This window comes from Athene noctua, chromosome 2 (genome assembly GCF_965140245.1).
Source record: "Athene noctua chromosome 2, bAthNoc1.hap1.1, whole genome shotgun sequence".
Taxonomy (NCBI): domain Eukaryota; kingdom Metazoa; phylum Chordata; class Aves; order Strigiformes; family Strigidae; genus Athene; species Athene noctua.
In genome coordinates this window covers 13584902-13655943 of record NC_134038.1, presented here as the reverse complement: position 1 = coordinate 13655943, position 71042 = coordinate 13584902, and the positions used below count along the sequence as shown (strand labels likewise).

At 44.5% G+C, this 71042-nt stretch overlaps 3 protein-coding genes across 5 annotated transcripts in view; all 3 read right to left on the bottom strand.

The window, feature by feature from the left end:
- Positions 1-517, bottom strand: part of FBXO32 (F-box protein 32) — a 25435-nt gene extending 24918 nt beyond the window's left edge. For both annotated transcript variants that reach the window (XM_074898470.1, XM_074898471.1), the window contains exon 1: positions 215-517. In XM_074898470.1, the coding sequence (XP_074754571.1) occupies positions 215-330 (116 nt within the window). In that variant the 5' untranslated portion in view covers positions 331-517. The remainder of the gene's footprint in view (positions 1-214) is intronic.
- A 28801-nt stretch (positions 518-29318) lies between these two features.
- Positions 29319-36920, bottom strand: KLHL38 (kelch like family member 38). Of its 2 annotated transcripts, XM_074897580.1 has the most exons (5): positions 36794-36920; positions 35076-36245; positions 34770-34934; positions 32834-32939; positions 29319-31129 (listed from the first exon to the last, which is right to left on the bottom strand). In XM_074897580.1, exons 2-5 carry the CDS (start codon positions 36117-36119, stop codon positions 30843-30845), a joined length of 1602 nt encoding a protein of 533 aa, XP_074753681.1. In that variant the 5' UTR covers positions 36120-36245; positions 36794-36920; the 3' UTR covers positions 29319-30842. The 2 variants fall into 2 exon arrangements, with proteins under 2 accessions (XP_074753681.1, XP_074753680.1); XM_074897579.1 differs by having other exon boundaries at positions 34770-36245.
- Positions 36921-43998: 7078 nt separating this feature from the next.
- On the bottom strand, positions 43999-69162 carry ANXA13 (annexin A13). The gene is made up of 12 exons (XM_074897578.1): positions 69148-69162; positions 67397-67471; positions 55572-55650; positions 52613-52707; positions 50754-50924; positions 49462-49495; positions 49301-49380; positions 48537-48605; positions 48260-48361; positions 46284-46359; positions 45331-45443; positions 43999-44207 (listed from the first exon to the last, which is right to left on the bottom strand). The coding sequence occupies exons 1-12, from the start codon at positions 69160-69162 to the stop codon at positions 44088-44090; spliced, it is 1029 nt and encodes a 342-aa protein (XP_074753679.1). The 3' UTR covers positions 43999-44087.
- Between the last annotated feature and the right edge of the window lie 1880 nt (positions 69163-71042).

Sequence of the window (71042 nt, the reverse complement as noted above, 5' to 3'; positions counted from 1 at the left end):
ACCGGCAGGCCCGCACCGCGACCCTCCCCCGTCCCACGGAGCTCGGCGGCCCCTGCTCAGGCCGCCCGCGGCCAAGAGACGGGGCGAGGCGCCGCCGTCCATCTCACCCCCCTCACCGCCCCCCCACGGCGGCGCGGCCGCACCGCGGCGCCCCCTGGCGGCGCCGCCGGGGCGAGGGAGAGGAGCGGGGCCGGGAGCAAGCCGCCGCCGGTACCTGCTCAGGTCGCCGACGTAGCCGCCGCTCTTCTCGTCGAGAAAGCGCGTCCAGCCGTCGGCCGTCTTCACCCAGCTCTGCCCGGGGGAGCGCCAGTCCTGCCCCAGGAACGGCATGGCGGCGGGACGGAGCGGGACCAAAACCGGGACCGAGATCGGCGGCAGCACCGGTGGCCGGAGCTGAGCGGAGCAAGGCAGGGCGAGCGGAGCAGAGCAGCGAGTGCCGCGGCGGCAGGGCTGCGGGCGCCGCGTCGCTCCGCGCTATTTATGCGGCGGCGGGGCTGCGTGTTGCCGGAAGCGCGGGGCTGGCCCCGCCCCCGCCCCGCCGCACGTGGCGGTGTTTATCGGCACCGCCCTCGCCCTCCGCCGGCGGCCCGGGGCGGGGCGGGGCGGGGCCGGGCCCGGCTGCCGGGGGCGGGGCCGGGCTGCCGGGGGCGGGGCCGGGCTGCCGGGGGCGGGGCCAGCGGGCCGTTTGCGTGCGCGGCCGGACGAGCCGTGCCTGTGGGGTTTGGCTGCGCACGGCTGTGTGCGTGCACCCAAGTGCCGTACGTGTGTACATCTACTGCATTTATATACCGCGCCGAAAAACGCCTCTACAGCTTGAGCTGTAGATAAAAAACATTAAATACAGAATACAACTATGTATGAAATTAATGTTTATGCATATTTCAATTCCATATAAACCTCGTATCGATCTATTGATACAAGTAAAATATTTTCACATTCATAGACTGTTTATGCTTATAAATGTGTTTGAGATACTTATGTATCACAAAATTATATTCTATTTATGGAAAAATAGAATCCAAACATACAGAAACATGGAATCTAGCCAAATTTAGAACCTGGTGAAAACATACAGAAAACAAGTTATATGTGATTCTATACAGAGAACACTATATAAAGAGAAAAAAAAATATATAGGATGTTTTCTAAATGTATGCTCCATATTTATATATTTTATACTTTCATACTTGCTTGTTTTCTATATGTATAACATGTATCCTATATTCATGTGGGCTTATATGTTGTTTTTATATATAATGCTATTTATATTTTATAGATAAATATGACTGAAAGATATATAAATATATATAAAACAGTACTATAGATGAAAATATATGTGATATATACATGTCATTTATTGGGTGCATGCTCTGGTACTTGATAGCAAAAGTGTTATATATTGAATATTAAAAACATGGGGTTTTTTTTGCATTCAGGCCCTGGCTGAGGGGTACATTCACAGCCAGGAATGCATTATGGCTCATTTCATAAATATAGAACATTTTGTGTTAGGATTATGACATATTTTCCCTGTGCTATGGCGTATCTCCATATGCGTATTTTCATATTGCCAAGTCGACGTTACGTGGGGGCACTGTGCGTGGGGTCTCTGGGTGGCCAGGAGCCGCTCCAGTCCGGTAGGAAGGGGAGGGTGGGTTTCGGGACAGGGTGGCCATTGGCGTCGCCTGGCTGGCACTCGGGGCCAAGGGCTGAAGTGAAGAGACATGGCGAGCGGCTGGCTGCGAGGCCGTGGGGATAACGTGCCCTAATCCGGGTCATGTTGCCAGTTGTTCTCTGGCTGCACTGCCTGCCACTGTGGGGCATTCGGTAATCTGGTGCTTGTAAGCGACGGTGTTATGTATTCAGCCCCAAACCCTGAAAAAACCCTAATAAAAACAAGCACTGGAGGTTCAGGGAAGGCTGCCCATGCAGATGCGGTGCTGCCGGGGTCAGCGGGAGCTCTGCTGGCAGGAGAGTGGCGAGGCGGGTGCTGGGAGCTCCACACCAGAAGTGTTGGCTGCCCCAGCCACCCCATCTCCATCTCCTGCCATGGGGCAGGTGTTACACGGGTGTCAGTGGGAAGAAGAGTGAAAACCCATCAGCTAAAAGCTGCCCCATTTGAAGGGTGCTTGCAGCCCCTGTGAACAAAGCACTTGAGAGCAGCGGTGAGCCAGAGCACACGCAAAAATTAAAATCCAAATACAAGGACACCGGGGCCAAGGCTTCCTTCGGCCCATTTGGTCCACCCCTTTGGGGCAGTGGTCCCACCTTCCCTTACAGGCAATGCCAGCTATTTTTTGAGAGGCAGGGGATACTGTTTAAGCTGCAAGAGTGCTTTGAGCTGCGAAATCGTCTTCAGCAGTTTCTTCTTCAATTTCAGTGCCCTGTGCCTTCAACAAGTGAGCGTCTTCCAACAGCATTGCTGCAGGTGGCATTGCCCTCCCCATGCCAGGAGACACCAGAGGGAACCTGGTTTGTGCAGTGGAGCTGCTTGGGATGAGGTGACCTCCTAACAGCATCACTGAGCTCGGTGTGTTCCTGAAAGGCTGTGGCCACCTGTCACCCGCATCCTGCCCTGCAGAGTGGGTTAAGCCAGGCAGATCCATGTCACTGAAAATATCTTCATCCTTTCAATGATGATTGCTCGGCAGCTCTGAAGTGCAGATCAGATTTGGTCTGCAGAAGGGGATGGAGAGAGAAATGAGTGTGCTAGGGAAGGCAGACACAAGGAACTGATGTGTTCTGCCTCGTAAAAAGCATTGTGATCTGGGGTGATAACCCACAAACACTGTCAAACCGTTGAGGGAGCCACTGGTGGTCTGCAGCAGGCAAACAGCTGCTGACTGAAAGCACCATGTCAGACCATGAGCCAGTGAGAGCTGTGGATTCAATTGAGAAAGGGATGTGTTAAAATCTCTGGAGATTTTAATATGGTGTGGTAGGAAAGCCACTGCCATCAGCACTGTAGGACAGCCTGAACGCAAGCTAAAAATTTTTATGACTGGAAAAACCACGAAAAAACAAGAATGAAGCTTGCTGAGTGGACACGCAGGTGCAGAGCCAGGGTTAGCCAGGCTGAACCTGCCACAGGCACTGACATTTTAGAAATGGTGGGGCAGATGGAAACCGGAGCTGCTGCTCCAGAGCACAGACCCTTTCCCCAGGGACCAAAATAGATCCACTCGTGGCCGAGCTGCTCTGCTCCCACCGGCCAGGCACAGCAGCAATGGTCTGTCTGGAGCAGGTTGTGGAGGAGTGGCTTTTCCGAGGGCTTCTCTGACAAGCGAGTTTCCACACCAGGATGTTGCAGGGCAGCAGTCTCCTTTATTTACTTAAGCCTTTACTTAGCAGGTACCACAGGCACTTAAAACTCTGCCTCTGGTCCTCTGCAGGCTGTCGGCCTGCAGGGATTAAGGGAGCATGGACAAACGCATGCGCATGCCTGGGAAGGTGCAGAGATTTGCAAACAGCCCAGCAGAGGCATCGTTTTTGTCCAAAACTGGTACATCTGTAACTGATTGTGGCTCTGTGTTTACGGATCTGGGAATCGGCAGCGGAGGGATTAGAAGTAGTGTGTTTAGCTGTGAAAGGAGAACGTTTCCCTCCCTACACCGGTGTGGTGGCTCTTACAGAGGCCTCTGTGCGGCACGTCCATCACAGCTGGCATTACCCGCACGCAGCCAGCCCCGTGTGCACATGCGAATGCATGTTGCACAGACATCAAAGCAGCCTCTTATGCCTCCTCCTGGAGCTCCTGGACACAACCCCACCTCCACAACCTTGAACCTCTCCAAGGCTGGGCTCCTCATAGTGAAGAATGAGTTTTATCTCCAGGCATGCATGAACTGGGCAGGGTGGCTCTGTCATTGTCCACGGCTGGTTGGAGCAAGGGGGAATTTGCTGCAGCACAGTTTCGAAGGGAAAAACTGAAGTTCTGGCATGAGCCGGGTACAGGGTGACGTTGCTGAGTGGCCACAGGGTGCACCTGGGATTGGACACAATCCTGGGGCAGTGGTGCAGCTGCTCTGCACAGGGATGGTGAGGACTTGGGTCCAGTGCTGTCTCAACTTCAACCTGTGCAGACTCACAGTCAGCACATACAAATACCATAGGGCAAAGCTAACGCTGGAACTCCACTCTGGCAGTGAAAATGGGCACCGAGGCTGTGAGTGAAGGGTGCTGTGCCAGGTAGTGCATAATAAAACCCACCAGCATTGGTTTACAGAAAGGCAATAGGTGCTTGACTGTAGGTTGTGACTCACTTGGGTTCCCACAGGTAAGTGGACTTTGGGAGAATTATCAATGTGGTCATTGTATAATCAATGCCTGCATTAAAGGATGCGTTTTCTGCATGGGGATAAAGCCAGAAAGCCTCTTCCAGAGAAAACTGGACAACAAACCCTCATTTGGGACGTCTTACAGGATCCTGCCCATGCCACAGTCTCAGGCTATCCCATCCCAGATGCTCTCCCACCATCTGATGGGGAGAGGCAAGGAGCCCATGTTTGGCTGCAGCAGCCTGCACTCTCAAACCTCAGAAGCAAACATGTCCCTCTTACCCAAAAAAGAGGCCCAGCTGATGGATATTTCCTTAGGGAGACAGCCTCTGTGCCCCTGTCATCCCTGGCTGGGCATGCTGGCAGATGAGTTGGCATGCCGTGGCTCACGCTGTTGCAGGAGGGTTTGCCATCTGGCAAAGCCATGCAGTGAGGATGAAGGGCATCTGACTTCGGGAACGGTGAGTCATGGTGTGGCCCAAGCTTAATTTTCCTACACCTCTGTTCCCTGAAAGCAGCAACTCACTGAGAGAGAGCAAATGCCAGAAATAAGCTTGGCCTGCTGGTCTGTGCATTACAGGGATGCTTCAGGGAAGCTAATTTTCCCCTGGGACTCTCTATTTCTCCTGTCTAGATACTCACAGGTGTCATGCAGAACCTTATCTTTCCAAAAATTCAGTAGCTCTACCCCGAATCAGGCCTCCATTTGGCTCTGGGCATGAGAGATGACCCTCCTGCCCCTGCCTGGCATCCTCCAGGTGACTACCTGGTAGAGGTGGGTCCCTCAAGGCACCTGACAGTGAATGTCTTCAGGATCCTCCTGGGAGACAGATGTCACACAAACGCCAATGACATAAATGTCCCTCACCACGGATTCCTGCCTGTGCATTACCAGAGCCTGGCTGCAGGTGGGCAGAGCACAGGTATAACAGCAATAACTTCTCATCTTCAAAGCATTAGGTGGTGGGAATTAATCCTCATACCAGGCAGGTGAGTCTCATGACCCTTGCTCCACAGAGAGACAGAGTAAATGATGTGATGAAGGGTGAATCAGGTCACGGCTGCAATGAAATCATGGCAGTGCCTGCCTGCCTGTCCCGTGACCATTAGACCTTATGTAGTCATCAAGGAGGTAGCTGGTATCCAAGGAGGGGCAGGAGCCAGCCTCTCCTCTGGTGGCAAGTCACATAGCCCGTGGGGAGGTGCTGGGTCATGACTCACCTTTTGAAGCAGGGCTGGATGTGGCTGAGGAGTCGTGGGGTGCATCCTCCGACAACTCACTCCCAGGGTCTGGCAGTACGAGATCACCCAGTTAAGTATGTTGAAAGGCCAAGGGAAGAAGCTCCTGGCAGGGTCCGAGTGCCAAACGTTTTCTTTGTTGCCTTTGAAAGTTTGAGCTAAGATTTTAGCCCTCTGGATGGGGTCTTGGCTGCGGATGTTGGGGTGAGAGGGCCGTTTCTGTAAATCACTACTGGAGACTCAAGCCAGAAGACTGGCCCAAGGGCAGATTTGGTCTCACCAGCTGCTGCTTGACCTTGGGTGAGTTACTCGATCTCCCCAGGCAGAAGCCTGCTCTGCAATGAAACAGGAGCAGTGCAGAGCAGCAGCTCCTTGGGAACCAGAGGGGGAGGAACAGCATAGTTTCCTGGGCAAATACTTGCAAGTGAGTTTGGTGTGAAAATAGAAAATATTTAGGAAAAGTAAAATGATGCCCTGCCTTTACCTTGGTTAACAGAAACGTACCCCTAAATGCAGGGTGATGTGGTTAGGCCAGATAATAGAGAGGAGAAAGCCACAATAGTACTGGCAGTTCCCTGTGCACAAAAGACAAACAGCAGGGTGTTGTCTGTGAGCCAACTTCCACGTACATTGCACGCGATGGGCCAGCCTGTCCTCCCTCCTCCCTGCACCATCGGTAGCTCTAAAGGAGGAAAGAGGCTGGCAGCAAATTATTATCAACAAATTGATTGAAAAGAGTAGCAGCTTGAGGGACTTGTGTCTTGTCAAATTGGAAGTATATCCAGGAATTATTTCTTGCTTATAGTAAATTGTGCATGGTGTAGCAGACAGAAGGTCTTGGGATTTGATTTCACAGAAAATATATGTTTGCCATGTCAAAGGGTGTCTCTGCCTCCCGCCCACTGGGTTAAGCCCAGGATTCTGCAGCCAGGAGTTGTTAGTATTTGACATTCAGTTCCACAATGGAGAAGAGCAAGAGTTCAGAGCTACAGTGGGCAAGCGGCCAGCGGCGCCTGAACTGGCCATGGCGACAGTCCTGCAGGACACAGGTTTCTCGGTCAGACAGAAATTCACCAAGCCAAGAGCTGGATCAGCTTCAGGGCCTCCCCGAGGTCCACAGCAGTGTGTGTGCTGCACCACCAGTGCAGGGGAAATCAAAAGCCACCAAAAGGCACTGAGCTCTGAGGGTATCGCACCTGCAGAGATCAAGTCAGCAGTGGGGTTGGCTTGGCCTGGTTTTGTAGTTCAGGTCACGGCTGACCTAGAATAACCAGTGAACTCCTGTAATTACCCCAGGAGCATCACACAGTGGCCATGCCATTCATCTCTTCTGTCCTTGTGGCATATCATGGCTGTGGCTCTTACAGTGGGTCTGAAGTTTGTTATTGGCACTGCAGTGTTTTCTGTGGCTTTTATGGCCCCCTGTGCAACAAGCATTGCTGCCTGGTTGCCCACAGTCTCAGGGGACCCAGTTTGGTGACTCAAATTCTCCCTTTTTTTGGCCACTACTCTTGTCTTCTGGATGCCTGATACAGGGAGGTGGTTAACAATGGGTACTCCCTTTTGCAGCCTCCTTGCTTCTTAATTTTCTTGTCCCCTAAAGGGATTTGGGGCCTTCAGAGGTGGAAGGATGGTGCAGTCCAAGGGCAGAGCCTGCTTCAGATGACCCTGGAAGGGAAGGTAGGAACACAGATGGAGGGAATGGAGTGTGAAATTTCTGCCCTTCTGTACCCCCAGCAGCCTGCAGAAAGCTGTTTCCATTGTGTGAAGGTGTGAAGAGCCATCCCTGGGCAGGGCAGCTTTCAAAGGTGAGAGGTGGCACCAGGTGAGGTCTGGGAAGGTGCCAGGGGGTCACAGCCCCTCTCATCAGGCATGCTGCCTGCTCCAGACCTCCATTCAAGATGACGGGGAAGAAAACCTGGAGGTAACCCCTTGCTGTTGGACCACACAGCACATCTGCCCTCTCTGAGGCTCTGAAAGGAGTTGTTTTTCTTACCAGCTGTTAAGCAAATGCAGATTTCATGGTCATACTATAGAAACCACTGCAGGGGAAGCAGCCCAGGAAGTTGTTCCTGGCTGGGTTTGAAGGTGCCCCTTACCTGGCCCTCTTCTCCCTTGTGTTTTTAACCCAGAGCTACCTGTTTTACAAAGCAACTCATTTTTGCATATGTGAGAAATCTCCTGCATCAGCAGCTGCTTTCTACAAAAGCCAGAGCTTCAACTGCTCTGTCTCAATGAAGAGCCCACAGGAGTTTCTCAGGAAGCTTGCCTCTGCGTCCATGGCAAGCTCCAGCCTGGGTCACTCTACATTTTGCTTACCTCCACACCACCCCAGCAGCATCAGTGGGATGCAGCGAGCATCCCTGCCTGACTGGGAGGGTGGTACAAAGCTGCTCCAGAGTGGCTGGGTCTCATGGGCAGCAAGTACCCAGCGCAGCCACGGGAGCTTGCTGCAAAGGGCAGTAGGGTGATTAGCCATGTAAAACCCCCTGTGGAGGGAGGAGCGTGGTTATTAGAGAGTTCCGATCCTTCTCCCTGTTGGTAGGATACACAACTTTTCCTAAACACAGCCTGTCCAGCTGCATTCCTGAAGCACACATTCCTTGCCTGCGTAGCTCACCCGGAATAGCGCTGAGGCTTAGTGTGGGACCTCTCCCAAATACATCTTTAAATGAAAAGGGTCACTTGGCCTGTGTGCTTGAACTCAGACCAGGAGAGAAGTATTGGAATTACTAGTCTTTTTGCCATTTTCTACCCAAAATCATCTATTCTTTATTCCTCACATCCATGACTTACAAGCACCACCACTCTTTCAGCTTTGTTTTCTGTTTCTTGAGCATATGACAGATGTTGTGCATGTACCACTGCCTTCTATTGGGCTGCACATCAGGCCAGCACGGGTGCCAGTGAACAGGGACACTGGCGGACCTGCCTTAAGTTAATATAGTTAAGGCTTGTTGTCATGCAGCTGGAGGTAATAATTTCTGTCTCTAAAACCACATAGCTGAGATTCAGCTGGCTACTCAGCCACAAGAATGCTTTGCTGGAAGGGCAGTCACCAGCTTTCTCATTTTTATCGTAAGTCTTGTGATAGCTGGCTCTCTTTTGACAGCACCAAAATCTAGAGCATAGTTTTGGGGTGAAAAGCTCAGCTTTCAGTTTAAACCCAGAATGTGCATTTGCAGCCCTGACTGTTGCAGAGAGAAGCTGCAAAGTGACTTCCAAGTGTGTTCCCATGGCTCAAAAAATGCAAAATATCCTGTGCTTTAGTTAATAAGACAATCAGAAAGGAATATTAGGGTTTTTTAAGGCTAAGTTGTGGTCCTTGAGTACCTGGCACTGGCAATTGTGGGGAAAGATGCTTATGTGTCAGGCCTTTTTGTTATGGAGAAGCTAACCATAATTTTGAGATGCAGGACTGCAGGGATTTAGGTGTTTTGGAACAGGTGACAAATTCTTCCCTTCGCTCCTAGGAAGTGCTGAGAAGGCACAGCTGCAGTGGTGGGCTCAGTGGGCCAGTTCTTGTGCCCAGAACCTTTTAGAGGAGCAGGTAGGAGGCATCAGACCAGGTTGGCTCCTTTCTCTTGCCCTACCTATCACTGCCCATAGGCAACCTTAATGCCAGCACTCTTAATCTAAATACATACAAGTAAGATATTTTTATAACCTTTTAATTTTTTTTTATGAATGGCTGCATTAAAGAGGAACATTTTCTGATCAGACCTCCTGCTGAAGACCACTGCACATCTGAGCTTTTCTCTTCTAGCAGGTAATATGAAGACATCTTAGGGGCTTTGGCTTCATCTCTCTCAGGCTTGGTATTGCTCCAGTAGAGGCAAAGACTGTGGCTCTGCAACCACAGTTTTTAATCCACTCTTTTGTGCTTCCTTGTGCTGTGTGCAGACATAATCACAGTGGTCAGTCCTTGCTTTTAACTTCCCCCTTGCTGTCTTGTGATGTTGACATGGTGTGTAGTGTTCTGCAAGCTTCAGATAAACAGAAATAAAAAAATCAGTGTTGGTTTGCTTTGTAAGAGTAACCCCTGGAGTCAACAGCCATTCACTTGTTGTAACCTTTAACTCTTGCACAAAGAAGTGACTTTACAGAAGAAATAAATAGAGTATCGACTTAGGGTTCCCACGTGTCACACTGTTTTCACATGAAAGCATTAACAAACTAAACACAGCACGGGAATGAAGCAATAAAGCATCTGGACTTTCTTGGCCAGGCATGGAGTAGAGCGTGCCTGATTTTTCCAGGAAGCAAGTGGATTTGCAGAGAAAGTGCCAAGGAGTCACAGCAGCATCACTGTTATTACAAGGAGGGGATTTTCAGCACACACTGTGCTGAAATGATGATGGGTGACTACTACATCTTTAGGATCTTTTAGTCTTTGTGCAGGCAATGGGAGCCCAGCTCCTAGTAGATGCCAGAAAAGGAGAAGCAGCCCAGAGATAGCTCAAGAACGATACTCTCCAGGGTGTTTTTCATCAATCCAGAGCTGTTACCTGCAAGGAAAGGGCACAACAGTGGTTGAATGGAGTGAAGGAATGAATTCAGAGTTTAAGTCCATATTTCTTTGGCCGCAGTTATCTCTTTTCCAAGTTTTAGCTGGGAAAGAGGCAGTCTTCTCCTTGTAAAATAGAAGGAAGGTCTAAGTAATAAGATCTGTCTTTATAAATGTGTATCTAGTGGCTTGATTTTTAATTTTTAAAATATAATTAAAACTGCAGGAAATAAAGGAACTTGCTGCTTTGAGGGTCTTCCCATTGAAAAGACAAGTCCTGTCTCTTAATCGGGGCTAATACTGCAGTTACATAGGCTTGTGCTAAATTGCTAATCTCAGCACTTGGAGGATGGGCAGAAGGATTTTTTGGAGAGTATTATAGGTTTCTTTCCTAATGGTTGAGATACAAGCTGTGACAGTCCCTCAAAGTCAGAAAAAGGCCCCTTTAAATATTGGCAGGTGATCAGATGTTTCAGGTTGATGGAAAAAGAAAATTAATCCCTGCCATAGCAAAATTGGAGTGCGGGGCTGCAGGACTCTGAGTAACTCAGCAAGCTCAGCGGGCTCATAATTCAGAAGCCCAAGCAGGCCACCTGCATGGCTGGGACATCGATTTTGGGGTTTTTATTGGCAAGAGCTGGTGTGTATTAAGAGCCTCTGAGCTCTGCAGAAGCAGTTAGGTGCTCTACCCAGCCACTGCAGATCAGTCCTAAAGGGAAAAAAGAGTTACCTGTCATTCTTCCTTGGCTCATGGTAAGATATGTGAGCTGCCACATTACAATTATAGGCCAGTTTAGGAGAAAATTTTGTCCCTCTGATCCAAAATGCATCACCTGGCCTGGGACAGGACCTTTCTTCTGTTTTTTGGCAGCCGAGGTGCACAGTGGTCTGGGTTTAACAAATCCCCGTGCATGTGAGAGCTGCAGGAACACCAGGGCTCTGTGCTCTTCATGGGCACCAGCTGCAGGGTGATGCAATCTGCCTCCCCACTTGTTAAATGAGGTCAGATTACCTTGCGTTTCACTGGAGTCAGAAGTGTGCTCTGGGACAGTTACCGTGGCTCAGCTCACAGGCAGGAAATTGTTAAATTTCAGTAATTAACTGCAAGAATGAGTCTGTCAGTTGAGTCTGTCTCAGCCTGTTCTTTAAGTTGCAGGTCCCCTGGAGCTTTTTTTTCAGAGGTATATACTCTAATGTGATTTCCCACCCATATTGCATTACAAAAAAAAAAAAAAAAAAAAAAAAAAAGACGAGTCCTCCTAAATTTGCATTTAATTTTGAGGTTCTTCAACTATAACTCACCAGGGGTTGTCCCAGGCCAGGTGGGACACAATAGCTGTATCTGAGAGTGCAGAATAGTCTCTTCTGCTGCCAGAACAGCTAATTTGGCATCTGCAGCTGCCGTTGTCGACTTTCCTACTGATATTAGTGGAACAGGTTTTGTTCTTAAAGTCGAAGTCTGTGTCCATAAAGAATAGCTTGAAACTCCGTGGTGGTTTAAATAAGACTTTTTGCTGATGGCTGCAGCAGACCAGTAGTCCTCTTCCCCTAGCCCTGTTGTCTGGAGGCAGAGCTGGTGGCCAAAAAAAAGCATTTCCCAGTGGATATCATGCTATTTATTGGAGGGTGTTGAGCACTGCGCAGAGTATGCTGACTTTTAAAGTGTTACCACAGTTAAGTGCACCAACTGGAGCACAAGGAAAATGTTCCTAGATCCAAGTTTAGTGACCAGCTATTCCATTGAGCATGAAACATGTGTAAGAGCTTATAGCATTCATCTTTCTGTTGAACATCTAACAAGTATTGCAGCAAAATTAATTCCAGATAATACAGTTGAGGTTAACTTCATGAAGAAAAAGCCTGGAAAGCTTTTTTTGGAAGGGGATATGTTGTGTATATCTATGTATCTATATTTGTTACAGAAGGGACTTTAGCTCTGGTGTGGGAGGGTAATGACACATGGGGCCTAACGGAGGTCTCATCATGTGTCTGTGGAAAATACGTATCATCTAAGGCAGTGTGCGTAGCATTGAAGGGTTAGGAAACCTTGAACAGGTGACAGCTGATGAAACAGCTGAATTTTTACATCTCTGAGCTCTTTAAAATGCAGAGATACATTTAAGAAATCTACCTACCTTAAACTGCCTGAAACCAACCTTTTCGTCCTGTTCTTACTGCAGCTTACCTTGTACAGAGCTGTTATTGTTTAGCCTGGGAAGAAACAGCCTTTGTCATCATATTGGAGTATAACTCCTCCAGCTAAATTAGATCACTGTAGCAGTGTAGACAATATACAACCCTGCAAGCCAGAATGTAAATTTATTACTTTTCCCATAAAACCAATTTCACAATGTTTTTGGAACAAGCCTTCCTGCTGTCTTTTGAATAGAGCGTTTAAACTGAAGGAAGAAAGAGAAGGTAAATTCAACTTAAAATCTTCAGACCCAAGATGAGCCCCAAAGCATTTGTGTCATCACAGTCAGAAGCCATCTCGTCTTTTAATGTGGTTTCACTGTGGCTGAGGGCTTACAAGAGTGGCTGATACCATGAGAACAGTTGATCCCTTTTTCACCCTTGCCTGGTGCTGGGATTTCTGCAAGATTACATCCAAATGTATTTCTCAAGAAAAGTCAACTGGGGATACCACTCAACTCCTTTATCTTGATGGTTCTTCAAAGCCATTCCCCATCCCAATACCCAGCCTTATCTGGAAATAAACAGAGATGTTCAGGGCATCTCTGGGCCATCTTCCCCATATGGTCAGACTGTACGGTCATCAGCTGTTTCAGCAGCAGAAGTTGGTGTAAAAACAAAATGGCTGAAAGATTTGTAGGCTGTAAAGAAGGGACAAAATGCAAAGCACAGATGGATGCTATTCCCAGAGAGGAGGGGAGTATGTGTGGGGCCAGTCATGCGTCCTGTTGATCCTCTTTCGCTGGGGTGCATGGGTGGATGGATTTTCCTGAGGGGGCTTGGGTAAAGGCTTGAGGATTTAGATGACGTCAGCTCTGCCATGAATTCATGTGCCATTGCACACTGTCAGAAAAAACACAGTTCCCTCTAAAAAGAGGAACGCATTTTCTCTCCCACTGAGGGCTGAAACCTCACTGCACTGATCTGACTAAGCTGACATAATAGGCTTCAAATAAATAAATCCGAGGCAGACAGTAATTGCAGTAACATGGGCTTAGTGGTGAAAACACAGTTCGCCACAGGTATGCCCCAGCTGCAAGGGAGGGCACTGTCTCTTCCTTTTCTCCTCGCCACATAGGAATCCATTTTATAATTTACGATTACAGCTTGATTGGCACCACAGACTAGAACCAACAGATGAAATGAAATCTGATAGCCCCTCTCTGCTATTTAAAGTAATATTCCAAAAATATCTCCCTGTTCCCCAGACATGGAGAGCACAAAGGGCAGAAGAGGACATCACCTCCCAAATTCTGACCATCTTTTTTCCCCCACCTCTAGCCTGGTCATGTCCTGACTGTCCATGCAACATGCCTAAATATTTCTATCATTAACAAAAGAAAGGAAAAAGGAAAAGGGTCATCCTCTATCAGCAGGCAAAATGTCTGGCTGCAATCTTTCCAGCAGGATAAGGTTAAAATCAACTTTATGACATCTTTCATGAAGTGTATGCTTTCCAGGGAAACTCTGGGTTTAGAAACATTAAGAGTTCACTGCCATGGTGGTATTACCTCAGTGTGCCCCAGGAGGCAGGATTTTTATTTCTTTGCTTTTCTATCCTTTTCTATTTGCTGTCCTTCTCAGCCACAGAAGGTCTTCTGTGGTGCGCCAGCATCAATGACTCTCATAACATACCATTTTCCTTCTCCAGGAGGACAGACTTCAGTGCTCCCCAAGGCTTCTGGTTTTTACCAGTGAAATGACCCACACAGCTGGCAGCATAAAGTACATTAACTACAGGTTCCATAATGTTTAACAGGGATACAAAAAAGTCAGCACTGGATTTATGCCTCTTCAAATGTAAACTTAATTTTCTGACCAACCACATGCATGGTTTTAATTTACTTTATCCTGTACAAGCTACCAGCAGCAGTCTGGTAGCAAGCTGTTGGTTTTTTCCCCCTAGAAAAAGCAAGGGTCAGGGCTTGGACAAACTAACCTGATGTAAAGGACATTCAAAACAACATAAAAATGAGCCTGCACATGAAAGCTTAAGTGGTGCAACATGATTCCTGTGATTAAACTGACAAAAATATCAGTCAGACCATTGATCTGGTTTGCTGGACTAACAGAAGAGGATAAAAACTCAAGTTGGCAGATACCAGAGTTTGGTCCAAAATTTAATTCTTGGACTAAATTCCAAGACTAAAGTGCAGCTCTGAATACAGGAGCTCATCCAGCAACTGGTTGATTCCGTCTGCTGGGAAGCAATAAAAGACATCACTTTTACCAGTGAACGAGATAGGTATCTCTTCTCAAAAAACACTGTTGTGAACTTCAGAGGCATCGTGTTATGTACAATGTTCATCTTCCCGGCATGTTGGATTAAAATATTCTATCCATAATAATAAGATAATTGGTTGTAATTTAGCATATTAAGCAATCTGGCCTCAAAAGTCATCAGACAGTGAATGGGAGGATTTAGCCCCTAGTACAGACAATCATAGCATGTGTTTTAGTGGTGCAGGTTGTACTAGAACTGCCCCCATCTCAAATAAAATACAGCATTATCCCAAGCACAAAATCAGCATGGATCCGCCAAGACCAGTATTTGGAGTGCAGAAGAATCCTGCTGGTCTGCCATTACGTGTTCCAGCCAACTTTCTTCTTCCTCTCCCAGATAAAATGCCCTGCAAATCCAATGGTAGAATTTGGCTCTCAAAGCTAGAAAGCTCCAACTGTAGCCAAAGTAACATCCTAAAATAGAAAGAAAAATGAGAAACCAGAAATGTTTTTTTCCTCTTTCAAAAGTTTCAGCAGGAAGCTAGCAGTGAGAAACTGCTAAAATGGCTCTCTCCCAATTACCTCTCCTGATCTGGTCATCACCTGAAATGCTCAAAAGATCCCTTATCCTAAGGTCCAAAGGGACCTTGATTTCATGCCTGTGGCTCCGGTATCACCGGAAACCACCTTAAGGTAACTGAGCTCAGGCTTTGGTCTTTCTGTATGAATCAGTTTTAGGGAAGCTGACAGATACAAATCCCTGTGTTTTTGTTCTGATGAAAACAGCTTGAAGATCTAAATTTAACAGTTGATTTCACAATGCTCATTTTTGACTGTAAGTAAAATCACCCTTGAAAAATAGCTTATAATAGGAAGAGATATATTCTCCGGATGCTGGAAAAATAAATCAAAAAAGCAAACAGGACAAATTTATCCTCTTTCACAATTTAGATTGCTTCTGATGGAAGCTTTCTACTCTCTGCTTAGGATCTTTGGATGTGAATAAAAATAATGTTAGTTACAGAAGAGATTCATAATTCCTGATCCCATGTCAGAGGAAGATACAGCACATATCTGTGGTGTTTGGGTCAAGGAAAATGTCTCCTGCAGATCAAATCTGTGATGTGATTTTTTTTTTTTTCATGAGGAAACCAGACAGAATATTCTTCTGAGATGAAAAGGACTGTTCTTCACGCACACAGTTATTCTGATTAATTTCTCCTTGTAGACAAGTTATCACTATCACTTATCCCACAGTCACATTACTACACTTTAACAATTTAAAGAGACCATAGAGTGGTTGTAAATATAATTGATTGTTGAAGAATGGCATAAATCACCTGCATATTATGAGGTGTTTTATTGTAAATGTGAGTGGAGACTACAGTGAAAATCTGTTCCCAAGAGTGAAAATTACATCTTCTACTCAGCGCTTTGTATTTGAAACAAGGTCTGCTTTCAAATAAGCCAGGATGGATAACAGAGAATGACCTGCGTTCCGCTCCTTCTCATGCCTCGGTCAGCAGTTCATCAGGTTCCAGCCATGCAAATTCGTGGAAGAGAGAAGGATGTGTGTCGGTCCTCGGAAACATGATTTTTATTTGGGAACATCCTGAACCTCGGATGCCAGCAGCATTCATCAGTCCAGCTCTTAGGAAAAAAGTCATTGCTTATAAACTGAATGCAGCAGAGACCAGTTACTGCGAGAAATTACACAGAGGCTTTTGTAGTATACTGTACCATATCACTGCCCCCTGCAAAATAGCAGATGTGCACCCACTATGGGTCAGGGCCTGCCTTTGGCCGTGTCCTACTGATCCAGGGGGTGACAGGGGTGTCCCCTCTGCCTGTGCAGGTCACATCTGCATAGACACCTCTGAGGAACCAGTTGGTAAATGGGTGTCAAGGACGCAGGTATGGCCCAGGCTGCTCTCCCGGGCCAAGTCCTGGGACTCCCTTGTCCTGGGTTCCTTGGGGTATCTCCCAGGCTGGTAGGACGCTTGAGCATGCAGGGAGACCTGAGGCATCCTCAACCTGCATTTCCTTGGAGGTAGTTGTCCCCAAAGCCATCTGCCCTCTCCAGTGGGGGGTGACACCTGCTGTCCACCACCTCTGTGAGCACATTCTCCACTGAAAAAGCTGTTTCTGTATCCCCGAGAACAGCTGCTCATGGGAGGGTTGGTGCTGCAACACCCAATGTCAACGTGGCAGGCACCTGAGTGTGGCCGGACGAGCCACACTCATGACAGGAGAATGCGATGTGCCCCCCTGGGCTACAAGGTAGCCTGTGGGCAGGCTCAGCGCTGCATCAGCTGCACAGCTGGTGCATTGCTCTGTCGGCTGCATGATGGATGAGCAGGCAGTGTGTTGTGCCACTGCTCTGCAGCTTTTCGGTGGGGCCCATCCGGAGAAGTGGTGGGCTTATTTCAAGCGTGATATGTGCTCAGATGTCTAGCTGGATGGACCATGAGGCTCTACTTGGGCTATGAGCTCTGCTCCCTGACAGCAGCTAGCTCTGTGGGAGAGGCAGGCTTTGATAAGCTTCACTAGGAGGAGCTGAATCAGGGCTGATGCTTGTCCCCTGGTCAGATCTATATAGCAGTCCCATCAGCAGTTCCACACCGTGTTGCTGTGCTCCATCCTGCTCCCTTATGTCCCACTTCTGCCTCAGGTAAGAGTCGGGTCCTCAAGACATAAACAACAATAAAAATAACTCTGTTTATATTGATCCTTGACCTCAATCATGCCAGTCTCTTGGACCTCTGCTTCAGAGCAGATTGCAGTTTCCATAGTCTGCTTTGTGGCTGCCTTGACTTGAGTGGCAACATCCTAATCCTGCCTGGGCTCAGACCTGGCCCTATTTTTTGAGCTTGACCCTGCCTTGCCCTATTCATGCTTATCTAAGAGGATAAGGTCCTTCTCTGTTGGGTCCTCACTCTTTCCTTGGGGTACAAATTCTTCCCACTCTGATGGACTTGGTATATGCCTTGGAGAGCCCATGGGCTCAGGTTTGAGCTCCAGCCACCGGCAGCCCCAGGCTGCCATGGACTGCCTCTTTAGGCCCTGGGAGTCTGGAGACACTTGACAGCAGAGCTGTTATTTTGGGTATTTCTCAGCCCATGTTGCCTACTCCTCGTAATAAAGCTACAGTTTCATTCCCCTGAACAGTCTGAGGTAAAGCTGTTAATGAAAATTTAAAGACATAATACCCCATGAGAGACCTCCTCATAGTACAAGAACTGGTTTTGTTGACAAAGGCCAGCTCATCGGCTGGAGTTAATCAGTTCAGCATCAGTTTAGCATCAGTGAAGCTTTGTTGATTTGCACATGCAGAGGCTTTGGCCTCAGTGCCCTGTCTATATTATTTTACAGCAGATAATGAATGCAACATGTCATGCTTTCTTTTCTTATCCTTCTCTGAAGCTGCAGTATTACTGACCTGAAAACATTTTCCCACTATTAAACTTTCAGTCAGGACATAAGTCCTTTTTAAGATGCTGAACACCACATGATGCCTTCTCCTTGTGTGGGAACAGCTCTGCTGTACCAAGAGGAGGTGTGATCTTGACTTATGGGATAGAGATTCCTTGTGGCACTGACTCATACGCTGTACGTTTGCGCTCATTTTCACATCTTCCTCCTGATCCTGTTTTAGGCTGTGTTTCCATTACTCCTCCACCCTGGGGGAGGAATCCTTAGCCAACACAGCTCTAACCCGGAAACCACAGAGGATGAAAAGACCTTTCATAGCAGTAATGATGCCATGTTCCTCTCCTCTGCAGCTGCATTTTGAAAACAAAAGATCAGGAGGCAAAGTTGCCACCCACAAGCAGAACTTGCAGCTCCTCAGCCATTGGGGACTGGTGCAAATGGGCCTACTGCAGATGCCAGAGAACGTACTTCCTATTGACACCAGGGAACAACAAGAACCAAAACTATAACCTAATCTAGTGAGAAAAATGTCTGTTTTTGCATATTAAGCAAGGATATGCTGAGGCCACAAGCTGAGAATTAGCTTTGCCCACATCCTAAAATCTTCACATTTGTAATCAGCTGTTTGGGTCAATCTATTGTAAAGACTATGAAATGTCGGCAAAATAAGGTGGTGGATACACTTCCACTTTGTTGCACCTCTGTCTATGCTCATATTCCGCTGCAGTGTTCAAGAAAGATTCCCTGTAAAACAGATGGGAAGACATGTGGAAGCACATCCAGTGGTTTGGTGAGTCTGTTGTTTAATACTATGTGTAGAAGAACAGGTTGAAGGCCATGCACCGATGACCTCTTTTTACTACACTGTTTTGCTAGGCCAGGTTTAGGTGTGTTCTTCTGGGCTGAAGTGCTCCTTGGGTCTTGTTTTTCCAGCATGGATAGCACTTTTGAACTGGCAAATGGTAGGTGATTGACATCAGACAGAAGGCCTGATTTCATCAAGGCTTTGGCATGCCACTTGCTGGAAAATCTATTCCGATAAGTGCCATCCAGTGTTATTAAATGTGGCACTGAAAGGTAAACTAAGTCCCTGCCAAGGAACTGCCACTCTGAACTTGTTTGCTCTCTGCTCGTACAGGCAGGCCTGAGGTTAGACATCGATGGGAAAAGGTCAGTGGGACTAGGAAGGGTCTGGCTGCAGCTGGCTTCAGCTTCTGAAAGCCCCAGCCACATGGCAGCAGTGTAATCCTGGAAGCTTGGTATGCAAAAATTCAGCTCTTCCTTCTCTTGGACAGGCTCAAGAGCATCAATTGGAGATAAACTATGACTTAAAGCTGAATGGTATTTCTCATCCACTTTATGTGCCAGTGCCCACATGAGGGGTAGGATGGTGAAGAACCAAGCTCAGTGTCCACATGAGACACTGAAACGTCTGTGGGAAGTCTTTCTGAACTTCCCCAGAGATTGTGTTTCAAACCTTGTGCTAGTTGTTTTCTTCCTGACCTGCTATGATTTCACTCCCATAGCTGCCCGGGGCTTGATAATCTCCAGATCACAGCGCTCTGCTAGGATTTCTGACACCGCCTCTGTGTGACCTGTCCTCTGCTGGGCAGAAACCTACAGGGTTACACGAGGTGCTCGTGCTGAGCTGGAAACACAGGAATGGGTTATTTCTTCTGAGTCGAGTGGGCCCCTAAAATAAGGACCTCATTTCAAATAGCATTTGGCATGACAGAATGCATTTGTCTTCAACATGCGAAGCAGGGAAGAGTTATTTTCTCCCCAGCATGGAAAGGAAACAGGAGAACTGAGACACCAACGCCCACATCTATGAAGGTATTAAGCACTCGCTGGGATCTGCACATCATGGCCAAATGGTTTGTTGATAGTCACACGCAGTCTGGGACAGCAGGTGCATAAACCCCATGTTTCCAAAGTCCTAAGGTCCAGCCCTTATCGCAGGCTCGGGTTTCTCCCAAGCTCCTTGCAGGACCAATCCTAGGAAAGGGCTGATGCTGCAGGTGCCAGTTCCTCTGTTTATTTCCACAGTGCCCCATCCCTGCAGACACTTTTCCACCTCATGCCATGCAGGCGCCTCAGCAGAGGTTGCTTTCAGTGCCCAGCTCTGCTCGTCCCTCATGGGTGCCGTGGAGGAACCACCTGTTACTCTAAATCTGGCAGCGTTTCCTTGTCTCCCCTGCATCCCCATTTCAACTTCTGTAACTACATCTGTGTGACCTGTTCTCTCCTGCTGTGTAGAAACTTGGGCAGTCACATGGGGACACGTGGGGTCATTTGTACACCCCTGACCCTGTAAATGTAGAAGGGTCAGTTTATTTCCAGAAAATATAGTTTACGTACGGTTTTCCTTTCATTATATTAGATGTCAGCTAGAAGGGCTCTGCTTGCTCCCTTCGGCAACAGCAAGTGAATACCTGACCTGTTTAGAAAAACTTAACACTAGAGACCTAGAGAAATCTTTTGATGCAAGATATATGCTGAACTGTGTGTGACCCTCTGAAGAGAAACATTAGCTTAAAATATTAGTAAATGTTTTTTAGTGAAGATAAAAGAATATTAGAGAAAATAATCAGGGCTTGAGATCAAAGGTCCATGTGCAGTCCATTTCCCATTGAAATCAAATGGCCAAAATGAAGAGGTCTTAAGAAGTTTGCTTAAATTCGAATTGAGGAAACATGGAAAGCTCTTTGCTCACCCCAGGCAGTGCTGTTATCAAGAGGGTATTGTCATAACAAACCGAGGCCCAGATTTTCAAAAGCAGTTAATTGGTTTGCTTGCCTCGCTTGAAGCACGCGGAGTAGAGCTGCTTTTAGGAAGGTGTGAGAAAAAGTGGAGCATCAAGGAGCCCCATGCTAGTCCTGGGAGACTTAACCAATGTCCCAAGGCTGCTTTGAAGCTTTTGACCCATCTATGGTCAGATCAAACTCCAGGGAATAAATTAGGGAATTTTTACTTGGACAAACACAGATGAAGCATAATGCTGTTGAGCCTCCTAGGTTGCCAGCTTGGGTGTCTCCACAGTGTGCCCTTTTGTGCCAAGACAGGCATGCAGAGGCCAAAGAATGGAGATGCCTCATGTTAGCTTTAAGATTTCAGGATGAGTTGAACTTATCAAGACAGGCGGTGAGTGCAGAGACCTAAGGAGTCATGCTTGTAAGACAAGGTTGAAGGACTCCTGCAGTTCACAAATGCTATTGGGAACTAGATAGTCAAGTACTGCCAGTTCCTAGGATCAGCTTAAAGTTAATAGAGTGATGGCACATGCTCAAACATCCTTACAATCCTATGTTTGCAGGCAGTTTTCATCACAGAACAGACAAAATAAAATGGTTTTTAAAAACAACACATCCTGCAGGTCTCTGTCCTTGCCACTGGGTATATGAAATTTAAACTAGAAAAAAAAAGAGCTAACAAAAAAAGGGAATGGGTTCATATAAATAACATAATTGGAGAACCTTGAAAGTAGAAAGAATGTGCGAGACTTTGATGCATTTTTAGCCTTTTAAAATAAAACAGATGCTGAGGGAAGATTATAAGAAGGCGTCTCAGAAAGGCTGGTGCAAAAACATTGAAAGAACTGAAAAACTTGCTTTTTCCAAGAGAACAAGCAAGGACCTGGTCCTACAGACCTTGGATGTAGAAACACATGTTATGGAAATGCCATGTTTTGGCACGATCTGAAATTGCAGACTTGGGAATTAAATGAGTGCATGGAGTGTTCCATACATCATTACTCTGAATTTGAAAAAAAAGTTTCCTATGACCTCAAAGGGATAATTTTCATATCTTCGAGCTTACTTGGAGATTGCCGCCAAGCAGAAGAGCCCTTGCTTAAGTAAAAGCATTACTAGTGCATTGGCATGATCCACCCACAGATCCTGCAAATGTTTGTGTCCTTTTCATAAGGCCCATTCTCCCAATGAGTCTAGAACTCCATATTCAATCCATCCTTGTTTTCTGTGGAAAGCAGTGTACAAAAACACGCTGTAGGAAGAGTAAGTGGGGGTCAGCTTCAGCCCTATTATTTATAAAAGGCTTTTTTTCTTTTTTTTGGTGAGGGGTAGGTAGCCTCGGTCAAAATCAGACCCATATTAATTTTATAAGTCTTTGTACTTATCCAGCTGATTACAAGTTCATTTAAGAGTATTATTATATTCATTTAAGAGTACTCTTTCTATAGGTGTGGTTACTTCCTAAACAGCAAGTAGCCGCACTGCAATTGTACAACAGCAGTCTTTGGCAATTCACAAAAGACAGCATTTTTCGGGCTTTAGTGGATTCATGCACAGTGCCCTTGTGGGGTTGGTATCATCCTTATATTAACGATGTGGCAATGGAGACATAAAAGAAATAATGTTTTACCCACAATCACTCAACAAGTCCCATCTTTCTCACTTAACTGATGAGGCCATGTAACTCCACTGTTGATACACACTGGCAAACTAACTCTCATGTCCACCATTAGTGGTCACCAAGAGTAAAGTATGAAGTAAGGCAAGAAATGATGAATAGGAAGTCCCCTGTAGAGAAGGGACTTGTTTCCCCATGGGTGTACATCCTATTTGTCCCTCCCAGTTTCCCCCATCAAAAGTGCTTGCACAGGTGCCAGGGGAATCCCGGTATGGTCCATAGGAATGCTTTGTACTGTCCTGAAAGCGTAACTTAATACTGCGAGTGGATAAAAAGAAAAACCATGAGGATAATGCACTCTGGAGTTTCTGGCTCCTTTGAATCCATCCCTGTCTTGGACAAACTTCCTCTTGTCTCCAAGGAGTTAACTGAGTACAGAACTCAGTATTCGCCTTCCTAGAGTTTATTATGAATTTATTAAAAAAAATAATCCAATCCCTTCAACTATGAAAATTACCCTCATTTGTCTATAAATAGGCTTAACCTCTTAAACTGTGTCAGATGCTGCTGATTCACCAATCTGATCTAGATCTTCAGATGTTCTCTGCTCCTACAGCTCCAGGGCAAATGACTCATGCTGTTTGCAAGTGCCATATCCCACTGAGCCTGGCAGTACCACGATTCTGCTAGCGGTGTGTCTGCAGATTTCTACTAAAACCTGGGCAGGGATTTTCTCCTGATCAAGCTGAGCTCACCAACATTCTGCAGCCACAAAGCAGTATGTTGTATTTATATGAAAATCCATTTTTTGCATTAGTTCAGCCACAGATCAGCAGCGGAGCCTGTATTCTAGAATCAAACAAATATGATAAAGGCAAAACCCTACTGATACATGCTGCATTTCCCTTCCCTGGTGATGGTCCTAGGAAGGTCAGTCTGCACTATCACCTTATCTTTGAAATTGCTTTGGAAATATGAAAGGGAAATGCCAAAATATTTTCGGTCAGTTTAAATGGCTTTAATAGTTTGTTCCTGGAAATCAGAGAGCCCTGAGCTGTCTCAATGTTCTCTCCTCACTCTAAAGGATTTGTTTTTAAAAGCAGAAGGGATACACTTTTCCAGTGGTGTACCCATTCCTAGAGTTGTCCCAAACCTTCTACTGCCATTCCTGGGGAAGGGGAAAATCTAGATGTTGAAAACCAGGGAAAAAACTTTTTTTCTAGGTGTATTTTAGTGTAATGATGCCCTTCTGGCTATGGAGCACCTGGGGACAGAAGAGGTTGGTGTTAGATAGAGCTGATTTTTTGATTTTTTTTTTTTATTTTTTTTTTTGAGGTGTACTTCAGTTATCCATGTTATGGCATAAGGTGTTGCTCTTGCCTAATGAATGACCTGGATGCTTTGAAACTCCAGCTGATGATGCTCTGAGGGTCATCTGTGTCCTCTGCTCTGAACCTCTCATAAGCTCTTTGGAGTAAGGACCCATGTATTTTATGCTGCCATCACAAATAACGGACTCTCAGCTTGAAATCCATGATTGACTGTGCACGTCACATTTCATGCCATGAAAAACATAAGCTCAGTCTTGGAAGGGTGAACATGCTTTCGGCTTCTCTGCCATTTGTATTTCAGTCTGCAGGCACCACTTCTTTCACTGTGTGTTGCTGTTTTTCTCTTGAGAAAATTTCCAGAGCCCCCTGTGCCTGGAGAAGAATCAGACTCTATTTACTGACATTTGTTCCAAGTTATAATGAGCAGAAAGACAGTTCTTGTAGTCTCTAAACAGGAACTCTCAGCTAGAAGACCTCAGAACTTCAGCCAGCACCTCCCAAGCCCAAAGTCTGCCTCCTTTTTTAAAAAGGTCTGATTTATCATTAAATATCACAGCATCTTGAAGAACATCCATAGAACATCTCTGCTTTCCTCCTTGGCCAAGGCTTGAGCTGGCACCCAGTCAAGCTGCTGGGAGTCTTCTCCTTAGGATGCCATAGCTATGTGTGTATTGCTTGCACAAGCACAGGCTAGTTCATGCCATGGGTAGGGGGAATTTGGGATTCCATTAATGGCTAACTCAGGTGCAAGCTCCACTGCAAGGGAGTCCCAGGGCTGAAATGGAGCCTGAAGCATATGGAGGCACCATCAACACAGCCTGGGTGATGAGGAGCCTTTCCATACTTTTGCACAGGATGAACCCTGGGCCAACACCTCGGGAGGGAATCATCTCCTGTCTGAGAACCTCAGTGCATGGCAGGGGAGTCTCCTTCAGTGGCTAATTCCTTTGCCTGTTTCAAAGGGATGCCAGCCTGCCAGGCAGCAGCAGGCAGTAGCTGTGCATGCGCTGACCCCCTGGGCTGGCTTCCCTTGTCCTGTCGTGCTTGCTAACAATCCTTATGCCAGAGGCAAAGTTTTCTTGAGAGGGGCCATATTCTGCACTGTTCAAGCTGTCTCCAAGAGTAAGAGCCCTGCCCAGGGAACAGATAAACAGAACAATGTTTGAGTCTCTGGTACTCTTTAATGTCATTTGGGGGGAAATATATGTGTCATAACAACATAAAGCAGGCTTTTTGATCTGCCTGGTGCCAGGGTCCACGTCATTTCAGCATCAAAACAGATCCAGCAAGTTCGTGGTAACTTTGCTCTCCCAAGACCTGCCCCTTTTGCTCCTTTGGTTTGTACTTGTCTCTTGTCTTCTAGCAGCCTTCCTTCACTTCCTCACCCCTCTCAGGGGATGTCACATACTGTTATGGTTAACATCTGATTTTCACTGGAAGCCCTTGGGAATTGGGCCCTTATCTCCACATACCATGCACATCAAAACGGGTTTAATCAACCCTATTAATTCCAGGGCTTGCTGCTGATCTGGATAAAACACTGCACTTTCCCAGCACTGAAGCTGTGTAGCCTAGTTTCACTTTGAAGCACCCTCCATGAAGTTTGCTCTCTGCTCCTCAGGGCTGGACACATTCCCTTATAGTCCCACAGCTCTCACAGAGAGGTGTCAGGGCTCTGCTCTAAGGCTCAGACCGGTTTTGGCTAATTTGCCAGACCAGGAGCATCCCATCAGCCTGAAAATTCGGACTTGAGTGTCCTTGGTTTCACTTCCTGGTGCTCTGGGCAGTCATTGCCACCTCCAAACATGGGTGTGGGGCACCTGTAGAGCATATCTGCCCAGCTGTTTGGTGTGAGAAGGTGTCTGAGAGCAGAAACCTCAGCGATGCACCAAGACCAGGGTAAAACTCAGGGAATGTCATTACAGCTGTGGCACTGGGGAACCTGAGAAGGGGACATGCCTTTACCCTTGCCCCAGCATGCCTGCTTTAGGGAAGGGTGCTGGGGTATGGCTTATTCATCAGAAGACACAGCCTGATCAAGAAACAAACTTCAGAGGACTAAACATGGGAGGATTAGATATAGGAGAATTGTTTATCGACATCTTCCTGACAGAAGTGGGCCAGATTCTCCCACCTTTCCCTACCTCCAGCAGTGTTTTACCACATGGGTCACCTCCAGCCTAAAGCCAAACATCTCCAACAGCTGGGGGGATGCCTCATGTTTAAAGCAGCCACAAGGCATCCACCTAACAGCCTGGGACTGCTCAAGACATGCTGCTCCTTTGCTTTTCTCGGAAAGGGTTCTTGCAAAATGAAAGAAGTGCAGGCAAACAAAGAGCCCCAGGGAGAGAAGTGACAAGCAGCAGCTGGAGCTGGCGGGTGACTTGCCGGTGGATGACAGAGCAGTTGGGCTCCTCACTACTCTGCTACTATTTTGGAAACTTCAATAAACAGAAGAGGTCAGATCAATCTCTCAGTGCTCCAGCACAAACCCTGAGGAGCCCTGTTGACTTCGGTGGCAGCAGCAGCCTGAGACACCAGTTTGTCCATATGTACTGTGCTTCATTTGGACCTTGGTCAAACTCATCAGAAATATCCACTGAAAACATTATTAGCAGTCCACTAATTAGCAGGTCTCATCTCCTTTGCTATTGCAAGTTTGCACCAAGGAATTCATGCTCATTTGTGCCATGGAGAATATGACTGTAACTTCTGTGTGGGAGCTTTCAGGCAGCTGGAAAAAAGTATGGATGTTTATATTTTTAAAAAGGGATTGTTTTTGCTGCTGTCAATTATTAATGGCTCTCAGGTCAGGCTAAGAAACAATGCCAGGGATAAATTACCCTGTATACTATTCATATATGCTCTCCCCAGTTGTTTCCTTCTCAACTAGAGGGTTCACCTCACGGTGAACTCCTTGGCATTTGGAAAAAAGAACTGACAAAAGGATGAACTTGGAGTGCCCGTTTATTTATGCATCAACATTTTTCCTACCTTGTCAGGTGTGTTTAATAAAAAAGAAGCAGGAAATGCATTATAATTATAAACACATTACTGCGCAAGAAAAAGGCTGCCCTTGGAAAGGATTGTATTGTTTGATAAATGGTTACAGTGAAAAAACACAGGCTTAACCTACGAAGCTCTTTTCTAAGATCAAAGCAGAGATTCCTGTGCAGCAGGATTCAGCTCTGAGTTTGCAGCAAGGGATGTGGAAGAAAGTTAAAAAGAAAATGCAATCTCCTTCCTTCCTTTTTTTTTTTCTTCCCTGAAACTTTTCCCCTAGTATAAAAAATGACTCAAACATTAAATATTTACTGTTAAAATTAATGGAATTAGAGATGAACCCAGCTGAGAACACAATAATTAGGGCCTGCTGCAAAGCCCCTTGCTTAAGCCCATGGAGAGACATTGTTTTTAACGGGATCTGGCTCGGGATCCTGGTGAGCCAAAGCAGAGATGGAGTTATGGCATAACCCTGGGACATCCTGGATCTCCTGCAGTCTTTCCATGTGACCTTGCCCAAACTTGCAAGCATTCCCTAATCCCAGGCACAGTTGAACCCAAGTCAGTAATCTGCCGCTGCAAAAAAACCCAAAAGTCCTTCTGGGCTGCGAGACTGTGAGTTCTGTAGGTAAGATGCAGAAGGGGTTTACCGCCCTTCTCAGCAGTGTGAGGCTGAGCCACGGCCCTGCACTTAAATAATATAAAATAAATACAGATAAAATGGAAATTGTCCAGAGGAGTACAACAAAAATGATCAGAGGTCTAGAAAACATGATTTATGTGGAAAGAGTGAAAGGTCTGGGTTTGTTTAGTCTACAAGATTTGAAACATCCTAATAAACTTTAAAGTTGTAAAAAATATATGGTATCAAAAATGGTAATCGATTGCCCTTTATCTCTGTGGGGATGGCAGAAGGTACAGCAAAGAAGATTTAGTATAGATAGTATTAAAAGCTGTGAGGTAAATAATGTACTCAAGTACATTACTTAGGGGGGGAGCAGAGTGTCTCTCATGGAGGATTTTCAATGAGTTGGACAAGTACCTGCCATGAGGGACTGTGTAACTCACTGTCCCATGGAGCAGGCTGCTTTCAGCCATGTGGTCCTATGCTTTCCATGATCTAGTGGCTGTCTCAGAATATCCAAGATTGAGACCTTAGAGGTGATGAGCCTTCACAGCATTCCCTGATTTGGAAAAAAGCAGCAGGTGCTCAGCCCTTCTAAAAGTTGTCCCCCAAATCAACGACCCTTTCTTAAAATCCTCTTTTCCTTGTCTTCCATGGTTATTAAATAAAGACCAACAAATTCCCACCTCTTCATGGGGCTGTCATTGTATTTGTGAAGTACCTTGCTGCTCTCCCATGAGGGATTCCTATGTAAGTGAGTGCTCAAATGCTCGAATATTAGGATAATGAGACCTCTGGAAAAGCATGTGGTGAATCATAAAGTGTTCCAGGTAGCAGCGGCCTTACAGACCCTGCTTGGACACTGGAGAAAGGGGTACCTTGAACAACCTTTGCTAGATGTGCTTTCACCCATAGCACCACTGAGTACAACAATTACAAAGCACTCGGTATGGTACTAGGTATTGCTCTACATGGGCCAGGTGGTGGCCAACACCTGATTAGAAAGGCAGCATCCCCTCTCCCCATAGTGTCTGCCCCGGGGCTGCATATTGTTCGCCCTGAAGCTGCGTGTGCTGCTGCCTCCCTGTGACTGAGCAACTCTGCTGGTCCTCGTCTGCCTTGGTAAGGCTCAGCAATGTTCTCTGGTTTCAGTCTTTTCTGCAAACGGCCCCAAAAGCTTTGGTCAGAGTTTGAGTCAAAACTGACCACAAGACAGAAATCTATCAGAAACCAGGCTTTTTATTTACTGTCCACCAAACCCAAATTCCTTGAATTATGAGCATGAGATGAGGAGTTTGTGAAGGGAAGGAGCACAGATTTGCAGCCAGAGTAGAGCTGGCCATATGGCATCTTCAAGGACTTGGGGGTGATGTGAGGGCTCCCCAAGGGCCAGGAGAAGGATGCTGTGCCCAGTGCTGCTGCAGCCATGCCTCTTCTTTGCAATCCCTGTTTCCTGCCCAGCTCTACAGCTGTGCAAGATACTATTTGGTCCTCACATGAATGCTGAGAAAATCACTAGTTACATGATACGGGAAATAAAAAAATCTGCTTCCAAGTGTAAACCAATGACTGTGGCAATGGTTTGCAAACATGGGGTTATGGCCCCAGCTCAGCTTTTTTTCCTCAGTTCTGGGTACAGTCACGAGCCTGGCAGGAATCCGTGTCAGCTAAAATGCATGGCAGCCACTGGCGTCTCCTGGAGTTTTGGAGCTGAGTGGGGTCACAACAGGAAGGAGTTTGGGAAGGCAGCACTGCAGGGTTAGGAGTAAACATCTCCCCGGGGCAGATGTTCCATAATTGGCCATGACAAGGCTTCTTTCTCCAGAGAGCTGGAGCTGGCCTGTGAGGAAGCAGAATGAATCACTGCTCCGGTCCAACTTGGCAAGTGCCATGATTTAGCCCTTCTTTGCATGAGGAAGAGATGATGATATAGACTAAAAGACTGGAGAAACATAGCCAAAGGCTTCCGAGCTGGGAGATGAGTTTGGGTTCCCACTCATTTTTTGCAGGTTTACTCAGATCCTTAGAAGGAAACCCTGGCAGAAAAACGCTGGTACAAAAACAATTCCCTTTATCAACAATGCAGAAGGAACAATGGAGACTCCCAAACACAAAGCTCATACAAACAATAATGACCATTTTATTTCACATTGTTAAAACACCAGTTGATATGCAATTCTTCATTCCAACCCCCCACCTTGTTAACTATTTCTGTCACCCTTCTGCTCCCACATACAGATTTATGGGAGGGGATCTTAATGGTTGGCATTGGTATCCTGCAATGTGGTGGTGACCACATGGCTGTGCAGCCTTCTGTGAAGATGAGGATTGAGCGTGGTTTCCTCATGCCATCCTGGACCCTTGGAAGTGTCTCACTTGCTTTCAAATATGAGGAAAAAGGAGTGTTGTTTCTGTCATCCTTTCTCTGAAGGGTGGTCATCAGTGCTATCTTTAAAGCTACTTGCCATCTCAGCAATCTTACCAAGCCTGGTGACCTGACGGCAGTTCACAGCCCGTTCAGTATCTGATGATTAATCCCCTCCCTTTAAAACTATGCACTTAGTGGCAGAACCCCACAAAAATATTGGTGGAGCCAGAGCTGCTTTGCCAAGTGGCAGACTCAGACTTGCTCTTCTTGGAAAGCTGGTTTCCTGTCACTGGCTTTCTCTCATCACTGTTTTCCAGTGGTTTGGAGAGAGGAGAAAAGGAAAAAAAAAATGTTCCTCCCAAATACCTCTTCTCTTTTACATCCCCTTTTTTTTCATGTGTCCTTTCTGCTATTCCAGATTTCAGGAATTCCATCAGCCAAAGGGCTTCCTAACTAACCCCACTGCTATCCCTGATGCAAAAGGAGAAGCAAGATCCCTGCAAAACATGATCCCTTGAAAAAGAAGATGCAGACAATCTTCATTTCCATCCCGCCTTCGCCTGCTCCTTCAGAGAGCAGGCAGATGGAACAAAAATCTTCCCTTCATGGTGAAAGAGGAGGAGCTCAGAAAAGTCAAATCTGCATCTTATTGCAATGTGAGAGTTCAGATCAAAGCATCAGCCTTTTGCTAATTTCTAATTTGATGTTAGGAACTTTAAAATTTTATTGCTTATGAGATGACTACCATAGCTAATGCAGGCAGCTGCTGCTGGGCTGGCTACAAGACTAGAGCTTGGGGCTTCCTATTTTAAATGCTCCCACCACTTGAAATTGAAAGCCTGGTCAGCACCGAGCAGCAAAGGGCCACGGCATGCAGCTGAGTTTGCATGTTAACAAATCTAAGTTACCCAGATCTTACTTTCCCTGGTGATACCAGCATTCCTATTCGGCTTTCATTTTAAAGTCTGTACAAGACCAAATCTTGCAGGTTCTTACCCAGTTTCTTGTTCCTGTTTTCTGCTGAGACTCTGGGTAAGGCCTCTGGGCTGGACTTAGGAGCATCACATGCAATACTGGTCAGATGAATACAGCATGAGCAAAAAGCTCATCACCTTTCTGGCAGAGTGTTCAGGGAATGACTAGTGCCACTGGTGCCTTCAAGGTCAGGAGTTTGTGTGACCCCATGAAGATTCCCCATGTGCTCTCTGCAGAGCAAGGTGGGTCCTTTCTGGGAAGGAAAGTACAAAATGTCCTGGGAAGTACAGAAGGTCATTTATAGAAGTTTAGAACAGGGGACACACTGGAGTGTAAGACATCCATGGTCGAAGAGTCTGTGTGGCAGTTTTCCCTTTGCTGTCCATGTGTCGGTCTCTGGATCATAACAGTCCAAGGAATCCAAATCCTTGATGACATTGTTCGTGGTGAGACATCGTCCTCCTGTGACGTACAGCTTGTTCTTGATGACAGTGGCCCCGTGATGCATTCGTCTGTCCTTCATGTCTGCACATTTAACAAACTTGTTGCCTTTTGTATCATAAGCAATTATTCTCCGGGTGTACCCTAAATGCAAAGCCAGAGGTGGAAGAGACAGGTGGGAATTAGCGTTTATGGCCACCAGAAGGAATGATAATCTATTTCTGCTAGTTTTCAATAAAACCTATTATACTGGTACATAACTTGGCAGAATTAAGATATCTAAGCTGAGAAGTGATGATGTACTACAAGAATGCCTGTCTGGTCATAGCTGTCTACTGAATGGAGCTGGGTACTCAGTAGCACAGTGCCACCGGTGCTTGCTCCACTCCCAAAGCCCTTGGCGCCGCATCTGTGCTGGCCACCATGCCAGTGACCCAATGGACAGCTCAGGGGTGATGTAACCTTGCATATTCTGAGAGGTAAGGGCTGGTACCAGCGCCATTGCCCTGGAGCAATGGAGATGTTGAAGCCTGGTACCCAGCAATACCCTGCCCATGTATCCCTGTAGATAACCAAGAGTTCCCATGGCAAACAAACTACTTTGGGCCATTTTTTGCAGTCCTTGAAGCCACTTTCCCTTACAAAAATCAAGACCTGTCTTGCTTAGGCCAGCCTACCCCTCTTTGTTATGATGTGACCAGTCATGCAAAGAGGACCTGAAATGTGATGAAATCTGTTTTTAAGATAAATTTTTATTTTTGTGGGTTTTACTGTTGTTGATAAACTAAGAGTGTTTGGCCGATGTTTTGGCATGGCGGTAAATAAAACCTGACCATGGTGAATCTCCCTACTTTCAAGCAAAATTGAAGATGTTTAAAGTTAACATGAATTTCTGTGGCTTCTGTTAGATAAATAAAAAATAAATTGAGAACTTAAATTCAACAGCAGCAGAGGGGTCAATACAGGCCCTTCACATTAATGCATTTGACGAGAGTTGAAAATACTGTGTTTTGGGCACTGTGATCTGAGGTCAGGGTAATCTGCTACGCAGGAGCCTGATAGACTTGGACCATTTGACTCAGGTCTCCCCTATTCTCACTGCAAAGGGTAGCAGTGGCCTCCTCCTGGGAGGTGACATCATGTATGAGTTCTGTGTGATTTGGGTTCAGTCCTCTGCTCTGCTAAAACTCCTCTATGTTTCCCTTAAATAATCAAACACATACTTTCTTGTGCCAGCCTGTGGTCAGGGGAGATGCATTAAGGTCAGCGTGTATCTGTCTACCAATGAGATGTGATCCATTCAAGTGCCACAGGCAGAGGCAGGTTGAAAAAGACACTGAGAAGTTTCCCCTCTCCGAGTGTTTCACACCCCTCTCTGGACATTTCTCATGTACCCCCAGGAGGCAGCTACACAACTGGTCAACGCCTCATAGCTCTGTAGCCCACCCACCCCAACAAGCTGTCCATGACCTTGGGGTAACCATGCTCTCCACCCTTGCAAGAGAAGCAGACATGGAAGGCCAAGCTGTGAGTCAGCAGGGGAGGAGAAGGCCCACCATGCCCTTGGCTTCCTCCCTTCTGCAGAGCTGTAACTTGCACTGGCTTTTCCCCAGTTTCCCCTCACCCAGGTCCTGCTGCTTGGGGTAAGAATGTGCCTCGTGGAGAACTTGTCCCCACTTCCAAGTCCATGAGTCCCCATGAGAGATGAGTATGGAGTGTGGACACACTCCTCCTTTCCTTGCCAAGCTCCACATGCTTTTTGAGGGAACACCCCAAGCAGGAAGGCTGTGAAATCCCACCGGAGCTGGGCAGAGGTAGGTGGGAGGGAGGGTGAAACAGAACCCTTACCACCTACGATGATAATTTGGTCTCCAATCATGACAGCTGGTGCACAGACATTCTTCACCACTCTGGTCTCCATCCGAAACCACGTATTCCTAGAAACATGGTAAACCTGACAAACAAATAAAGATACACATGCAGATGTTTATGTTGCATTTTAACTGGCAATTGTAATTACACAGGAACTTATGGTTTTTATTTTGTCCTAATGAATACAGTCCTCTGGCTTGAACTGCTGGAAATCTGAGAAGTTACCCACTTATTTTCCTAATATGTCCCCTTGGAAAGCGTTCTAGTTCTCCAGGCTTGTCTGCTCAGGAGATGCTAGCACACGCACTAAGGCAAGCTTCTCAGCTGTAAATCTTTGCATGGCCATTAAATCACTATAACCTCTGGATAATGCTCTCCCAAAGTGCAAGCCATTTCATTTCATTTTCCAGTTATTCTGTATATTCCTGCCTTAGCCTTAGTGATTTCCTGGGCAAATAAACCTCAACTTCATATAGCTCTGCTGGCAGCCACCGTGTTTGCCCAGCTGCTATATTTGTGCTGGTGGCTGGTATGCACTCAGATTGGCAAAGGGACTTGTTGATGGGACTTGGAGTGGTATCTAAGTCATCAATTTATGTGAGAAAAAGAGCTGTTGCCAGATGCTGATCATTCAGTCATCTGTATCTGGGTGATGCAAACTTTTATATCACGTCATCCGCTTCTTAATATAGCAAATATCTCCAGGACATTTCCCCACTAACTGATAAATACATATCCTTCCTCCTGATAATCAAGTAGTGTTATCACCATAAAGAAATATTGCTCATGTGCTGGCTGCCATCTTAGCCTTCAATGATCCTTCCTAGTTAGAACACCTAAACCAGTAAAAAAGACTCATGGGGAAAGTAACACTACAATGTTGATGCTAAAGCATCAAATCAGATAAGAAAAGATTTCATGTATTTTTTCCTCCAAATAGAGCATAACTGCTGAAAGCAGGCATAGAGCCAGCAACATGTGGCAGGAGCCACAATTTTAACACAACTTTTCATATGAAATAACTGTCAGTTTAAGTCCTGGCCCTTTGATGAGTGAGAATCTAATCACTCTAATGATTGCAAATCTTTGCTTTTGCTGCGAGCGAGCAGGTGTGCAGCTGAGACCCTAGCTTGGCTGCCAAGTGGAAAGCACTAATTTTGGTGAGATCATAGAATTGTAGAATCACAGAATTGTTTGGGTAGGAAGGGACCTTAAAGATCATCTAGTTCCAACTCCCTGCCACTAGACCAGGTTGCTTAAAGCCCTGTCCAACCTGGCCTTGAACTCTTGCAGGGAGAGGGCATCTGTAAGTTCTCTGAGCAACCTGTGCCAGTGTCTCATGTCTCACCAACCTCACAGTCAAGAATTTCTTCTTTATATCTAATCCAAATCTACTCTCTTTCAGTTTAAAACCACTACCCCTTGTCCTGTCCCTCCACTCCCTGATAAAGTGTCCCTCCCCATCTTTCCTGTAGCCCCCTTTAAGTACTGGAAGGCCGCTGTAAGGTCTCCCCAGAGCCTTCTCTTCTCCAGGCTGAACAATCCCAACTCTCTCAGCCCGTCCTCATAAAGGAGGTGCTCCAGCCCTCATGCTACAGGCATGAAGCCAGGCAGAGGGGTTGGTTGCTTCCTGCCACAGAATCACCTGCAGCAGCCCTGACCCTAGTGACAACCAGCAGCATTGCTGACTGACACCCAAAGAAGCACCCTGGAGCTTGGACCTGAAAAACACTCAAAAGGAAAAGTGAAAGTCTTGCAGTGCTCCCTGCAGACAAGACTTCCCTGAAACCATTTGTCAACTCATCCCGCCTCTTGCTGCAAATCACAGTAAAGTTTTTTGGGGGTTTTCATTTCCTCAGTAGGGTGAATACCTTAGATGAAACTGCCTACAACAAGCAGGACTGACCATTACCTGGATCAGCCGGACAGGGTTTTGCATAATGTCTTCTCCTCCAAAGAGGTAGACCCTCTGATCTTTGGCAGCAACAGCAGGGTGAAGGACAGCAACAGGCATGTTTGCCATGATCTCACAGGTGTTGTAGATGCTATCGTATCTTTCCACAGAATTCAGGATTTCCTGGTTTTCACCAATTCCACCAAAAGATAAAACATAATTTTTATATGCCAAGCTTCTATGGGAGTAACGTGGAACTAACATGTGCTCAACCAACCTCCACTGATTGAGTTTGAGGGAGTAAATGTAAATATTATCACTGACCGGGCTTTTCTTATTGCTGACAGGCATCCCTCCGAGCACATAAATATTGCTGTGTAAGCTCACTGCAGAGGCTTTGTACAAGCGCATGGGAAGTTTGGCCAGGCTTAGCCATTGGTTTGTCTTGTCATCATAGAGCAGGACATCCCTTGTCGTCTGCTGGCTGTCCTTCCTGCCACCAATGATGATGAGGAACTCTTGGTTGGAGTACCTGCGAGGAACGTGCATCATGGGCTTGATGTCAGGTGTGTTGGTGTTGTACAAGGAAAACATATGTCTCCATGCGGACTCAAGGATGCTCCTGCAAGTGGGTGAGGACTGAACGAGGGAGTCATTGGCGATGAAGTGGAAGAGGAAAGTTGGATGGACGTATTGAAGCCGGACCTTCTTGAACAACTCTTGGATGTAGCCTTGTCTTGCCTGGAGGTCATGCCGGATCCAGACCATCAGTGCCTCAAAGACCTGCTCCTCCTCCCCACAGAGTTCATCATCCCCAAGGTAATCGATGAGCTCCAAGGGACAAAGGTCCTTCAGGTCCTCAGAAGAAGCCACCTCAGGAAAGCATTTCAAAGCCATAGCCTTGGCTTTCTTATTCAGGCTTTGGCAGTTCAAGACTTTTGCCAGTCTGATCATGCTCAGACAGTTGTCAGGAGACAGCTTGTCTTGGAGGTACACAGAACAGGCCTCAAACAGCTTAGCATACTGCAGCATGGAGGCTGTCTCCAACAGGCACAGGACATTTTCAGCAGATATAAGAATCTCCCCTGTGTAAATGTAAAGGATAATCTGATCCAAAATCTCCGCACTGATGCCCTTCAGGGTGACTTTAGCCTGGCGACTCTCTCTGAAGTCATTACAGAACATCGCTTTGAAGTATGGACTGCTGGAAGCCAGCACGTTTCGGTGGCAGGGAATTTCGAAGCCCTCAGAGCAGAGGGTAACATCAGTCAGCATCCTGCTTTGCCGCAAAGCATTCAGCTGCCTCAGCAGTTCAGAGGAGAAATCCTGGTCTTTGAAGAGAAACTCTTCAGTGGATCCCTCCTCCATAGCAAAACAGGAGAGAGATAAATTCTGGACTTGGCAGAAAACCTCAAATTCTTAGCAGCTTTTATTGAAATATCCAGCTCCAAGGGAACAAATCAAGACTTTGATGTTGCTCTAAATATCCATTCACTGTTACACATAAAAACGGAACATGGGTAAGCACAGTGGGAAAATAGTAAAGAAGCTAAAAGGTCACTAAGACCCTTTAAAATTTTCATTAAGTTATCAGATAAGTTGCAGCTCTGAGGTCAGTACTGCCCGTGTCCCTGGCAAGAAGCAAAAGCACTGAAGTTATCTCACCAATTTGGGATGAAAGCTGGACAGCTGAAGCAATTGGTTTGTTCATTTTAATCACATTGAATAAATGTGCTTAGACATTTATTCACTATTTTAAAGTATTAGCAGTTTAGTAGCTTGCGCCTCTTTCTTCTAGCATTAGTCACTCCCAAAGAATGTAAATCTGGCAGAGCTGAACTCTGCAGCAGGGCAAAAGAAACCCTAGAGACTGGGAATCTGCGTTAAAATGGTTATTTCTTAACTCTGCTTAGCTGTGGTTTTTTTATGTTAATCAGACACACAATGACTAAATTAAGTGCCAGGCAGAACAATATGATGAGTATCTATTGTCATGGCTAACTGCTCAACCTGCAGTGAAATGGTAGGGTAGAAACGTTTACCTTCTGTTGTCCTTCACTGCATGCACTTACTCTCTGTCGTTTATTCTCTGCTGAGTTTTTCCATAGCTAGAGTCTGGATAAAAACCTATAAACCCACAGGACGTTTCTTTCAGTTGGTAAGTGATTCATAGAGGGTGATTTCTGGATGTGTTTATTCTGAAGTCACTTTTGCCGCTTTCGGGAGCTGTGCGCAGGAGCGGCGAGGCGGTGGGGCATTGTATACATTCCAGCGCTAAGAATAGGCACACGCGGGCTTCTCGCTGTTATCACATGTGACGCTGCCGTTGCCTTTTGCAATGACCTGGCCAGTGCTGAGCATGCCCGAGTGGTGTTTTTCTGGCAAATGCTTACATATAATAAATAGACACGGAGAGGAAAGTTCACTTATAAAAGTCCTGGCTGTCCATTTGGAAACAGTGGCAGGACCCTGTCCTGAAATGCCTGGGAACTCTAGAAGCCTGTAAACAGTCTGCAATGCCTCGCACTAGGTAATGCACTGTCACTGTAGTTTCATGGAGAAAGAGGGAGAGAGAAGGGCTTCCAGGGACTCCAGTGGGATAGACCATGCCTCCACCTTATGGAGAGGTCTGGGGAGCATCGGCCCATTGCAGTCTGGTGGGAGATGCTGATGCACAAGGACCCTTGTGGCCAGGGCTGCCCGAAGGTGGGCAGGGAGAGCCCAGCTACGTTTGCCAAGCAGAGAGTGAAGTTCATTCTTGGAGAAGTTTATGATATGTTGTGGCCTTTTTTGTAAGGACCTCAGCTCTCTGAAACCTTTGGGAAAGAAATTCTCAAGCAGGTTGCTTGAGGAAGCTTAGCGTTATGGGTGGGAGGACTGGAGCGGGTTGCTGAAGTGAGTGCAGCAAGCTGGAAACCAGGGTCCTGGGTTGGCAGGTCCCAGTGTGGTACTTAAGTCCCCAGCACAGACATCTTGATGGGGTCCCTAACTGCAGGTATCTGCACATGAACAAGGTGTCTGAGCTTCTCTTGCTGCCAGTGAGGTCTAGTCAGTCAATACAACTGAGTCGGATGAGTTATTCAGGTCACCAGTAAGTATCACCTGTATCTGGGCAGGTGAACAGTCCTCCAGGTGCTCCTAGGTCTCCAAGGCGCTCTGCTGCCTTAATCACATGTAGGTGACCATATTTAACACTCCCATACAAGTATCTGCAATGATGAGACTAAATCCATCCCTAGGGCTGGGATCTCCCTTGTGCCAGCAGAGAATCCTCCACAACCCTCGCTGATCCTTGACTGGGATCTCCAGCAGGTCCAGTGTGATGTGTCCCAGCTCTGTGCCAATTTCCTGCTTATTTCAAGAAAAATGGCATTGGCTGCCTATGTCTGGGTAACCGGATTGGGCCCCTCATCTATGTTGAAATTCCTCCCTTTGTTATGGGATGGGATTGGATTCAAAATGTCATTTCTAAGCATCTCTACCACAAGGAAACACAAGGTTAAAGCAAAACTCCTTCTCATATTTTCAAAGCCAAAGCTCACGGGTGAGTCATGTCTGCGTCTAGTCACAGCAAGGCAGATGAACGAAAATCGTTGGGAGCCACAGTGCCCTTATGTCAACTCCTGTGCTGCGCTGGTGTTTGCAGTCCTCCATACGTTCCTGCCCCCGCATCCTCGGCCAAGCAGACTGCAGGGATGGGGGCAGTCTGTTCCTCTAAAAACAGCAGCTTTGCATCACGGGTTGTACCGTATGTGGCCTTTCCCAGAGACTTTTCAATGCAGCATAACAACATGGTGAAATGCCTGAAGGTTAGACAAAACCCCGAAGGCCCAGACCCGCACTAATGACAGGGTAGAGTCAGGCTGGCATAGCTTTTTGGAGGCTGTGGCATTTTCCCTTCCCACACAATCTGTGTGTGTGCACGGCCAGGCAAGGTGAGGGAGGGGAAGGGCTTGAGCCACTGGACTTGATTCCTTCAGATGAGTCACTTTGAGTGTTAACACGGCAATGTTCAGCCTCTTCCCTCTCCTCGAGTAAAAAGGCAACCCGGAGAATAATGTTGGGGTGCTGGGGAAAATGCACCCTCCCCTCCTTACTTCCTGCCACCGCCTCACCAGCTGGCCATGATCTTGCTATAAATATTTAGAGTGGCATTAAAAACCCAAAAGAGAATTTCTCTCTCCTCGTCCAGAGAACATTAGCTACCCAAACAAAACGCCCTCTCACTTTCTTTCTTGCTCTGTATGTATATGCTCTCGTTGCGGTCTGTTTTGATGATTGATTTAGCTTTATATCTGTGTTCTGGCTCTAACTCTTTGATGCATGTTTAGTTATGCCTCTTCCTGGCAGTGTCTGTGGATTATTTTTTTAACCCCTAAAGAAACAAATGATTCTATCTGACTGCACTAATGACACTGTTTTATGGGGTTGGGGAAGGGTAGGTGGGATGTTCTTCTGCTTTAGATACTGATAAATGTGGCATTTATTTAGAAGATCCCAGGCTCCAGGGCTTTGCACGGTTATGCAAACTCCTGCTAACCCAGAGTACAGCGTGTGCTGTTTAAATAGCTTATTGCTCTCAGGGGGGTGGGGGTTGCTGCTCCCTGCTGAGTCCCCACACAGGTCCCTGCCAATTTGGGGCCAAGGCTCTCCAGCAATAAAGTTCCTGCTGCCTGCTTTTATGACTCGCTCTTCTTTCTTTCCCAGAGATTATGGTTTCAGACACATCTCCAACCAAGTGGGCACATCAGCATTGCTTAGTTAGGACTTCCTTCACAAATAAACTAGAAGTAATTTTTCATGTCATATCTGAGAACAGTATGTCTTATATGACCCCTACTGCTGCAGCATGACCCCTGGTGAGAGGGAAGAGCTGTTTCTTCTGTGGGACAGTGGAAAGTGTCTGAGAAAGTCTGTTTCTGAATGAGTTCTTGAGGCAGGTTTCCTAGGTTGGCATGCTACTGCCCAAACCAGGCCTGAGCCGTCTTTTTTGGGAAGGCAGGATACTGCATTAGCCACAGTAGTGGGATGTTGCAGAGATAACAGGCTGGTCTGAACACAAGGTGCAAGTGGAAAAGTGGGCTTATTCTCAGGTTACGTGATCCAGCAGCACTGTGAGATGTGATGATGCAAGTCCCCCATAGCCCTTGAGGGAGGTTGGAGCCACTGGGGACTGTTAAAAACAGCAACCCTCCGCAACTGCTGCTGTATGAACTCCATCAATGGCCAGTTTCTAGAAAATGGAAGTGTCTACCAAAGAACAACCACTTTGCTGCAATGCTGTATATATACTCATCCTTCTCCTTCTGCTCCCTCTCCTTAAGTGTTTGGGATTGCTCAGTTTTGGAATTAGAATGGTTGAACCTTTGATCTGACCTAGAGCAGCTCTTCTTATGTTTTAATGTGATGGGATGATGAAATGTCTATTATCATGCACAAAGCAACAGAGTGGAAAAAAAGCTGTAATCTAATCGTCGAGCAGACAGGTGCACAGAAAAGATTGGTGATGTCAGACAACTTCTAAAACTCGTACACTTATCCCATTACAATTCAGGTGAAAATGAACAAATATGGATAAGGAAAAGGGCTGTTCAAGGCAGAGACTTCACTGAGCTTATTCAGTGTTATGTGTGCTGCCTTGATGACTGCCACCCCCCTACAGTTATCAAGATCATACCTTTCCCCAAATTTGCAGTCTAAATAGTCAGGGTGACAAGAAAAAATATTCCTTATTATGGTCTTTATAAAACTGGAAGAAGGAACAAAACCCAGGATTAACATTCCTCACTGTAAAAAGAGACAATTAGAGGGATCATAATTAATCAGATGCCATGAGTTGGAGAGGACGGGAAGATGCCCTAAGCAGCAGTGGCGGCTGGCTGGGGTGACAGCCTTCAGCCCAGGCTGGGAGAGCAGGCAGCACCACCTGGGATGGTGTGTGCCATGGCAGTGTGGAGCTTGGTCAGTGGGCACTGACCAGGCTAAGATGGGCAACCGACACCATTTTGCTTATTATATGCTGGAGGGGAGAGAAATACAGGAGCAGAAATGAAGACTAATATGTTGGGGGATTATTAGATTTATGTATTTCATATTTACACATGCATGTAAACATATATAATGAATATGTGCATTGAAAGAGCAAAGATATGTCTATACTAGCAAATTACTGTCAAGAGATATGTGTTTACTGAACACATATGTCTGTATCTCACCTAGCTGATACCACCAGAAGACCCAACTCCCCATGTGACGTCTGGGCCAGACCTGTGAAGGAAATATTTCCCTACACCAAGCACTCGGTTTTGGACTCATCCTGAAGACCTCCTCACTGAAGAAGCCTCCACGAGTCCTGTCCATGCTTCTGTCCAGGTGGAGCCCAGCATGGATTTAGTATTTGCTTCATTGGACTGTGAAAACAGCCCTTTGACCCTGTCCTCTAGCTCCCTGGTTGACATCTCAGGTTCACTGAAGGCAATGAAACTCTCCAAACTACCAAGTAGAGAAGACATTGAAAAGTAAACAGAATCCATGTGAAAATAGGGAATTGATGGACAGTTGTACATGACAATAAGATTAAGTACTTCATGTTACTTTGGGCAACAGAAATATAATTATTCACACGGCACTGCCAGGTGTGGTCTCATGCTCACAAACTACCTAATTCTCCTTGAGTCATGGGAAGATTGGATTGGGAAGTCCCTGGGAACTCACTTAGTGCAACCTCCTGTTCACAGCAGGGCTAACCTCAGAGTTAGATCAGGTTGCTCAGGGACTTTTCAGTTGAATTTTTGAAATCTTGAAAGACTGAGATTTCATAACCTCTCTGGAAATCCTGCTCCAGTCCTGAACCACTCCCCTGGTGAAGATTTTTTTTCTGTATGTCCAATAGGAATTTCCTTTGTTGCAACTTGTAAATGCTGCCTCTTGCCCACAGAGACATCTGCTAACTTCCTTCTGCTGCTACTAGTTGCCAACTATCTCGTCTTCTTCCTATTCTTTAAGTCCAGATATCCTTATGATCCTTCTCTCTCATTCCTCTGTAACTATTTCATCACTCATTTTCTATTTAGCTGCTCAGAAAATACAATTTCCCTGAGTGTCCTATCACCACAGCTGTCATCCACATTGGTATGATACTTAATTCTGAACTAAGGCTTAGTTTAAGACTTGAGCAAATTGGGGTTTGGTTCTGATTTTGTAGGCAAGGTAACAGACTACATCTGTAGACACTGCTCTTGAAACATAAACTTGAATTTTGAACCCCTGACCTAAACTTCTGTTAGAGAGGCATAGGGAGAAGTTTTACTCTTACAGTATTGGAGACACAGAGCAACCTCCCAAGTGTCACTGCCATCACTGTATGTATTGTGTGCAGATAAAGAGATATAGCATGTAATTCAGTAATGACTTTGGCCCAGTATGTGTGGGTGTGAAGATGTGTGGGCTCCTGGCTTGGTTTCAGGCCAGTCTTTAATTAAAGAGTGAAAGATTAAGATGAAAGCAATTGTACTCTTCCTTCTTTAGTCAGAATGACCTACTAGCGTTAATTAAAACAGTCTTCAGGCAAAAATAAATTTGGCTGCCAAAGTTATGTGCTTCACATTAAATAAGGTCATAGCTGGGTTTAAAGTGTGCTGAGTTTCTAGAGGTTTCGCAGAAACCACTCATATAGCTTTGGGCACTTTTGTTGGAATATTTTAAAACAAATCCTTTGCCTAAACCAGTTCCTTCATGTGCATTTCAGACACCCGCTGGCTTTTTCTTCAAACTACATCATTTCAGAATGGGTACCTGCCAGCTTATCTTGGACTGAACATACAGTGTGACCTCTGGAGGATAAAATATCACTAGGAACACTGGACACCTAAGTTGATTATTCATCTATCCTTTCTATAGTCTCTGGTTACAGGAACCCCATAGCAACAGCAACAAGAAGATAGGCAGATCCTGTACTGCTCTGCTCTTTCTGGGTTTGAACATTAAAATGCCTTTGATAAAGGTAAATTTGGAACCAGATGGTTCATTTCAGGTTCAGGATCTGCCCCTGATATTTTTAGGTTGCTAGAAATGTTGCCAAAGATAGATCAGGCCTCTAAAATGCTGGAACACCCGGTTACACCTGTGTGACATACAGATCATCATTCTCAAAAGCCCTCCATCTTTCCCACCTCCCATTTATTTTGCGCCATTTTTACAGACTATAACTAGACAGCCAGGTAATACTGCTGTGACACTGATACAATCAGGGAGAAACTGGACCAGTACTTCAGAAATACTGTTTTCAGTGGGAATTAGATGCCATCAGCCATCATACCTCAGAGGATCTAGGTCTGAAAGACCCTTCCCCTTGCAGTGGTACTCAAAAGAGGGAAGAGGCTAGACGCAAAGAAACACAAGCCCATCTCCTTGACCCAGACTCTTCTTATTTGTCAGTCTCTGTCATGTTATTTTTCACCTATATGTTCTCTCATATGATTATAGGATTTCAGGGTAATTCAGGGAGGAAGGCACCTCCAGTGGTCTCTAGTTCAACCTCCTGCTCAAAGCAGTGTGAGCCATGAGATCAGACCAGGCTGCTCAGGGTTTTATCCAGCCAGATCTCGGAAACCTCCAAGGATGGAGACCATGCAGCTGTCCTGAGGCTCATGTCCGCCTCTGTGGGAAGCAGCATTTCCCTCCCTGACAGATCTACCTCACAAAGCCCCATCTCTTCCCCAGCAATGCTCCTTGCACCATATCCCAGGACATAGTCCTGATGGGGACTGCAAGTCCTTATCCCATTTATTGGATAATTTGGGAGATGACTATGATGAGAGGGCAACTCACAGACAGGGAAATCACTCTGACCTTCTCTGTTGATAGCAGGATTTTAATCAGGGCCTGACTTAAATCATTAATTCACAGCCCTCAGGTTGTTTAAAGAGCCGTGATAATGGGCTGGGAAGACATCACTATCCATTTTCTCTTGGCAGGACTGTAACGGTATGATATGGCACCCATCAAATTGGGGAAAGAACAGAGATAATCTTCAGAACAAGAAAGGCAGAAAATCTACCCAGAAGAAACAATGACAGAAGATTCCTCCACATATGCAAACACAAAGAGGTCAATTTAGATTTAGTTTTTCTAACATGTCTTTATTGCTTAAGGACATTTGGCAAGATAGCCATAACATAAACCTCACGTCCAGCATTACTTGGCAACGCGTTTCCCAGCTGGAAAGAAAATAAATTGGATTTTTTTCTTTGTGCTAATGCCACATTTTTTGGATAGTGTTTTGGAAACTAATCAAGAGGTGGCTGCTCAGCATGCCTACTCATTCTTGATGGCTTTTTAGTGCAAAAGAGCCAGCAGCAACTTTCTGAAGTCCCCAGAGGTATCCGATCGGACAGCTTCAGCTAGCGGCTTCTTGTACATTTGCTGGAACTTCTCCTTTATTGCTGGCAGGTCACTCTGAGGAGACACCAAGAGCCTCTTTAGAAGAGTGGGATGTGCTTTGAGTAATGTGTCCTGCTCCTACCAGGACCCCTGGAGTCTGATCCAGGGACCACTGCACCCGCTGGGAGGAAGAGAGGAGAAAGCAGGAGGTCTAAAAATCTTGGAGAACTTTCAGTCTAACATTGGGGTTTGAGGTAAGCCCATGTCAGATGGTATGGTGAGGGGATGCTAGCTGTGAAGAGTGGTACGGGCCTGTGTGGAGAGCTGTGCTGGGGCAGGTGGGGGCATCTCTGCCCAGTGCTCAGTGGTGCCGTGCAGGCACAGCCTTGGTACTGGACAAACTTGCACATGTTGCTGTGAACTCCTGAGGCCACTCCATGGTGGCAAGAAGGGAAAGAGGCACTTCTGGGAGTATGGCTAAAGGAGAGTTTTGTTCCACTCACAGAAGTAATTTTCTGGTTACTGGGGGTGGGGTCAGAGAGAGAATTAAATACCTTATCCCGAGCTTTCATGTGAAAAGGCGCCCACAGCACGCGTCTGATCTTTGGTCTGAGTGGACCATGATGTAACAGAGAGACTATCCTGGAGTCTATTTTCTCACAGGCTGCTGATCATTGAGAAATATACTCTCCTTGTCCCTGTGAATGACTCCTCCTCTATGTCAAGACTGAAACAGCCCTGAGGTTACAACCTACACAGCTTACAAGGAAGGAAGACTTCAAGACTGTGTTTAAGATCTCAAATGTCTTGTGCAGTTCTGTGCTTTTAAAATGACAATTATGTCCTTTGGTTCTTATTTTTCATCCCTCCTCCCCATCTGTTTTTCCCAGCTGGAATCAGAGAGAATTGGCAACATATGTTTATAAGCAATTCTCAATTTAGAAACTGCTGCTTTATCATTACTTAACTAGGAATTTACTTTTACACATCCTATTGGGGCCAGACCTCCCCATGGGTTAGTTTTAACCAGGTAGAGGGGACTCCACTTGAAATTGTGTGCCTAGGTACAAAAGCAGAGTGTGACCACTGATGTCACTGGGCTGAAATGGGTTGACACAGCACATGATCTGCTAGGACTCTCTCCATACCCTCTACTTTTGTATTTCTCCCAGCGCTGGTGTGAAGCAGGGTACCCTACCTCAGCCCTGGTCACAAGGATGCGAATCAAGGTCTCTTCGTCAGTCCCACCTCCTTTCATCGACTTGTGCAGAAGTGTAGCAAAGTAACCTGGGCAGTCTTTGGCACAGCTGACTAGAGAAAACAGTAAGAGGCTTCATTATACTTATATATTTATACTTGGTGATACATCTTCAAGGAGAAGGAAATAAATAGGAAAGAAATAACGGAAACTTTCTAAGGTCTATGCTCAGACATGTGAGCTGGTAGAGCTTTCATTCTGTGACTGGTACCCTATCAGTATGCAAGGAGAAGTGTTGGAATCTGAATGAAGATGCATATTTCTCCATAGGGGAAGTGTGTTACACAGTGCGATGATCAGCACTGAGTACTCTGTTGTTCCACAGTGAAAATGGAATGAATGAGAATGAGCATTTGCCCCCTCTGGAGTTCCTCTTGCCCATCTATTCTTGGGGTAGCTGCTCACTGCAGGTCACAGGAGCAAGATTTGGGAGAGCCCAGATCCAGATGGATAACAGCAATACCAGTAAGCTAATCAGAGCCAGGGCACAGTCTTAAATACTAGTCACAGTCATCCCCAGTACTAAATTGCTGTCGAGGACTCTGTACATTTTTGTGGTGGCTGGCTAGCAAAGGATGCCCAGGCATCTTCTGGAAGTTATCAATTGCTATAGCCTCAGGGGCAGCATGGAGGTAGCCACCCTGTGTTAAGAGGGCAAATAATTTAGCTGTGCGGAGAGAAGCTGTGTCTGACAAGTTTCATTTCTAAAACCAGTGGGTCCAAATCACTACAAAAAACTGCCTCTTCTTTTCCTGGCAGATATGTCAGTTCAGTTTAGGTCTATCTTGATGGCTGTCACCAGGCTGTACATAGACCCCTAACAACCAACGTCAGATGGCAAGAATTAGAAAGCTCTTGACACTTTTTTCTTTTTTTTTTTTTTTTTTTTTTACCAAGAGTGAGATAAGCCTTCTCCAGATCTCCAGATGTTTCACTTTTAATGGATTCTTCTATGTCCTTCCCACACACCTGCAAGGACAACAAAGAGGACACATGATAGCTGCTGTTTGTACACGTCAACCCAGTGCCATAAAACCAGCATCAGATTTAGGATCCAATGGCAAAAGGCGGATTCAGATCCTTTAGAGTCTTCCCAATTAATTCAAGGGCAAATGAAGTTCTCCTCTGGTGTAAGGGCTCACTGGCACCAAGAGAGGAAGTTCTATGCAGCCAGGTAAGGCACAACAGTTAAGAGATGGATAACCTACAGCAAGCAGTCACATGTATCTAAGGGCTTCTAGGACAAAGGAGCTGCAGCTTCTTCTTGAATGACCCCTAGTCAAGAGAAACTGTTTGAGTGTCCTCTAACCCCTCTATCAAAGGCTATGGATGGCTCCCACACAAATAAGATAATTTTTGGAGCTTTACCAGGTCTATGAAGTTTTGTTACTTATTGTCTTTGGCTTCCCAGGGAAAGTTTACAAGCACTGCAGTTGTTCCCAAGTTTTTGTATTATTCTGTAGGAAAGGGGAAAAACAGACTGCCACTTCAAAACAGAGTTTATCATGACTTTTGTGAACTTTGTGAACCCCAAAGACTTTTATTTTCCTCTGTTTTGCCTATCAGAATGGCCCTGCATAGTTGTAGATTCCAGTGAACTTTTAGGTCAGAGCTGGGAGACCATGCATACAAGGCAGCAAGGGGTACCTTCTGAGGATTTAGACTTCTTCAAATTCCCAACCTGGTTTAGATCTTGCCCTATTTATCTTTCCAACTGCAGAGGAGGACTTGCATTGCTCTAATGTTGGCCCACTTCTATTTCAAGTACAGCCAGGCAGGATGTGGTAGATTGGTTTGGGCAACCTGATCTGCTTGGCTTTAGGAATCGAAAAGCCAAGGTAGCTTGGCTATCGGAACATTTAACTGTACCCCCAGGGTTTGAGCCACTCCAAGGGAGAGAGTATCAGTTAATGACCAGGTTTGTTCTCCTGCCAGCAAGAAACCAAAACTTGGATTGAGCTGCAAACATTTTTCCAACTATGGGTTCCTTATTATGCTGACACTGAATTATGGACTTGACTGGAGTTTTTTTCATCTTCAGTGCCTAGGGTTACAGTTTTCTGATAAACTCAGAGTCATCCTAGGGAAGTTTAGGACTGTGAGCCAGAGACTGGAGGGGTGACCCTCTGAGAATAAATGTCACTGCTTAGCTTCCACTTCTCTGCCAGGAGAAGGACCTTGGATCTCCCATTGCTTTGACTTTCTGAGGTCATTTTCAGGCAAGAGGTCTCAGTGGAAGTCATCTCCAGGCCCAGGCATGAGTGAAATATCCCTGGAGGGTGACACAGGGAGAAGTACCAGACAGCTGGGATCCTGCTGCCTGCTTTGCCTTATGTTTGGAGACAGAGGAGAGAGCAGCAAAGTATCTGCACAGGCTGTCTGCCCAGTGTGGGCAGAGAGGAAGAGGCTGGAGATGTGCCTCTGCCCAGCCAATATGAGTGTGTGAAGCAGGGGGATGAGCAGGGGAGACCTTGCGAGGCTCTTCTTTGGAGAAGGAGAGGCAAAGTCCAGAAAAGCAAAACCCTGCTTCAGGGCAGGAGTTTGTGAACCTGTGCCCTTGCTGGTCCTCCTGCAGGAGCGGGGACACCCACTGTCATGCAGCTGTAGCAAGGAAACATTGTGATATTTATTTGGCTGGATGTTGTGTAGGTTATGAAGGGGAAGAGGTTCTTCACTGGCAGAAGATACAGCTTTTATCCCCTATTTCCATAAGATCAGGATCCAGTTGTATAAAAATATTTTCCAAGATTCTTAAAGCAGTCAAGAAGTTTTAAAATGACAAATAAAGGAACACCTGCTCTACGTGTCATTGTAGGGTCTGCAAACTACATTTCAGGCCCTATACACATCACAGAAATGAATAACTCACCTTTTCGTAGACTTGAAATGTAGCTCTCAGCTGACTATAGCTTCTCTTTGCTAAGACCACATTGAAAGCCAGCTCCTCTGTTCCCCAGCGGCCTTCTCCTGCCTTAAAGATTACATGTTATTTTCTAAAGCAGTTGTTTATTCACCGTAGAGACAAGCCATCCTTGCTCATCTCCTTACACTGCCATCGCCCCTGTGCTTGGTGTGTTTAGTCACTGCTGAAGCAGCCCTTGCTGTGCAGCTCAGGGAAAATGGGGATTTTCCACAATTGCACTTACTTTATACAAATCTGTAGCATCTTGCTCAGCGAGCTCTGCATTGACCTGTTGGGTCTCATCTCGGCTTGCCTGGAGAAAAGGACATGACCGTAAAAAACACCAGACCAAATGCTGATTACATTTCAAAGTGGAAGGGAAGATCGTCAGCTTTGTGGCCCTCGCAGATATTTTGGTTATAGTTTTGCTGCCATCTGCTGACAAATGCCTAGTAATGGGGCACTTAGATCCTACTCTTAGTTATACTGTCTTTATGAAGATTTTTTTGTTTTTTTATTTCATGTTTAAAATAAAGTGTGGTTTAAAATAAAGTGTGTTGTAATGGAAAATATGCTTTCTTGGTGAACGTAAGATTAACATAACAGCAATCTCTTTCTTACAAGTTCTGTATCTATCTGAACTGTAAAATCCTCAGCTGAGATGGAAATCAGATTTTGCTGGTTTGGGGCAGAATTCAGCATAATGTAGCCATGACCTTGAATGGGTATTCTAGCCATTACCATGGTATAAGTAATAATAAAACAATGCTGTTTTCTTCAAAGTACCAGAGCTTATAATATTACTTCTGATTTTATAAATTAAAATTTTGTACATTAAAAAGCTACAGATATAGAAGGCTCTTATACTGAAGAATGCCTTTTGCTTACTATAATTACATTATTAGAAATACCAGCTAATTCTTACTATGATTAGTCAGGGTAGACAGGATAGAGAAAAGGAAATATCTCTGTCAAGTAGCTGTATAAGAAGAAAGCCCCCAGCCTTACCTCTAGCACAGTGACTAATATCTTCTGTAGAGAGCCACTTGTGTCACTTTTAACATCAGACTCTAGATCTCTATCAAAGACTATGGAGAAAAAAAATCTGTGAGGGTTCACCCAATGATAAAGGCTTTAAATGAAGGAGTTTGAAAGACAATGCTACTTACGCTGTTTGTATGCCTCCTTTATGTTTACAATTTCCTAGGCAAATAAATAAATAAATAAGGAAAAATATTCAGAACTAACAAAATAATCAATTAATACAAATACATGTAATTAATTAATAAATAAACAAGCAAGTCAGTACCACGCCCATGTTGCATGAAGCGTAGCAGGCACAGGTGCGGGAGAAGCCAGATTCCTATTCCCTGCTCATGGTGGGACTTACTGCAGCTCAGAGACATGGCTTAAACCCAGCCCAGTTCAGGACAGCATTTCAAGGGATGCCCGACCCGTGCAGGCTTCCCTCTGGTTACCTTGTGTTTAGGTGAGTCCTGCTTTCATTTGGGATAGAGTTAATTTTCTTCCTAGTAGCTGGCATAGTGTTGTGTTTTGGATTTACTATGAGAATGCTGATAACACACTGATATTTTAGTTGTTGCTAAGTAGTGTTTATAGTCAGTCAAGGATTTTTCAGCTTTCCATGCTCTGCCAGAAAGAAGGCTCAAGGTGCACAGGAATTTGGGGGGGAACACAGTCAGGACAGCTGACCCAAACTGGCCAAAGGTATATGCCACACCATATGACATAATGCCCGGTATATAAACTGGGGAGGAGTGGGCTGGGACGGGCAGATTGCTGCTTGGGGACTGGCTGAGCATTGGTCAGCAAGTGGTGAGCAATTGTGCATTATTTGTTTTGTATGTCCTAGTTTTTTTATTATTATTGTAATAATATTATTATTATTATTATTATTATTATTATTATTATTATTATTATTATTATTATTATTATTATTTTCCTTTTCTGTCCTATTAAGCTGTCTTTATCTCAACCTGAGTTTTACTTTTTTATCCCAATTTTGCCCCCATCCCACTGGGTGGGGGGAGTGAGCAAGTGGCTGGATGGTGCTTACTTGCCAGCTGGGGTTAAACCATGATGAGGAGTAAACTGAAGGGCTTTTTGAAGGGGATCACATTCCCGTACCTGGCAGGAGCCACCTCTGAACAGTCAGAGCCAAAGCTGTCTTTAACAGGCACCCAGGGATTTCTCTATCATCAGTGTTGCTCTGTGCCATCCATGGGAGATAAGAATAGGACAAAGGAAGGAATTTGAATGTTATTGCTCCTAAGTCCTACAAGTGTTTCAGCCCCAATGTGGCAACATTACTGCTGCAGCCAGTGACAACAGGTATTTCAGCCATGGAACCTGGTATGATCCCTCCTCCTCATCTTGCTGGGGTGCTCTTGGTGAGCTCTTTGCCCTGCTACCTAAGGAAGGTCACACATGGTGTCCCAACCTTATTGTTCCGTGTGCAGAGAATCTCAATCAGCAGCGACTCATCTGTCCCAGCGCCCTTCATCGCCTTCTGAAGCTCTCGGGCCTCATACTCACAGGGCAGGTCCAGCAGAGCCAGCACAGCCTTTTCGAAATTCCCACTCAGGTCTCCTTTCAGGACCTCTTCCAAATCCTGAAGAGACAGTCAGAAGGGTTAGCGCAAAAGCTGAGGTGGGATTAGAGGGTTCTTAATTTGTTTTGGGGAATTTAATTATTTCAAAGCTGCTTTTGTACTAAAAAGGGACAAAAACATTAAAAAGCCCTTAAATACATGGACTTCTTCTGCAAAATAAATTCCCTAAAAATTTTTGTTTCAGATTGAATTAAATGATTGTCCCATCTTCAAATACCAGCTGATGGTCCCGTTTTGATTCTTACTTGTTTAAATAAATGCAAACTGATGTTTTTAAAAGCTTAATGGGAGACTACTCTGAAACACAATGCAGAAACTTCCTGCTTTGAAGAGATGCAACAGAAAGGATCAAATTTACCAAACTTCTCTTCCTAGTTTTGGTTAAAATTGACATACTGGAAAAAGCAACAAATTTCTACAAAGTGCTTTGGTGACAAACAATCACCATTTTTTCCACAAAAAAAAAAAAAAAAAAAAATCAACCTTCTCTGATATGACCTACTTAATTCAAAATTGGTAAGACTGGAGAAGAACTAGCTAGTGTATGTATGCTGAGAAGGATGCCTGCTGATGATTTATTTGAAGTTTTATCTGCAGTTAACATTTCCTGTAGTATGGGAAGTACTTGACAAGTTCAGAACAACAAATGAAAAGCCCAGCTCTAAATCTATTGTTCTTAAATACTCTTTTATACAATCGCAAGTGAACACTCAATCTATTCAAGTCAGTGGCTGACCTGGTGTTGGAGAAGTTTCAACATGCGCACCATGAACCTCGCTTCCTGGAGCAGCAGGAGAATGAAATGGTACAACCTGTGGCCCCTTCCTGAGAGATTCAGGCTGCCTGGGAAAGCGAGAGGGGTCGCTACATGCTGATGTAAATGGTTCGTCTCACGGCATTTGATAATTTCTAATGCCTATTTTTATGAACCCTCATAGAACTAAATCTACAGTAATTATGTAACAAAAATCTTTATCATGCTTGCTGTAAGTTTTACATACAGAAGGTTTTCAGGTTCAGTGCCGCCTGTCTTATTAACATTGATTAATGACTAATGAGCAAGCAGACCTTAAGAAAATACCAGTTTAATAATAAGCTCTGCAGGATTCAGATGTTTACCTAAATAATATATTGAAAGATTTATTTTTATTACATGCAAAATCATTAAGGCAGTTTACATTTCCTCCTCCAGAAATCAAGTGCCCTATGAGACTTCTTAGTTTTACAACGTATGTTCTACTTCGCCACTGGAAGAAATCAATACTACATCTATTAAAGTTAACAAAAATATATTGATGTAAGATCAAATAGTTCCTCTGACTTTGCATCTGGTCTGAGAAGGATTTTGACTTTAAAAAATCCCTTTTACATAATTCTTTTTTTCTGAATGTACTGAAGATCAACACAAACTGAAATAGTTTTTATTTCAGTTATGAAATATTTTCTAGCTCTCCTAACTTTGATTAAAAGCCTTTGATCTGGTTAAGGCTGATTTCAAGAAGACTCTGAGGCCTAAGATTGGAAATATAACTGGTATTTTAGGAGATAAAATAAATTGCTGAATCAGAAGCTAACTGGTGTCCTCCTTAAATCCACTGTGCCCTTGATATTTTCAAAAGAAGAGGCCTACAGGCTATATTTTTAGCAGGCAAGTGGTTTGAAACAGAGAGACATTTGTTTTGAAATACCTTGCTATACAGAGCCTTGTACTTCTGTTTTATTTGTTGTCTCTGCTCTGATGTTCGACTCGACAAGACTTCAATAATTTTCTTTTCATCGGTTCCTGAAAAAGAAGTTGTGCATAGAAATTATTTAATCAGGAATCTAATGCAGAGGAAAGAAAATATGATCTCTAAATAGAAAAAAAAAAAAGTTATACATATATCCCATTGGTACCAACTTCAGTATTTCATAGAATCACAGAATACCAGGTTGGAAGGGACCTCAAGGATCATCTGGTCTAACCTTTCTTGCCAAAAATACAGTCTCGACAAGGTGGCCCAGCACCCTGTCCAGATGAATCTTAAGTGTCCAATGTTGGGGAATCCACCACTTCCCTGGGGAGATTATTCCAGTGGCTGGTTGTTCTCATTGTGAAAAATTTTCCTCTTGTGTCCAATTGGAATCTCCCCACGAGTAACTTGTACCCATTACCCCTCATCTTTCCCATGTGACTCCTTGTAAAAAGGGAGTTTCCAACTTCTTTGTAGTCACCCTTTAAATACTGGAAGGTGGTGATAAGGTCTGCCCTAAGCCTTCTCTTCTCAAGGCTGAACAAACCCTGTTTTCTCAGCCCTCCCTCATAAGACAAGCTTCCCAGTCCCTTGATCATCTTTGTGGCCCTCCTCTGGAGCCTCTCCAGCCTGGCCACATCTTTTTTGTATAGCAGGAATCAAAACTGAACACAGTATTCCATGTGTGGCCTGACAAGTGCTGAGTAGAGTGGGATAATGACTTCTTTATCTCTGCTGGTGATGGCCTTGCTAATGCAACAATTGATGTAATCGTTGATGTGTAGCATCTAAGATTCTTTTGAGGATATATTTAACTGTAGTCAGCTACAATGTTCAGACAATAAAAGTTCAGAATCTTGTGCTGCTCATACTTAATCAGGCAAATTGAGACTTCTGTTTGAGACTATCAGACACTTCTCCTAAAATCAGGGTTATGCCAGTGCCCATAGGCTGACATACATGTTTTTGGTGACAAGGCTTTTGAGTAGTTCTGAGAGATCAGCCATCAGATCCAGTTCAATAAGACCATGAATGCTTGTGCCAGCACAGTAGAATGAATGGTGTGGGGTGAGAGGCCAGGGTAGGTGAGGATGTGTTTAAATCAGCTTCATTAACCCACAGTCTGAATATACAGCCTGTACAAGTGCTTTGCACTAAATGGAGTCAGGAAGAGGAGCAGGAACCAGCCTTCATGGTCTGAGCCTCTGCTGATGCTGTTTTGCTTAGCAAAAGTAAGTAAGAGTGAAGTGGGAGCATGGGGTGCCCCAGTGATGGGCATCACAGCAGTGGCATCCCCCAGGAAGCCGTGGGGGAACTGAACACGCAGGTCCCCTCCAGCAGAAAGCCCTTGGGCAGCTTTGAGCTGTAACTTATGCAATGGACGGAAGCAGCTTACTAAAGGCAATGACCTTGTTCTTGTACTTTTCTTGCCCTCAGCCATATAAACAGATGTTTGCACTAAACAAAGCTGCTGGAAGGCATTTGTTATGTTTGTGGCTAAAGGGACAGGGTCACAGTGATGATACCTGGATGTCTGAAAGAAACAATAGAGTAGCTATTGCATTAATACATGTGTCCTGGTACTCTTCCATGTAAGGGCCAGCAGACTGCCTCAAGCATTATTTCTTCAAGACAAGTATTGAAATGAAGAATGTGTATCAGGAAAGACCTATGACCCTGCATGTGATGGGCACTGCCAAAATGCCCATAGCATATAAAGGGTTTAGATGGCAGATCAAAGGCATCAAGCTGTATCCCAGGTCTGCTGATGCATGCAGGTCAGACTGGCAGACTGCCCCATGGTCCCCTTGTGCTCTTTCATCTGTTGCATCCATCGACTGGACTTTGTGCTGTGCCTCATCTCATGCTCTCAAGAGCAGGGACCAACAAGGGTTTCCAAGGAACTACCAGTACAAATGATTAAAATGATATTGGCATTCAGCAGCAGCTGATGCGTTTTCATTCCTGAATATCACCACCAGATACATACAGGACAAGTTTAGGGCATCTTGTCCAGTTCTTCCTGCTTAGAACTGGGGCATAAGGCATGGTTCAATTTTAGAAGGAAGAGCACTCCTATCTGGCAATGCAAGGTTAAACTCTCAGTAGATGAGTCCTCTGTGGAACTGCCTTGAGGGGGCTCAGTCACAGGACAGGAAGAGTTCCTAAAATTCAGAACTTAACTAGCTGATTTTGAATGCCAGTGCCATACCAGGAAGAAATGCTTGAATACATGTTTACTGTGCAAATGTCTGGAGTGAATGAGTAACTTATTGCTCTTGTGTGCTGCCTGGCTGTTCTTCCTCTGCTGGACATTGTCACCTCCATGGACCTGAGGATCCTATGAACACTGCATTCCTCATTCACATCAGGGCAGAGTCAGCCAGCTAACTTCAAACTATCTTAGAAGATGGTTGAAGCCAGTACTTTTGGCTAAAAATCACTGATGCAGATGGAGAGCATCATATATTCCTTTCAACTGATGGAGCTGCAGTGGGCTCTGATGAACATGTGGAGTTGGCGATGTTTTTTACTGGTCCTTGAAGGCCTGGGAAAAGACATATAACCATGACCTTAACCTCACCTGACTAGCTGGACCCCATGACTGTTATATCAGTCTTGACAGCCTGATGTTCCTATCACAGGGAGCAAATATCATGTTTATCCCAATCCCTTGGAGCCAAGCAATTAACAAACTAGATCTTACCAGTTTTTGAGGAACAAGCTGGCTTCCCTTCCCATTTATCTTAACCATATAAAACTTCAGGGGTGTGCAGGTTCTTTGAATCAGTAAGTGACAAAAAGCATAAAGATTACCTGAAAATGGTTGGAACAGTTGTTTTGCCCTAAATTTATGTATATGCTCTTCATAATATTGAATTGCCCTTTGTATAAAAAACATGAGCTTTCTTACCCGCTCCTTTGCAGGCACTATGTATTTTCTTGGCATCTCGGTCTGCATCAAAACCATGATGATGGCGTTTATTGGTTGACTAGAAAAACAGGCACAACAGATACATGGGAAAGAATTTTGCATTAGATTCTCTGAATAACAGCAGTTTGGGCCAGGTTCTTCCTTGATCTTTGTTCACACCATGTAGACCGTGAAGCTTTGCTGAAATACTGTATCTATCACGAGGGCTCCTAGGATCCACAAATAGCTGTCACCACATGACACACAGTGCTGATCGTATATAATTTTTGTTCTGCCAGTTCAGGCTTATTCAAATAATTTAAAGGTAATAACTTCATACTAAACATCTTCAGGCAAGATCAAATATAGTTTGTTTGTACCACTTTAACAATAGGTCAATACAAATGTCTTATCATATGCGTACAGAACCAGACCCCATCTCTACAGTACGTTTTTAAGTACTAGGAATTTACAGTCCCGATAAGATGAATAAAAACTGGTCCTGCAAACCTTTCTTGTGTTGATGCATTCATGCTAACAAGATAATTGAAGATATACAACATGAAAAAGCTGGTGGGTTTTTTATTTTGGCGAAATAGTACATGTGGTTACCTTCAGCTAAATCTATCAGGGATAATAACCCAAAGTCCACAGCCACAGCAGCAGTTTACAGCCTGACATGTTCAATGTAAATAGAAAACCATGCCTGTTCCTACTAATCTGACAAGCTCATCACAAGGCCTGAAATGCTTGTACACCCTCTATTCTGCTGTTTCTCAGTCAAAGGTAGAAGTCTCTGAGACCACAAGGTCAGCAACATTTTCAACCCCTGTAATATCATGGATCAGACCTTTTAAATGCCTAATCTCTAAAATAATACTGGAAAATATGTCCTAGGCTCCTAAATCAAGTAGAACTATATGTACATCATGGATTCAGGGGGTCGAAGCAGGCACTGCAGGTGCTTTGGCATTTCCATTCAAATAGCAACATGTGGATCAGGCTACTTGCTTTGCAGGGCTGCCAAGCACTGGCACTACTGCTGTTAATTAAGGGTTATGATACCCCAGGGCACAACACTCCTCTCTCCATTAAATTAAGGGTTATGACACCCCAGGGTGCGGCAGTCTGCTTTTAAGCTCTCTGGAAAATCCCACAAGCCTAGTGAAGAGTAGAAGAGTCTAAATGGCTGATTAACCTCCTTGTCTTTGGGTGTAGCACAGGGCAGAGATGATTCCTGAAAGACATTAGGCACAAGATCATTCTGCTTGTGGGATAAAGAGAATTTAGCCGCATGGCTGTGGGCTAGGCTTTGCCACACACACATCTGGCCTGAGAACAACCTGTTTAATTTACAAGTATAGATACAGCCTGGAAGTCTGTTGGTATTCTGCAGAAGTTTAAGGCTGTGATCTACTAGATGGAAGAGCGACAGCCCTGGACAAAGGAGTCCTCTGTCAAAAGACAAGGGGTCTTTTCTTAACGAGAAAACTCAAATCCAGTCCCTACACTGCTTTACCAATGTATCAGTGTGACAGACTAAAGACCATTTAGGTACCTGGCTTTTCTAATGCAGTTAGCAGCTAGGGTACAACTTACTGCTAATGGTAGCTGCTGTAGTGCAGCCATCTCACTGAAATGGGAAGTTATTTTTAAAAGAAAAACAATTAGTAGCACAATAGCAATGCAATAATTTCTCTAGGTCTCTACAGCACAAGGTAACACTTCCATTGCCACATCATTATCGCAAATGTTGCTTGTAAACATGTATCCTACTGTATGCTCTGACACACACACATGCTTCTCTAAACCCTTCAAACAAGGTGGAAATAGATGCATATAAGTAACTAATATTTTCTAGTGTGATATTTTATTTAACAAATTTCTTAGGAATTTTGCCAAAAAGGAAAGGAAAAGCGCTAAGTTAGAAAACAGATGCACTGATCACTGTCTTTATCCAAAATTAATTGCATTCATATTTTTCTATTATGATAGGATGTATGTGCTTCTCCTTTGATGGAATCATGTACAAAATACATCTTTTTGCACAACATCCTCAAAAAATAAGCAGCTCTAATTTCTTTCTTCTTCTCTGATTGCTGCACCCTCATTTTCATTCTTGTGAGAATAAAATTCACCTTTGTTCTCTGTTCTAACCAGACTCAGTAAGTGATGAATTTGGGGGAACAGAATAATGGGACCCCACCATACAACAGTTTATTCTGGATATACAGCCCCAGGATGCAAATGCTGCATGTGCATTGGGCCTCTTTGCTGGAAAAATCACACAGGCACAGTGCTGACACAAGGGGTGTGTGTGGTCCAGGTGCTCCTGGATGCGTGGTGGATGCACTGAGCATCACACGGTGTAGCATTCAGGAGGATGCTTTGCTGCCTGTTCAACTGATTGTGCCCCACTGACGGCAGTGTGTGGTGCCCATATGGTTTTCCCCTCTCCATAAATACCAAGTTTAACGTGCAAAGTGTTTTCAAACACTTCAGTCCATACTTTAACATATGATTGGTAGTATTTTTTATTGTCAGAGCTACCACTGCGTTGGGCAATGAACTCCTAATTACTTCTTGCATCTCTGTCATGCACCCTGGAACAATCCCAAAGGACACTGTAAGCTGGAGAGACAGTATCCCTGCCTCTCCCCTGCACCATGTAGAAAGCTTTTTGTAGGAACAGGGTGCATTACCTGAATGGAGTAAATGATGGTGACATTAAGCTATCATTATTTTGGCTCTATAGTGTTAGTATGCTTTTCAGATGTTCATGTCACTCATACGGCTGATCCTGCTGTCTGTGTTAGGCAGCCAATATTGAAGTTATTCTAGAGTAGTTTGCAAGGCACTTCTTTGCGAGGGTAAAGACCAGGGAAGTAGCTGATAAATTAGCAATAAAAGGGACAAAACACAGAGAAAAGTGCTAACATATCAAGTGCATAGATTTGACTACTTTGCAGCATCCACATGCTATTCTAATTCATAGGCCCCCAAACTCACTCCAACAATATGAGTTGAGAACCATTGCTCCACATTCACATCCTCCTGATCTGGGACAGAAGATGCACTGCCGAGAAGTGAGAGGAAAAAGGCTTTGTCTGGCATTGGGTCCCACTTCTGAGTCATTCAGCCTGGACAGAAACACCTACACAAACACCTAAAAGCAAGGAGCTGTACTTTGCCTTACCCACCAGCAGTGCTGGGCTGTGGGTATCAACCTTATCATGCTAATGCTGCCACCTCTGCAGCTCTCACTGCCCCAGAGCTATCACAGATGCACTCGGTCCTGGTAATGTCATTACGAGACTCCGGGAGAGTGGTTTGCTCTCTTACGCTTTGATGGCTGGTCAGTTATGCTCGGATTTTAGCAAGTCCCTAACTCCTAGGTGCAACTTGTCATTGTAGCTGGTGTCTGTGTGTGTAACAGTTGAAAATGGTAGCACCAGCAACTGAAATAACATTGTGGATTTATGAGGATTCATAAAGACATAAATAAACAAACATTTCTCTTCAAGGGGAAAATCATGCAGAAGGGAAGGAAAGCCTATTTCTTAATGATGTTCAGGACATGTTTGCTTTAAAGCACTAGAAGAATCTGTTGAGTCAGCTATGTTAAAGCCTCTGTCTTCAAATAAATCACTGAAAAACATTAAATTATGTGCCTGGGGGATGTAATTCTTATAGTACTGTGTGTAATACTAGCATCAACTTTATAGATAGGAAATCTGATACTCTGGGTAAGTGACTGTCAAGGCCAACGCCTGAGTCACCTGGAAAGACCTGGTTAAAATTCATGACTCACTGGGTCCCAGCCTTGATCTTGCCTACTGATGCAGTCCTCCCATGCAGGAGAGGGAGAGCTCTTTCAGAACTGTACTGCCTCCTGCCCTGCAGATTTGAGTAGGTGGATTTTCCTGCAAGGGATAAATGGCAAAAGAAATTGATGTTTAATACCATTTCTAACTTGTAGGCATTTTTTTTAAAAAAAAATATGGGCAGAATCACTTTAACATAGGATCTTAGATTAGATTTGAGGAGTTAATGATTTACAAGTGTTATAGCAATTTTGGTGATAGCACGATGTGGTCTGAAATATCAGGAGGACAGATTGCATACAAATTTTGCAGCTGGACATAGCATGTAAGGGAACTTGCTTTCATCAACTAGTCCAGCTCCATCTACTCAGTTACTCAATCTTCTTCTACATTTCTCTCTAATACTTCTATATTAATTAGTGTAACCAGTATTCTGGTGGTTAGAAATCCTCTTTTCACTTCCCGCCTAGCTGTATTCATGGCCTGTGTCTACTTGTTTTTTTCTGCCAACAGTGTCCCTTAGCTTGAACAGTTTTTGCCTCACTCAAGCAGCATATTTTAGACAACATTTTCCCTTGCAATTTTGGGTAGAACTGTCACAAATTTATTTCCACTAAACTGGATTGATTATAACTGGTCTAAAACCAACAATTCTACCTTGTTGTAAAGCACACCAAGTAGTTTTTCTTACTGTAAATTACACTTGACTTTAAGAAGATGTCAGATGAGTTTCTAGTTGAAGATGGTCTGCAATGCTTAGAGAAGCATTTGGAAAGTGTTCTTTGATGTTTCAGCATGTGGAGCCCTTATGGTGCACAAATAAACAGTTTAACAAAAAGGTCAGCAAAACTGAGAAAGATGTGGGGGGAATACAAGCTCTGGTGGATTCAAGGCATCGGTAGCCAGAACTGGTGAGAAGTTGCAATACATTGCAGACATTTCTGAAAAAAAAAAATCTAATACCTTCCTTGAGCTAAAGACAATTAAGCTTGCAGTAGATACTAATTGCTCATCTGTCAGTAGACAAGAACACAAGAAAAAGTACCATAAGCATGCCAGGTAGCTTCCTGTACAATGTGCCCTACCTGAAAATAACTGATAATACAGCTGAGCAATCACAGCTATTTTTCCATTTCCATCATCTCAAGCAGATGCCACAACCATGTTCAGGAACAGAGGTTTATGGAAGAGTACTGTCAAAACGACAGAAAGAGAACTGCTTGGGATGCTGCTGACTGCTCGTACGCTGCAGCTCTAACACAGATTGATGCTGATAATGTACATGGATAAATGCAGATGCAGACCCTTAACAAGTAAATCGCTGGGAAAAGCCAGCAGAAACGTGGCTGCTGACCAGAGCAGTTGAGATGAAGGTCTAATAGCTATGAGGAGAGCTCTAAAAAGGGTTGGATTGATCCAGGGACGTTGAGTGCCTACGCAAGTCTTTGCCAGGTCTGTTCTATGTGCTTTATTTAGTGGATGTTTAATTTCAAGCTTCTCTTTGGTTGCTGTTTTAATTTTTTTTTTTTTTTTGGCTTAACAGAAATAAAAGATAAATCTCAAAATGGCAGCACATAGAAAGGGCAGACTGACCCAGCCGTGCTCTTTACAGCACTGACTCATGCATGTGAGTGGAGTCTGGAATAAAATTTAGGGCAGTATTCAGTTGTCTAAAAATAGGTATCTGGTGCTGTTAGAGATGCCCCAGGGTAAGCTGCCTGCTGCCTGTCAGAAATGAGTGGTCTCCTGTGGGGCCTGCCTCTGTCAACCCAGTGCAGATGTCTCACATACCTGAGGGCATCACCAGTGGTTACTGGAGTAGGCAAAAGAATCATGCCACAGCTATTTCACCAGTTTTCTTATTCTTCACATATATTTAATTAAGTTCACAAAACTATATTGGAGAAAACCAAGGTTTTAAAGAGAATAACATAAATGAGTTCTATATACAACAATCTGAGCATTCCTTTCTACCAAGCAGGTGAGCACCAGAAACCACTCTGCCTGGTTTCCCAGAGATTTACATCTCCTATATGGCTGATTTTGGTGCCTCTACTACCTACTACAGCTGGGCACAGGCATAATGGCCCATCACTGTGTGGATTCTCACACCACTGTGTGGTGTTTTATAAGGGTTGAGCTCATGCCTCAGTCTTTAGTTCAGGGGATTTCTAATACAGTCTCTCTCTCCTCAAGATTTTCAAGAAACATAACAGGCACCTAATAATTTTTAAACTAACACCCTGCTGGTAAATTAATCTAAAAATTGTCCAGTGAATTCATTTGTAGCTAGGGCAACAGATATATACATACTGCAGTGTCACGTATCCTGTTTCTCCAGGAAGCCAAGTGCCAAACAATTGATAATGTCCCAAAGTTGAGCACAGGAATGCCGGAAAAACAGACAAGCCCAAACAATTGAAAACCCATCACAGATTGGAAACTGTGGAACCTGTTGAGATTTATCAGTTCTCACCATGCACAGTCACTGAATTAGGCGTTCCAAGACCTTCAGGGAGCCTCATCTTCAACTAATGAACCAGTTCTCCTCCAGCTCAGCACTGTTAGAGATGTCAGAACTGATTTGGGCAGAGCTGATCTTGCTGTAGGCAACGGATAAGCGAGCTGACTTCTCAAGGTGCCTTCCAATTCTATGATTTTCTGTATTCCTCTTTTGTGTAGAGAGGAAAATTTATTTTCTCTGTCTACCAGGAAATATCCCAAACCATCCAGTCACCTTGTTAGCATAATAAACAACAGGTCTGGTGTTCATCTGATTAGTTAAATTGTACCTAATATACTATAATCACAGAAGACAGCTTTTGGTAAACCAGCACCTACAGGATTAATTTTTTATCAACACACATACTCAAGATTAAATATTTATCCTGGCAGAAACCTTTAACAAACTGTAATGCAACTGGAATCCGATGTAAAATAGACTAACAGTACTGGATAGGAAAAGAAAAAAAGCACATGTTGTCTTAGATCTTGTGGTTTTAGTCTTCTACTATACCACATGTTGTCAGGATAACCTCCTGAGAGCAGAACAAACTCCAAACTCCCACCCAAAGGGACAGTCTTAGTGACAGCTCAAATCTCATCACTCATTTCCAAGCATTTCTGTGTGTTAAAACACAAGAACAAACATGGGAGTAGGCTGTGCTGCATTTTGGATCTCATCTACTTCCAAAGACAGACTGAAAACATGATGCTATGTCTGTACTTCATCAAGAGTGTGATTTACTAGAACAGACATTTCCAGTCATATATTTTTTTTCAATACTTAATGCTACTTTAGGCCCTTTTGAACTGGCTCAATTTTTGGATCACAGCAGACAGTATGAGCATAACAGGAATAATCACAGCCTTCTACCCCTATATAAGGTATATTATTCTTTTATAACATTGTCACCTTATTTTAAACCTATGCATTCCTAATAGAAAATATATCTGCCTGCTTGTGTCAGTTAAAAATGCACTGGAATAAATATCAAAAGAGAGGAGCAAAGTCAGCAGTAGCATCCAACCTGCCTGACAAGCCTCACCCATGGCAAAGACCCTGGAGACATGTACCCCAGAGCTGTGGGTGGGAGAGCTCTCAGAGCTGGCAGGCAGAGGATTGCCCCTCCACCTGGAGCCTCTGGCTTTGCCATGGGATGGACGAGAGCCCTGGGGCAAGCTGGCAATGTGGGCCTGGCGACCTGTGACTGACACCCGCACAGCTCTGTTCCTGGCTGTGTCAGCCAGCCTGGCATGGGGCTGAAAATATTCCTGGGGGGTAAAAGGGTGATTTGCTCAGAAAGCTCCAGACCATAAATCAGAGGTCTAGCAGAGAAGCAAAAGAAACAAAGGGCAATTACTGGTAGGCAGGGTTGCGTCTCATCTAACTGGGAAAGGCTGTTCAGGGGTGAGGATATTGGGCCATTAGCAGATGGGGGGTTCACCATCTCCTATCATCCTTGCATCAGAGAAAGATGTTCTTCTGCAAGCTCTTCTCCAGTGAAATTCAAATAATTGAGCTCAATTATTCAGGTTGGAATTTATGGGAAATGTAAAGGCTTTTAGCACACAGGTCAGAGTAGATGGGTGCTAACATTTAAAAACAAAAGAAGCAAACAGCTGTGGCATGTTGGCAGTGGGGCAGTATCCGCAAGCACCGGGGTTTGAGCTATGGTAATAAAAATGTGGGGTTGATAAAACACCTTTTTTTTTGATGTGTGTCAATTGGCAAGCACCACCTTAAGAACTACATCTGCCCTTTTGATTGCAAGGTTTCTTCCTCTACTGTTTCGTAAAACTTACCTGTCATTTTTGTTTGTTTGAGAAATTTTCTCAGTCAACCACAATATGTAACTGGAAAATTGCCATCTGCCTTCTTGACTGCTCAGAGAATGGTACCAGCATCTCCAAATGCCAGGCGCCATCTGCCAGGCAGGCTGTCACTCTCCCAAATTCTTACTGCTGTTTTAGGTCTAACAGCTGTACAACAGCAACATGTACTGTCAGGCTAGCTTGCTGCTGACAGTTTGTTCTTATCAAGAACAAAACAATTTCTATATGAATTCTATATTGGATAATACAATATATGCAAGTCACATAGATTAGACATCATTATTCAACAGCCTTCTCAATGACTCAGTGACTCTTTCCAAACTGAGAGATGCAAATAAACTTATTTTCTACATCTGAGACTAAAACTGCAGTGACGACAAGATCCTAATACTTTTTTCTATTACAAACAAGTGGCAACAGTGAAGGTAACTGCTCTGACAGTTATTTAAACTGAAAAATTAAAACCATCTCTCATGCAACATCCCTCCTGTTTCTAAATATCTGTTAATATATCATCTCATAATAACTTATGGCTAATTTTTTACCCACTCAATTTATTCATGCTCATCACCAGGATAGAGAAGTCCACAATGAAGAGAAAAAATCTTTGGAGGGGGTTGTCTCATGGCTGAATTTTACATTGTTTTAATGTGTCCAAACGCTCTTGTGGCTGGTGGAACTTCTTAATGCAGATTGCGTTTAAAATCAGTTAGCTAGCAAAGGACCATGCAGTGGGAATACTAAAGTTGTAAACTGTAGCTTTTATTTCTAGAGGGCTTGATTCATCTTAAATACAGACACCTTTGAGATGTGCCAGAGTACCTGGCACCTGCATGGGGCTGTCCGAAGTGACACAGGGCCCACAGGGACCTGACTCCTCTGGTGTTGCTGAAGCTGGAGCAGGAAAGGATGCTTGAAACCTCCAGAGATGTCATGTCTGCAGCTAAGTCATGAGTCATGTCTCACTTCACTTCCTTTTAATATTTATCTTGCAAGTGGAGGCCACAGAAAAAATGGCAAACAAATGGTTTTATTTACCTAGAACATATCTAGAATTCCAAGTTACTCTGTTATGCTGGGGTGGGCGTGCCTACTTTTATTTTATTCACCATAATTCCTGGTTGGAAAACATTTTGTATGCTGGGCCATTAGTGATAATGTTAACTAAAATAAATGATTAGAAACTGGCATATTCTGCAATTTTTAAAGCTGAGATACCAAATCTCTGACTTGCACACTGATAGAGAGATAGCTCAAGTGTTCTCATGTCTTATTAAAAATCTTACACTCATTACCTCAACTAAGACTTGTGATGAGTTTTGGTAAGTTAACATTGATGGAACTGAAGTAAATTCTTGTGTATGCCAGCATGAAAGCTAATATGATTTAAGTATACCTATGCAGGGCTGAAAAACACGGACACAATCTTTGGAAACACCATGCTGACTCATGTATTGTAAAACTGAATTATTTAAAAGGACAACTGGAAGGATGTTGCATCCCATTAGGGAAGCCCCAAGATTACGTGCCTCTCCTGTTGGTCCCTGCATTGTTTTTAAAACATTCCTGTGCAAGATGCATTATCTAAACATCATCGATACATTCATAGACACACAGAAGGGCTGTTACTATTTTATGTTTAGTGTCCGACAAACCAAATGTGTCTACTGAACTTGGAGGTTTCTGTGTCTAACTCCTTTCCACCTCACAGGGTGGAGGAAGTCTCAAGATACTCCCAGGTCAGCTGACTCACCCAGTAATCAGTTCATTGCTTTAGTCAGTAGTCATAGTTAACAATAAAGGCAGAGTAATTTTTCTGGATAGTAACAACACAACTTGGGAGATTATACTAAAAATATTTTATACAAAGAAGAATGTTAAAGAGTCCAGATATTTTGGATTTTGTTTTGTTTTGTTTTGTAAAACATAATTGTTTGTCCTGTTTACATTATGTAAAACATAAATGTAATGACCCTTCGATCTTTCAGATGAGTTCTCTTTTTTTTTTTGACACAAGTGCATCATACATTTTTAATGGGTAGATGCTTGTTAACACCTACCATAGCTGCACTCACAGGACAGCCTCTGACCTAAAAAGAACAGCAAATATCTTGGATAAAAGGGGACCATGGAAACAAAGCTCTTCCCTAGTGTTGGGCAGCTGAACAAGAAGGTATTTCTGTCTTCTGCTGACTGTGGGCTTATGGCCAGGGACTGAACAAGAATCAACTGTCACTGAATACTGGTCTGCCTGGGGAAGCAACAAATAGCAATTGTTGAGCTTTGCGATGAGATGATAAAATCACGCGGTGGTAAGTAATACTTGTTCTAAGGAAACGTTTCTACATTGATAGAAATGTCCATAGGCAACACAGAGGCCCTTGTGATGTTTGTGAGCTTATCCCAAGAGGACTCCTCAGGCAGATATGTTCTCTGGGTTATACTTACTTTTTTCACCTTCAAGTTCTCAAACCATTTGGCCCACAACAACCTGCCACCCCCTTGTTACATTATAGAGTCCTCCTGGCAGAAACTTTGGGCTGCTTTACAATGAGAACATGAAACTCAAAGGTGTCCCAGAGAATCTCAAAAAGTGGTTTAAATTAAACACAAAGAACTTGCCCACCCCCCAGATTAATTCAAGCCACAAACATCACAGAGAACAACAGAATAGAGTCTTCTTGACAGACAGAAGGTTGGATTCTTGACAAAGAGAAGATTAAAAAACAATTACACAATATCACATAAGTCAAAATCTGTCAAACTTTTCAAACCATCATATCATCAGAACTATTGCTGCTACTCCCAAACTGTCTGCAAAGCACCTTGCTGACAGCAAGCAGCTACCCAGATTTTCAGGTGGATTGATTCTACTTGTGGTAATTTTGAAGACAGCAGAAGTACAGATAAGGCTGATGCAAGACTGCAAACAGAAAATAGAGACAAAATCTAAGGATGTGCTGTCAAAAACGTTGATTGTAGAAAAAGGGACTGGATCAACTTCAGAGAGCAAAAAGCGTGTGGAAATATGCAGATTTGGAGCTGTAATGTCGCATCAGGTGCAGCTCTCAATTGAGAGCTCAATTTCCAAGAGAAAGGTACACTTTAGAGCTGGTTTGAAATTTTTTGTTGAATGCATTTTTTTCAGTAAAATGTGTTACTTTTGTTCAAATTAACATGTGCAGGAAGATACCAATTTTGATGAAGGCTTAATTTTAAAACAGGACATTTTGATAAAGCTGAAAAGTTCCATTTTAACTTCCATGTAATGGAACCTTTTTTTTTTTGAACAATGCTTAGCTTTCAGTGAAAACTTGATTCAATAATGGCATTTTTTTTAAAAAAAGCTTTAAAACCTAAATCCATTTAATCAAATATAATACCTCATTTGTCATAGATGATTAATTTGATATTTCTCCCAGCAAAATTTGGGCTATTCAAAAAATTTTAATTTCTGAAATTTCAAAGCAGACAAAATTTTGGAAAGATGCAATACTCAACAGAATGGAACATCCCAGTTTTACCCAGCTTTCCAGTGCCAGTCTTGACCATGAAAGAGGAGCTGCCTTTGTGCACTGCAGTGCTCCCACAGCCACCACAAACCACAACAACATGTGCTGCAACACCACGGTGCCCCTTGTCATCCTTCATAAAAAAAGTGCTTACTGGCTCATCTGCTGACAAACTGGTAGTCCCTATGGTTGGTTTCCGTATATCCTCTGTGAGTCTGTAAGACTTGCTCTGGAGGTTTAAAAAACACAATACATAAGACACTCATGAACCTATGGTTGCAAAATACAAGACTAGGAGAAAGAACAAACTGCAGCTCAAAATCTCTGTACGAACTGAGTATTTTCAGGCTGTTCCAGAAGTGGTTCTCTGATACAGATGCAGGCATTTCTCCAAGATTACCTGTAATTTCCTAGGGACAAACACATAATGATGCAATTCCCCGGTGAGTCATGGGCTGAATCATGAGATTCTCTTCTAACAAATGCTCACACCTCTTCCCACTGAAGCCTGCAGCCCAACTCCAGCATACTGCACTTCCATCCAGGCTACCTAGTCCATCATGGAGCTTGCACAACTGCTAAACCCGGTTGAGATGCAGTGCTGTCATCTCTGTTGCCATAGATAGACCCCAACTGGCTAGTTTAAACCTAAATTGAATATGTTTGCTCTGCATTGCATTCAGTGCAGTGTCCAGTGAAAGGCTCTCCAGGGGCAGGACCCGTGGGAGATGCCTGCTGACAACCCTATGATGTGTGCTTATGTGGACACACGGGGCTGAGCAGCAGGAGCTTTCTCGGTCTTGTTTCCTATGCAAAGATAGACTGCTGGACTGCTCGCTTCTCTCCCCTTACGCAAGCAGCTAGGCCACAAAATGATGAGGAGGTGGGACCATCCACCCTTTCACAGGGAGACAAAAAGCTCCTTGGCTTAGTAGCTGGAGCTTTGTGCAAATGGTATGGACTCACTTGCTCAGTCTGGCAAAGAAAATGTCCTGGAGAGCTGGTCCAAAACATGCTCAGCATCTCTCAAGACCTTGCTGAATTTGAATTAAAAAAATAGTTAGGCAACACAATAATATAAATCTTAGAGAAACTAACGTAACATTAGCCTCTCGGCAAACAGGCTGTCTTCTATTGATACATACCGTAAAACTGCAGGTTTTCAGCATTCAAGGGGAAATGTGCTGCTGAGTAAATATTGCCTTTTATCCATCAGTTTTAAAACTGGAGCTAAAACCTCCTAACTTCTGCAGCACAAGTTACTTAATTTTCAGAAGCACTAATCTTTCACAACTACCACACAAAATTTTGGCAATCGGGCTGTTCTGAGGTTAAATATCTTTATGCAGATTTAGATATTTATTATCAAACACCCAAATGTCTCAGTCAAAACTCATACAGTAATTTAATGTAGTAAATCCTGACACTTAGATTTTAATCAGGCCCTTCTGTGAGAACCACACTTTGAGATTACTTCTGTCCCTACTACTCAGTGATAAACTTAGCCAAATTTTGAAAGTGTTGGTCTTTGGGACAGGAAGTTTTTCATATATCTTTAGGGAATTACTTTAGTGTTCAGAATGTTCCAATACAAATTTGCTAAACTAAAATTAGTTTCCCCATGATATCCTATGCATAATTTCTTTTTCTCAAAATTAAAGTCCTGCACTTTTTAACTAAGCCACAATGAACGTTAAGACACTCAAAACCTGTGTGTTATAGTAATAGTTTGATTATTCACGTTCTGCAATTAAGCTATGTTACCAGTTACATACAAGTTTCCCACCCACACTTAAAAGTAGATTCTATTTGCAGCTGTACTAATGTCATTTAAAGTGAAAATGGACAAAAATAAAACCAGGAAATTGTTGCATTCTTGACAACCCAAATTAAATAACTACTTACATGTGAACTGCCCATTTTTGCTTAGTCTGAGTGTGGAAGATGCAACTCTTCTGCTCTCCAAGAAAACCAGCATTCAGATGGAATAGTCAACTTTCACTAGAGCAGCTAAATCCTACCCAACCCTAGGTTAATCAATAACTTCTGACATTATTTAAATTCTACTCATTTCAAGGCGGGGTGTATTCATCATTACATAGTGGCTTTATTATCCCTACTATCTAATATCACATCCTGTTGGGTCATGGAACTGCCTAGTTTCTCTAAGAAAAATCAGGATTTCACAATATAGGCCTTGAGATTATACATACTCATTTACCTAATTGTTATTACAATGATTTAAAATTTACAGCTACGGTAGTGCCCAACATGAGCTTTCCAAAGATTTTAGAAGGAAGGATGCCTCCTTCGAAGAGATTATATCAGATCTCATGGGATTTAGTGGTATTTAACACGTCATTGAGAACCCTCAGCTCTTACAAAATATTTTGAACAGATTCTCATTGCTTTTATTGGGTTTACATGGCAAGGTTTCGGTAGTGGGGGGGTTGCAGGGGTGGCCTCTGTGAGAAGAGACCAGGGGTTACCTCCATGCCAGACAGAGCCAGGGCCAGCTGGACAAAGCTGAGCCCCATCAGTGATGCTGATTGTGCCTCTGTGACAACATATTTAAGAAAGGGTAAAAAGTACTGCACAGCAGCTGTGAGAGAGGAATGAGAAAAATGTGAGAGAAACACCCTTGCAGACACCAAGGTCAGTGAGGAAGAAGGGGGAGGAGGTGCTCCGGGCACCACCAGAGCAGAGATTCCCCCGCAGCCCGTGGTGCAGCCCACGATGAGGCAGCTGTGCCCTGCACCCGTGAAGGTCCATGGTGGAGCAGGGACCCACCTGCAGCCCGTGGAGGACCCCACGCCAGAGCAGGTGGATGTGCCTTGAGGGTAGATGCAGCCCGTGGAGAGCCTGTGCTGGAGCAGCCTCCTGGCAGGAACAGTGTCTGTGGAGAGGAGCCTATGCAGGAACAGGTTTTCTGGCCAGACTTGTGACCCTGTGGGGGATCCATGCTGCAGCAGGGGAAGAACATGAGGAAGGACCAGGAGAGACAAACTATTATGGACTGACTGCAACACCCATTCCCTGTCCCCCTGCACCACCACTCAGGGGAGGAGGTGGAAAAGTTGGGAATGAAGGAGTGAAGCTGAGCCTGGGGAAACAAGCTGGGTGGGCGGGGAGGTGGTTTTAGTTCTTTGTTTCTCACTATCCTACTCTATTTCTAATTGGCAATAAGGTAAATTAATTTCCCTAAGTCAAGCCTGTTTTGCCTATGACAGTAACTGGTGAACAATCTCCCTGTCTTTATCTCAACCCACAAGCTTTATCATCCGATTCTCTCCCCTTGTCCTTTTGAGGGGGGGGAGTGAGAGAGCAGCTTGGTGGGCACCTGGCAGCCAGCCAAGGTCCTGCTTTAGACCTCTGCAAGGACACCCAGAGAAAAATAAGAGAAGAAAACAAATAGACTTGAATTTATGGCAGTTCAGGTGGAAAAAAAATTAATCTGTGTGATTATCTAAACAGTAAGCAAAAGAAAATCACCATGTTACTGAAAGTGCGGTAATAATTTTAGGTTTTACATGGTTTGATAGACAGTACTTTCCTGCAAGACCTTGCTGCCATTCAAACGCACTTAAAAATAAATGATCAGCTTTGATTATGGTCAAACGCATGCAGTGTAAAAATCAAATATGAGCAGGAAGAATTTTATCCAGAATTCAATGCTTCGTGGTAACATACGGTCTAAAAGGCATTTTCAAAGCCTTTACTGAGCTGGGACCTACCCACTTCTTTCATAATATTCTTGGGAATCAAGCCATCCCAACTAACATTAAAGGAAATACTAAAGT

Bases quoted from the DNA above. Each gene is read 5' to 3' on its own strand.
- KLHL38 (XM_074897579.1), bottom strand. From the start codon at position 36,119: ATGGAGGAGGGATCCACTGAAGAGTTTCTCTTCAAAGACCAGGATTTC. The intron at 32,940-34,769 runs GTAATGGTCAGT...TTTGTTTGTCAG, and splicing joins ACCCTGTCCGGCTGATCCAG to GTTTACCATGTTTCTAGGAA. The intron at 31,130-32,833 runs GTAAGGGTTCTG...CTTTGCATTTAG, and splicing joins CCAAATTATCATCGTAGGTG to GGTACACCCGGAGAATAATT.
- ANXA13 (XM_074897578.1), bottom strand. The intron at 50,925-52,612 runs GTATTTCAAAAC...CTGTCTCTTCAG, and splicing joins ACAAGGCTCTGTATAGCAAG to GATTTGGAAGAGGTCCTGAA. The intron at 48,362-48,536 runs GTAAGTGCAATT...GTAATCTTTAAG, and splicing joins ATGCTACAGATTTGTATAAA to GCAGGAGAAGGCCGCTGGGG.